The 72,089-nt window shown below is 41.5% G+C and overlaps 3 protein-coding genes and 1 pseudogene across 4 annotated transcripts in view; 1 reads left to right on the top strand and 3 right to left on the bottom strand.

Annotated features, from left to right (window-relative positions):
- LOC131420648 (vascular non-inflammatory molecule 3-like) overlaps positions 1–4,502 on the bottom strand; it is a 9,191-nt gene extending 4,689 nt beyond the window's left edge. The window contains exons 1-3 of the mRNA XM_058566825.1: positions 4,244–4,502; positions 3,999–4,129; positions 122–314 (exon numbers count right to left, since the gene is read on the bottom strand). Coding sequence (XP_058422808.1) covers positions 122–314; positions 3,999–4,129; positions 4,244–4,456 — 537 coding nt within the window. The 5' untranslated portion in view covers positions 4,457–4,502. The remainder of the gene's footprint in view (positions 1–121; positions 315–3,998; positions 4,130–4,243) is intronic.
- An 11,872-nt stretch (positions 4,503–16,374) lies between these two features.
- Positions 16,375–31,832, bottom strand: VNN2 (vanin 2). Its single transcript, XM_058566824.1, has 8 exons — positions 31,745–31,832; positions 31,037–31,260; positions 30,782–30,912; positions 27,213–27,405; positions 25,033–25,321; positions 23,390–23,763; positions 22,307–22,477; positions 16,375–17,338 (listed from the first exon to the last, which is right to left on the bottom strand). Exons 2-8 carry the CDS (start codon positions 31,247–31,249, stop codon positions 17,147–17,149), a joined length of 1,563 nt encoding a protein of 520 aa, XP_058422807.1. The 5' UTR covers positions 31,250–31,260; positions 31,745–31,832; the 3' UTR covers positions 16,375–17,146.
- Positions 31,833–34,109: 2,277 nt separating this feature from the next.
- LOC131420305 (splicing regulator RBM11-like) lies at positions 34,110–37,731 on the top strand (annotated as a pseudogene).
- Positions 37,732–41,536: 3,805 nt separating this feature from the next.
- Positions 41,537–68,305, bottom strand: SLC18B1 (solute carrier family 18 member B1). Of its 2 annotated transcripts, none has more exons than XM_058566248.1 (14): positions 68,263–68,305; positions 67,033–67,172; positions 59,807–59,902; positions 59,394–59,467; positions 57,957–58,104; positions 54,258–54,414; positions 50,059–50,195; positions 48,038–48,139; positions 46,659–46,750; positions 45,148–45,243; positions 43,492–43,566; positions 42,694–42,787; positions 42,550–42,599; positions 41,537–42,319 (listed from the first exon to the last, which is right to left on the bottom strand). In XM_058566248.1, exons 1-14 carry the CDS (start codon positions 68,303–68,305, stop codon positions 42,247–42,249), a joined length of 1,377 nt encoding a protein of 458 aa, XP_058422231.1. In that variant the 3' UTR covers positions 41,537–42,246. The 2 variants fall into 2 exon arrangements, with proteins under 2 accessions (XP_058422231.1, XP_058422232.1); XM_058566249.1 differs by lacking the exon at positions 68,263–68,305 and adding an exon at positions 60,107–60,175 and having other exon boundaries at positions 41,538–42,319; positions 67,033–67,097.
- Positions 68,306–72,089: the final 3,784 nt, after the last annotated feature.

The following is a 72,089-nucleotide window of genomic DNA, read 5'->3' as shown; positions in this document are numbered from 1 at the left end:
ACAATTAAGAAATGTATTCATAACAGTTCTCTCACCAACGTTCAACAGACAAATCTGCACACATAACACAAACGAACTAAAGAAGTAAGACAAGGTTAGCTCAGGCACAAGGGACTCTCACCTTATGGTAGCGTGCCACCAGCCTACCCTCAGAATCAAACACCACATCAGTGTTGTACTGGTAATGGCCGTCGGGGGGACACTGAGGGTCGCTGGCATTGCACGGCTTCTTGTCCCCAATATTTGCCACGACGTAGATGGAGTTGTCCTTGGCCAGGCAGCTGAGCCTGTCTTGCACTGGGGTGTAGCCAAACCTAATTCAATAGACATTGCCTTAAACTTACTGTATTTTAGCAATTTCTGAACTTCCAAAGTGATACTTTATTTGCCTGTTACCTATAATACAACATCTCCAGACTATGAATCAACAGACATGATTTTAAAATATCCAAAGAACATGAAAACTCGCACGTGTAAAGATGCATGGACCCCTGTGTTCACTGCAGCATTATTCATAATGGCCAAGACTTGGAAGCAACCTAGGTGCCCATCAAGGGATGAATGGATAAAGAAGATGAGGTATATATACACAATGGAATACTCCTCAGCCATAAGAAACGATGAAATCCAGCCATTCATGACAAGATGGATAGACATTGAGGGTATTTATGCTAATCGAAATAAGTCAGAAGGAGAAAGTCAAATACTGGATGATCGTACTCATAAGTAGAAGATAACAACAACAACAAACAAACACATAGAGACAGAGACTGGATTTATGGGTACCAGAGGGGAAGGCGGCAGGTAGGAGGGTGAAAGGGGTGATTAGGCACATGTGTGTGGTGATGGGTTGTAATTAGTCTTTGGGTGGTGAACATGGTGTAATCTATGCAGACATAGCAGTATAATGATGTACGCTTGAAATTTATAGACTGTTGTAAACCAATGTTACCACAGGAAAAAAAAAAACATCACTTGCAATGTCGTCTTCATCTTTATGAAAGCTAACCTGTTTTAATGTGCCAGACTTCGGATTGCAGTGCGAGACTGAAGCACAGAAAAGATGGCGGAGGAAGAAGAGAAAGAAGAGACGCAACACTTTCTCTTATAAAGGGCTCCCAGGAAGGCAAATGAAGGGCTTGAAATGTAACAGACTCTTCTAGTGGGGAGGACCTCTTCTATAATCCAAGCCATGTTCTTACTGGGAGGCAGTAAACAGTTGGTCCCACATAGATTGCCTTCTGTAGAGAACAAATGCAGTATTATGTGCCAGAAATATTTTTAAAAAGCACTTCACTGTGCTGGCTCGGCTTCCTCATCTGTCAGCGCAGCATAATGGCTTCCTTTGTGCCTTGCAGGGCCCCCATGAGAAACCATGAGATAAATGCAGGCTATGAAATTGCTTTTCAAAGTACTACCAAATCCATCCACGCTGGGGATATTTATCCTCGCAATAAGAAGGGACTGAGGTGATGAGATAGGTGGAATGATAGCTGGCTTCAAATACTTGAAAGGCTCTAATTTGAAGGAGATGAGTCATAGACGTGAACGTACATGCAGTACGAAGACCAAAGGAAGTTATAGAGGGACAGATTTCAGCAGGAAATAATATAAACATTTTTAGCAACTAGAGCTTGCTGTCAAGGAAGTAGATTCACCAGTCACTGGAAATTCCAAGCATAGCATGGTGCCTCCAGGCACTCAGAGTCCATTCAGTTAGCACGGCTCAATGGCAATGGCTGTGTTTGAATTCTACCCATGCTAATTACCAATTATGAGCACTTAAACCTCGTTTTTTCCTCGTACTTACAATGGGAATAGTTATACCTGCTATGTAAATTGAATAAGATAATGTGCACAGTGCAGCAAGTACAGTTCCTGGAACCAAGTGCTCAATATGCAAATAATGGCCCTTATGCATGCCGCCACCACAGGAACACCACCCGGGAAACTGATGGTTTTATTGCTTTTAGAGGCCATTGGGGTTCTCTCCATAGTCTCTCAGCCCCTCCACGGTGGATGTTGAGCTAATCTTTGAATAGAAAGGACAAATTTATGACCACTGTTTTAGACTATTTCTTTAATTTTGTCCTCAGGAAAACCAGGGCAATATTGTCAACATTCATATTGATTACTAAAAATATCATATGTTTTATTTTGTTTTTATTTTTTTGACTACTAAATAGAGTACTTTAATATTTCTTATTAGCTCCTCACGAGGAAAGCCCAAGAAAGTGTGGGATGTGTCAGTACTCTAAATGACGGCATCTAAATGCAGAAGGAGGACCACATGGCCCTCTCTTATCTCTTTAGGGAATAAATATTACTAGGGGAGAAACAGGTTTTTTTTACGAATATTACCATTATGTTAATGGTATTTTAATATTTCTTTCAGGATTTCTGGAAATATGAATTTCTCCTTTTTATAACACAGAGCTGAAAGCTTGCCATTTGAATAATGTTAAAGTTACATCAGTCGCCTTAAACAGTCAACTTAAAATAATGCATCAGAGATGAATGATCAGGCTTCAGGGCAGCCCCCCCTAGGAGAGTCAATTACAGCAGCCTGGGCAAATAGAATGTGTTTTAGCATAAGCCTCCCGAATCACTGGAAATAATGAGTCCTTCTCGCTCTAGGAAAAGCCTCGTAATCAAGTAGACATTGAGTCATAGTTTTGTGGTTACTATAAACATAGACTGTGCAACATTCAGAGAATATTTCTCCAGAGCTGAAAATCCTAGTCGAGACCTGACTCACATAGTAGAGCTCCTATGTTGCAACGTCAGACTTGACTTTACAATTAATTTCAAATGCTCAAAATTACTAAAGAGGGGATGGCCCAGTGGTGTGAGTGGTTAAGTTCCTGTGCTCCACTTTGGTGGCCCAGAGTTCATGGGTTCAGATCCTGGGTGCAGACCTACACGTTGCTCATCAAGCCATGCTGTGGCGGCGTCCCACATATAAAATAGAGGAAGATTGGCACAGATGTGAGCTCAGGGCCAATCTTCCTCACACATACACACACAAAACTATTAAAGAAGTTCTTCCTTCTGTGGAGTAGATATAGTTCTGAACAGATGCATATAAATATAAATTAGCATATTAAATTACCCTTTAACGCATTGATTTTGCTAAAAGCATTATATATAAACTATTTTAAAAAGTAGATACACCTGAAATAATCTATTTCGTCAATCTTATGTTTTATACAGATTTGCTTTAAGAAAGTTATGCTTAAACTACAGCTATTAATAATTACTAAAACTTCTCAAAGGACAAGAAAACAAAGTTCAGATTCTGCTTCTTTTGTTAAAAAAGTACTAGTGACAGCTAAGACTGGAGACAGCACAATAGTGTACAGATTCTATGTTCATTACTTCACTTGACGCTCTTGTCTACTCTGTAAGGGAAGTAGGAAAGGAAATTTTATTATCCCTGTTCCACAGATCAAGAAACAGAGACATCAGGCATTTAGGTTATCAGCCCCACATCACTCAGCTAGAAGGTGGTGGAACGTGGTCTCAGAAATAGCACTTCCTTCTTCAAATTCTGTGCAGTTTCCACTCATCATACTGATTACATTGTATACAAATGATAGTGATATGAAAGCTCTTGGGAAACATAAACTCATTCATCTTTTTCCATTCCTACCAAGGATGCAGGTGTTCCTGGGTGCACCAACTTACTTATATTTAGGAACACAGGTCCCAGACAGTACAACTTTCTCACATTGTTGAAACCCAAATGAACGTATTTATTTTAAAAACTGTGTATACACACGCTACTCATTAAAGAAAACTACAACAACCAACCAAGCATCAACACCTGAAGTCATTTACCAAACAGGAGACATGCCAGATGGTACACATTATGAAGCATTAGAGGCCATAGATCGATTATTTGTCAGCAAGAATACTAGTCAAGCTTAATGAATTTGCTGTTGGTGTTTTACAATATCAAAATTTTTTGTTCAAACATCAAAGGGCAATGACATTACCTCCTGGGGTCTCTACATGGAATCCAGTTCACTTCCGGGTGTGGGATATCCTCCAGATAGGGGTAAATAGTCTCTCTTGTGAAGACCCAGCCATAAATTCCATCTTCTGGGGTTACAATGATATGTGCACCCTGCTCAAAATAAGTGGGAGCAAAAAAAGTTGCTGATAAATTCCGAACACACACACTCTCACCAAGTTTCAAATCTCTTTTACAACATCCCAGCCATTATACAAAGGGCAATACCTGCCTGGCTGCCAGTTTAACTGCTTTCTCCAACACATCTATGTTCTTGTTCATCAGGAGCAAAGCTTCTTCTTTCGGAACAGGTGTTTCTGTTCTGTTTGGTAATAGAACAGCATGCTCATACACTGCAGCAATAAAGGTGTCCAGCGCACCAACACTCAGGACAAACAGGGCAAAAACTGCCACGTATTTTGGAAAATGTGATGTAATCATAACTAAAACAGTGCTCTCTGATAAACTCAGATTCTTATATTTTGTATCACTGGGAAACTTTTATGTTGAAGCGCTGCCTGCTACCAGCTATTTATATTTTTTCACGAATACATTGCACAACACGGCATTGAGAAAGGATGTTGTGCAAGAAAACTGACAGCCAAAAGCACATAATCGGATTGACTCAAGTGTGCAGCACTGTTGTTGACCCTGTGCAGAGGTCCACCCAACTTTAAAAGGAGAATTAATAAGCCAACCAGATGAGTCCACTCCAGCCCATATACACTGGTTGTTGAACTCTGTTCTTTTAATAAAATATATGTTCCTGGTATTCCAATATTTCCATTAATAGGGCCAATATTGCACTGTTCTAGAAGGCAGCCATCATAACAACAATTTGTGGAGAACTTATGTATGTGGCTGTGACAGACATGGGAAAGAGTGTAAGGCAAGCCCAAGTTTTAACCAAGCCTACAAAATGACAAGGGAAAACACATAGATACATGCTGGTGATGGGGCCCACTTGCTCATGACCATGGCCCTCAATTTTTGCTTTATAAGTGGGTATCAGCAGAAACCACAGTTGCCAGTTTCTCTTGGAAAGACTGCCTAATAGTCTGCAATACTGCAACTTAATCTGAACGCTTTGTAAAACATAGATAGATTATAATATGGTCAATGATGGCTACCATGGTGTCAGACTTCAGGGTCATACAATTTCTTCATTCATATAGAATCTGCTCATTTTTCAAGTGAAGACCTCTTCCCTAAACACTGGTACTAGTATATCATCCAAAATTTAATTTGCAGGAAATTGTTTCCTTGTGCCTCTAAAGAGCTGAACATTTTTAAGATACAGTTGTTATTTATTTAACCTGTGTCTCTGACATTTTCCTCTCTGTTTGCTCCCACATCCGGTTCATCATGAAGTTTCTTTTAAACATCTCTTTCTATTCTAATGTATTATGCTAAACCAGATGTTTGCTTTTTAACTTATCTTCTACCTCCCACAATGGCCAAAGTCGTTCATTCCACACACAGCCACCAGATGAATTTTCTCTGAAGTACAGCTCCTGTTATGTCACCTGGACTCCAGAGGAGGCTGTGGCTTTCTATTATTTAAAACACTAGTTCCTCAGATGTGGTCCATGCTCCACGAGGGGTAAGCATGTTGATTTTGCAAGATATATAGATAAATACTTTTTATTTTAATAGTTACAGACTAACTCTCATGTTACTAGAAAATTTATAACTCTTTCTCCAAAGCCATGGATAATAGAGGTTAGGATGAGGCAATATAAAAGATGTCTATCAATATTCTACAACCTGCAAACATATTAATCTGGAGTTATTTCTACCACTTGCCTGGATGAACTCTTTATTCAGTGATGTAGAATCTCTTCCTGTCCTCTGAACGCTCCATGCACTGCTCTATCTAGATGATTATATGCCCATTTCTCCCTGAAAAGCCCTTGCATTCCATCTGTCTAAGTTCCAGCTCCTTGTAGAGTTCTCTCAAATCTACCCGTCTTGAGCGATATTTTTGAGCTCTCATAGCACATTTTTCTTGTCCTGGTGAATGTCTCTCGCTGCTTGCTGTTGATCCTTAATTTAAATAAATAATTGATCTTTAATTCAAATCTTATACTGTACTGATATTTAGTTTTGTATATGTATATCTTATTTTCTTAAGTAGATTCAGAGGAATCTTGATGAATCTTTCCAGAGCATCCATGTCAAATAATCATCTAGGGATGGTGCGTCCCGGGGTGCGACCCCTGGAGGATAAAGAAGTATTTTGCTTGCTGGGGAACCTCCTCACTCAGCTGTAGGAGCCCAACACATGAGCAAACGCTGAATGAAGGAGTCTGCTACCTAAACTCCAGTCTGTTCCGTGTGTGAATGTTGCAAATTTTTAGAAGATTTTTTCTTGAATTGAGATGCAATTTGCTTTGTGTATCTTCTACAGTTTAAAACAATAACGCCAACCCTGCTTCCTGCTTCCAGGCTATTAGATAATTCAAACAGAGCTCTAAATTCTCTCTTAATTCCTACATTTTTCAGACACATCATTCTTACAAATTCCTTAAGGACAGGGGACACATTATGATGCTCTGCTGCTCCTGTGGAATGTGTACCACGATAAGCTCTGTAAATGTTTTCTGATTCATTAAACTCAATTTCCTGGCCTAGTTTTGGAAATGATCCCCCTTGTTTGACTGTGAGTTCATTTAAAATGGAAAGAGTTTCTTTTAAGGTTTAAATCTCTGAGTCTAGAGTTATTAATACCGCCAGTAATTAATAATAGAGTTATTAATAGAGTTATTAATTAGTCCTCTCTTGGGATTCTTTCTAGTCCTTATCTGCTGTAGGGAAACTGGTAGGTTTTGGAGATTTGTGACCTTTATTTTGTTGTTTGGTTTGGTTCTGTAATTCAAAAGCTTTGATTCCAATAAACTTTTTCCATTATTCAAATATGCCTTCCTTCTCTCAGACCCCCAGTGAGTTTCCATGTGTCCTTATGCCCTGAAATGATATCCATCAGCTGCAAATTCATTTCAGAAAAAATATCTGATGATGAGGTGGACACTGTGTAAGTCGGATGAATTGCTTTGTAAGGAGAAGGAAACTTTCCATATTTCCAGTTGAAATTCCAGCTCTTGTCTTGGTTCACCTGACTTTGTGAAAAGAATCAAAAGGGAATTCCCCTTCACTCTCTCAGTTCCTGATTCCAGGAAATGTACCAACCTTTTATTATGTCGAAATCAAAAGAAACTTGGATCAAATATTTCATTACCATATACGGTTAGCAGTGCCTTTGCCTCCTCTGTGTCTCTATTCCCTAAAAGGGATTGTGGATGCAAGATTTAAACAAGGTGTCTGTACATAACTTGAATGACAGTTTGAAATTATTGTGGGATCAGTTTTATATTAAAGTTTTATATTAAAATAAATATAATTCTGATTTTAAATAAGTAAGGCCTATACTTTAAAGCAGAGAAAGGCCCCTAGAATAAAATCTCTAAGAGTTTGTCTTATTTCCAATATCCATTGTAAAACTTCCTCTCTATTCCCATTATCAGAGTCCTGACTCTGTGACCAAGAATTACTCTTACAGACTCTCCATCAGCCTCTCTGATCCCACTCCTCCCACCGTAACCCTCAATCAACACTGCAAGCCATGTCAGTCCCCTTAACCATTGTTCTTATTAACTGAAGTGCTTCCCATGTGTACATCAATTCAAGGCAGACAATCAGAACCTTCTCCCCGTTGGGCCCACTGTTTTTCCCGTTTCTAGCTAAGACCACTCTTCTTACAATATTTTAACATCTCGTTGCTGCTCTGGTCCTGGAATGATTCCCCACTAAATCCTGCCCCTCGACTCAAGTCCCTCACCTCTCCAGTCCCCGTTGTTGTTCTCGTCTCTGAACTCAGTGCACTTAAGGTCAGCAGCCATGTCGTTGCTCGTTGGTTTTCAATCCTTATTCTACCATCTCTTCCCCACAGCAAATCCTTTCTACCTCATGCCTTCAACTACCCTCTATGAACTGATAACTGCGTCTCTATCTTCAGCTCAAACTTCTCTCGTGTACTGCACTTCTGTTTTGCCAACTAAATAGAGACTTCTACAAGTATCAACCCACCTGCCAGCATTGTACCTACTATCTCCCCTCCTTTCATTATAAATGACTGCTTATGCCCCTCTCTAAGTCCATCCCCTATCTTTGTTTACTGGATCCCAAAGATATTGCTCTAGAAATTCTTCTCTCTTGCTCCTTATCATCAGTTTTTCTTTGTCTATTGGGTTATTACCATCAGCATACAAATATCTTGTTATGTCTTTGATCTTAAAAAAAAAAAAATAAGCTTTCTTGATCTGACATCCCCTTCTAGTTCCTGCCCCATTTCTCTGCTCCATTTCACAACAAAAGTCCTTTGCAGGATTATGTATACTCTCTGTCTTAATTCCCTTCCTCCCATTAGGATTTTGCCCCCACGATTTCATCACCTTCTCAAGGTCACCATTGATCTCCACATTGCTAAATCCATTGGTCAATTCTCAGTCCCACTTCACTTGACATGTTGGCAGCATTTGACACAGCTGCACTACCTCATTCTTGATGCAATTTCTTCCCCCACAATCTCTTGGTTTTCCTCCTTCCTCCTTCTTGGATTTTGTATTTGTTTACTCTGGTGTTTTTTTGGTGGACTTTCTTTTTTTTTTTCTAGTTCCTTCTCATCATCCCTGACCTCTTAACACTGATGTGCCCCGGAGCCCAATCCTTGGAAATTTGTTCCTACCTACACTCACTCCGTAGGTGGTTTCATGACTCACAGATATATATCTTCAGCTCAGACCTCTCCCCTGAACTCCAGACTCCTGTGCCCAACAAGAGTCTAGTAAAATCTCCATTTGGATATGTAAAGGTATATCAAATCAACATAAACAAAAATAAACACTTTTTTTCCCTTCCCCTCCCGACACCACTGCAGTCTTTCAGATCTCAGTTAATGGCTTCTTTAATCTTCCAGTTGTTCAAGCCAAAACTCTTGGAGTTACCCTTACTTCTGCCTTCCTCTCTCACTCTACACCTGTTCAATCAGGTGGTCTTTTGCTACTGCAACTCGGGTCCAAACCACTCACAGCTCTGGCCTGGATTATTCCAATACCCTCCTGCCTGGTTTCTGCACCACTACTTCTACTTTTGCACAACAGCAGTCAGAGTGATCCTATTAAAGTGTGAAACTAATTGTGTCTCTCTTCTGCTCAGAATCTTTCAATGATGTCCTATTTTTTTTTTTAACTCTTCGTTCCGTCATGATCCTCAACTCTGAAATCCTCCATGAGTCTTTCTCTTAGCTCCAGGATGAAGTCCAGACTTCACTTGTGCTGCAGTGACCTGGCCCTTGCCTATCTCTCCTGCCTCATTTTTTTCATTGTCTCTCCTTACCCTCCCTCTTTTCATCATCTCCCTGCCCCGGTTGATTGGACTCTGGTTGCAGCACACTTCTCTTCCTTGTCTTTGTCTGCACGGCTAACTCTAACTAGAACGCCCTGATTAACTTACCCAGCTGGTCTCTGACTCTTTCTTGTCTTCCAAGATAAAATTGATCTATTCCTGGTCCTTATATTGAGTGAAACATTATCATATTCTGTGACTTTTATTATATATATTAAATGAGATGCTTGAAAATGCATAACACAGTGTGAGGCAGGTTCTAAGTGCTCTGTAATTGATTACTATGATGATGAGTGATGATGATGATGGTGATACTTTCTCTCCTCTTCCAGACTGAGATCCTTAAGAAACAGAACTTTTATTTTAATTCATCATCAGCATCCAGCACAGGAACTTCCTGACCTATGATGGGCATCCAAAAAGTCATCTGACTTCTTAAAATGCATAAGGAGACATGTCCAAGAATGTTCAGAGAAGATTTATCTATAAGAAGAAGTAACAGTAACCGTAATTTATTATAAATAGATAACCAAAAAGTAGAAAACCTCAGTATCCATTGAGCTGGGCTAAACCACAAAAAGAGGTCCAGGGACAAAGACTGCGGCAAATGATGACTCAGGTCAGCTAATGTTACTTCTTGGTTCAGCTTGTTATTGAGAAATCGCATGAGCACCACAAAGTATGAGTTCAAGATCAAGGATGCAAGTAGCCACAAAGCCTGTGTTCTCACACAGGTGTCTGAAGTTCATGGTTTCAGCAGCCCTGATGGAGTGAAGAACATGGCAGATCAGAGGAAGACAGATAACGGGCTTGCGGCTTTGGTGCTGATGGCTGGGTGAGAGGCCATAACAACATGCCTGGACCACCACTGCACCACGCTGAATGCTTCCACATTTTGTTTGTTACCGCATCATCAAGCTTACCCGAGATGTCAGAGCAGCAGGTTTGGCCAAGCTCAGCACATTCATCAATAGGAAAATGGACACATGAATATTGTTTTATCTGTTGTATTAAGCAAGATGCAATGAGGAAAACAGAATCCACACCAGTCATTTTAGGAGAATTTAACATAAGGATTTGGTTAAATGGGCATCTGATGAATGAAAGACAAAAAGAAACAGTGGGGTAACACAGAGACAGCAACTGCAGAGAAGCAGCTCCTGCCCCTAGTGCTTGTGAACAAAGGGAGGAGGAGAGCGTTAGGAGCTAGAAGCTTTCCAGAGGACCCTGTGGAGCTGAGGCTCAGACCTCTGAGCGGGGGGTGCTCTCCAGCTGGTGCCTATGAGCCAGATCCTCAGAAGAGGGCGCCCGCACAGCTGGGACGCAAATCTCTTGAGGAGACGCTGGCTGGTGCATTTGAAGGAAGGCAATGACACTGGTTCTCAGAGTATAGAAAAAAAATCAAAAACTAGAACCAACCACTACTGGAACAAACTACTGCTGCCAGGTACTGCAGCTGTGGATGGGACCACACTGATAGGCGAGCAACAGAAAGTCCCTTCTCTCTTTCAATCTTCGGTGTCCCTCTAGCGCCCCCTATCGGCAGAACCTAACAGGGAGCCAGATGGCAAAGCAGAACTACGTTTGCCTAGTGCCAGCCTCAGCATCACAAAGACGACTACAGAAGGATTTGGAGCTGAGAGACAATAGTTTCATAACTGGCACATTCATATAACTACACCACACAGCAGTGAAAATGCAAGAAATAGAGCAATGCTTATTTACATGGATTAATGTCACAATTTCTCATATAAAAATAAGAAATATGCAGAATGACATGTATAATTTGATACTGTCTATACACAGTTCAAAAAGATACAAAATAGTACTAAGTAGGGATATGTACATATGTAATAAACCACCAAGAAGTCATGGGAAGGACCTAGAAAAGTCTTAGGATAGTGATTTTCTCTGAGGAAGAAAACAGGGAAAGGAGGAGAATGTGATCCTAGGGGAACGCAAGAGATACGGCTGCATTCGTAACATTTTATTGCATAAACTGGGCAGTGAGCACCTAGGTGATTGGCACGCAATCCTTTATACATGTCTATGTTTCAGAAACATCTTCACAATAAAGTTTAAAATAACTTGGAATATGCACTTGTTTTTTAATAAACAGAGGTTTCATAAGGATACTCCACAGGGCTTCGATATTTCTAAATTTCAGGCAGGCTTTCTTTAAGCCCACTGTGGCTTCCCGCCTCTCTTTTCTTCCACATGACAAAAGCCATCTGTTGTCTTCCATGGAACTACTGCTGCCCACTCTTTTTTTGAGGTTTATACCCGAGACTGGCAGAAGTCTTGGGCGTAATAACCTTGAAAGTTTCCCCTGAAGGAAGGAAGCACACGGGGCCTTTGCATTTAGAGGTTTCGTGCTACTCACTATGTGGAATCAGATAAGAGTAACCAAAATGAGGAAGTGCAGGACCCAGGTGTTTAAATGATGTCTTCAGAGTTCTCTGGCTCAGCTCTCCTTTGTCCTCATCCTTGGAAACGCTCTTTTCAATTTGCAGTGAAGACGGCTCCTGGGGGGCTCTGGACTTACACGGTCCTTGTGCCTCTGATCACAGAAGAAAGTGCTTCTTTTCCCATTGTTCTATCAAAAGTCCTAGGGAGCATTCTCATCTGCTTGTCTTCAAACATGTGCTCTGCCCTGCATACTTCTCTGGCCCCGAGGGTCTAGTCTGTGACTGGTCAGGCCTGGGCATACACCACACATTGTGGAGCTAAAAGGGCTGATCCCCAACCCAAACTACACGAGTTGCCATTAATAAAGAGAGGAAACAGGAGGTGTGGCAGAGAGAAACAAGAGGCATTCGCTACAGGAGGTTATAAAAGTCTCTGGATATAATTCTGATTTCCTTGATCACTTTGGTCTTCTCTTTCTGGGAGAATCAAGGCCTAAAATTGTAATGAAGACAGACAACTTGCATTTCTGAAGACCTTCAGGCTCCCTGATTCCACTTATGCCTTTTTCATTCCTTCTTAGATCTTTTACCCTTCCACTGAACTTCTTATACTATCACCTCATCATCTTGCCCAATACATTTGGATTCCTTTCAAATCAGTGGGAAGTTTAACTGATGATGAGGTTCCTAGCCATGGGGCATGAGTTAGGGCTTGACGGGAAGGTACACATCTGCCCTCCTACTACACGCTTCCTACTTCTATTTTCACGTAGTCAAGAGTCTATTTATATTAGAGTCTCCCAGCAGGAGTCAATTATAAACAATTGCTTTTGTGTCATCTTCCAATCAGTATTCTCATTAATTCACTGATGTTCTACACATCGCTGAGATACTAAAATTTGAATTCATATATGGTCATATTGGAGGTGTGATCTGGTCAATGAAAGATTTTCATTTTATTCAGTAGCAACTATAGAACCATCATGTCCCAAACACAGACCAGACACCCATTCTGGGTACCCATTTTCTCTGTTCTTAGTAATTTTTTCAGTTCATTCAGCATCTTGTTCCAGGCACTGTGCTATACATTAGAAATACATCAAAAATGAATAAGCATGATTTCTGTCCTTGAGAAGCTCATTTTAGCGGCAAATATGTCAGATGTGATGGTTTTTATAGCATGAAGTGTAAGGTGTTCCACAGGATCACAGAGGTAGCTATTTTGCACTTGTCTGTGAGTAGGACTGTGCCTTGGATAAGTGCCAGGTCACTGAGTCAGTTGGACTGGGGTCAAATAACAAGTTAATTGTTAACAAGTAGTTAATGAGTAGTTCTCTACTTATTAGTCATATCAAGATTGGGAAACTAATCCAGCTCCTGAACTTCAATGTCCTCATCTGAAAAATGAAATTACTAGTACTTACCAATGCCATGAGGGTTGAAAGAATTTATAATGGATGCAAAGCCTTATAGATATAAAATATTTTAGACCTCACATTCTTTTCTTTAAAATCTATCAATTCCTATATTTTTATTAGGTCTGAGACTTTTTTTTAACTCTGGGTTTTCTGATTCGGTTTTACAAATAGAACCTTATCTATAACCTAGAAGGGGATCTAGTAGACCGCCTAATTATAGACAAGAGAAGGGCAGGCCAAATGCAGGTGAACAGGAGACGAAAGCCAAACAACAAAGCCACCTGAAAAACGGTTCATGTGAGGTGGGATGCCAAAAGCACTGAAGTCAATTCCTGTCTCGTAATTGGTAGCCATGTGAGTGTCCTTATAAAATTGTCTATGAAAATCCCCATTTTGTCCTACTAGACTTCAAATATTTCCTATGTCTGTTATGTCTGCTTTTAAATTATAAAGACTTTTTGGCTCATTAGTCATCTTAGCTAACTGTATTCAAGTTTGCACTCCTAACTCTAAAAGATATAAAAACCACCATTTTTCTTTATCGTAAAAAAAAAGAGCACTGGGGGCCAGCCTGGTTGTGTAGCGGTTAAGTTCTTGCGCTCCGCTGCGGAGGCCCGGGGGTTCGCAGGCTCAGATCCTGGGCGCGCACCAACACACCTCCTGTCAAGCCATGCTGTGGTGGCATCCCATATAAAGTGGGGTGGGCCCATGGCTTAGCAGTTAAGTGCGCACGCTCCGCTACTGGCGGCCCAGGTTCGGATCATGGGCGTGCACCGACACACCGCTTCTCAGGCCACGCTGAGGCCGCGTCCCACATACAGCAACTAGAAGGATGTGCAACTATGACATACAACTATCTACTGGGGCTTTGGGGGGAAAAAAAAAAGGAGGAGGATTGGCAATAGATGTTAGCTCAGAGCTGGTCTTCCTCAGCAAAAAGAGGAGGATTGGCAGATGTTAGCTCAGGGCTGATCTTCCTCACAAAAAAAAAAGAGAGAGAGAGACAATTGCCCTCCTTTTTTGCCTCTTTTCTTTTTGTTCATAAAGGGTTAAAAAAATCAATGACTCAGAGACTTTATCTTCAAACAACATGTATGACAGATTTATAATTGGCAATCACCTAAAATGTTTTCATTATTAATTATAATATCAAAGACTAGCATTATAATATAAAATAAGTTAGCATAAGAAATACTGAATCTCCAGCTAATGGACTGAAATTCAAGTTCAAAGGAATAAATGAAACATACAGTATAAAAAAATTAGCTTCTGAGATAAAAAATGAAAAGTGCATAAAAGGAGCAGGGGAGCAAGGGCTCATAGCTCTTATAACTGACGGAAGCTATCACCGGGGTGTCCAATCCATATTTCCCTAAGTAAGATGTCACAAGATTCCTCAAGACACGGAAACAAAAATCACTCAGTTCATCCCCATTATTTTCCTCCTTTGACTTATCTTCACGTGGCCTGGACATTCTCTGAGAGATTGTTGAAATATCTTCTTTCCCACTCCAAATACTTCAGGTCTCAAGGAATCCTCTTCACAGTTGTTACTGTTTCTACATTCAGATGTCTTTTCAACAATGCCTTTATTAGAAGTATCTACGTGTGTGGATGAGTGTGTGTGTGTGTTATGACCGTATTTACCTGAACAGGCATCTGCCCTCAGATTTCTTTTAGACACTATCTTCTGTGGAATACCTAGTACAGACGATCAGAATGGAGTTAGAAATGTGAATGGAATTGAAGAAAGAGGTCAAAACAGAAAGAATGCCATGGAAATCACTTGTGGAACGAGCTGAAGCCATGAGAATGGATCAGAATGCAAAGAAGGAATACAAAGTAGAAAGTAGGGACAGTGATAATTGTGGAGTAGGCTGTGAGTGTATCACAGAAATTACTGGAATAAGTCATACCACAGGGGCAACGTCACAGAGTGGCCAAGAGAGCAATGCGAATGCATAGACCAATGTCCCAGGACCCAGAGCATGAAACACAGCATGAAATCAATGCCTGCTATTACACGGAAGGACAAAGGGTGGAGGGCAAGCCGAGAGGACGCTGAGGCAGGTGGAGGGTATGGGTTCATAATACAGGGGAAGTCATAATAGGGCATGTCAGGAACAAAGGCCTGGGGAAAGTTGAATAGGTGAAAACCAGAGGCTTGTTTACTCCCTGCAGAACCACAGGGACTCAAGAACCATCACGAAATTTTAATGTGAGCTGGAAAGATGATTACCAAAGAAATCGGACTCTGTCATTAGACTCTTTAGAAACCGAAGAGCTACGTCCTCAGGTGCACTTCCCTAAATCAAGGCCAAACCAAGCTACGCTTGAGTCCTTTGGTACAATAAAATGAGTGTGCGCATAAGCGGCTGAGGAGGTTGGGGCTAAAATGCTGTAATGCAAGCAACTTCACAATTGAGTCAAGAACTCTCTTCCTTGGAGCTTGGTGTATTTTCTTTTTTGTTTTTAGTGAGTTGAAGCACAGTGAACAGCTCTAAATGTGAATCAGCAGAAGAGCTGTCCTTTGGAATCTGTGAGGAGACCTTTGCTTGACTCTTTCTCCAACTGCTGGGTTTAGAATCAGCTGTTGACTCCCAGGCAACACTGAAACTTCTGGAAGTGAAATATCATTGCCCAAGATGATGTGTCACCATACACACAGCAAAACCATTGCATAATGCATAACTTCCTCAAGCAAAACCTGGCAAATCTGAAGTGTTCTATACTTTACGAAAAGTTAAAAGAACAGATGATTGTGATGATTATGTGATTTAAACTATTTGTATATATGTATATTCACCACCACTTTAAAATGACCATCTCTGATGTTCCAATTTTGAACACAAGGACCATATAAGCCATTCTCAAAATCAAACACAAAACGTGCCTTAACTTCTATTTCCCTTCTCCTACTAGTAACCACTTGACTATAAAAGTCATTTTAACTTCCTACTGCGTTTTAATGGAATATTCTAATTGAATCCATAAGGAGTAGATATACAACAATACACAAAAACAAAAACATAAATGCCTCAATTGTGATTTTTTAATGTAAAAATATTAGACAAAATCACTTTAGAGATATAAAATTTGAAAAAAATCTGGAAATTGAAAGTCATTTCTTTAATTTCAAGAATATTTGCAATAAATGATCAGTAACAAATACACTCGTACATTTCAAGTAGCCTGAGATATATGTATTTTGAAAAAAGTAGACTACCAGTGTTGAAAATAGTGTTATTAACAGCCACGGTTTTTGTGTTATGGGATTTGTGCCTGTTAAATTATACCACAGTCTTCAGGTAGGACTTTTTGGGGCTATGAATACTCTGGATGGTCACCTTTGATATGAACCTAGTCTAGCTGTCATTTCTTCTAGAACATCTCAAAACAACTGTCATTATTAAGATAAACTTCAATATTACCACCTGATTGGAAAGCAAATTTCCCCCTAATCATTAGCACAGAAAATTAGATGAGTTCAAACTGTCTTTAATGTCATAACCCTCTCAATCCCATCATTACTGGTCTCTTCAAAGGCCATGGTTATGTTTACAATGGCCCTGGAGCTCCTCACTCTGCTCCCTCTCACACACACAAGCACACACAAGACCACACAGCCAATAAGGCTGGAGCTGGGATTTGAGTCTCATTTGTCTAACCCAAACATCCATGCTCTTTCCGTTATACTGCACTGCAACATTTCAGAGTAGCCAAAAAAGGGGTGAAATCACCATAATACTTAAAAATAATCCTTGCTGAGAAAAATACACACTTAGAAATCATTGGTCTATACTATTGAGATAGCCCTTCAAAGTTTCTTAGTAAACTTGGGAACCTGATAAACACATTTAGCAGAGTATATGCTGCAAAAATGAATGCAATAAAGAGACGTCCTATCCCATCACGTTATCTGCAAAGCTACCATCATCAATAAAGTAGGTGTGAGCCAGGTGTGTTGTTGCTGAATTGCTGGTCCCGCCTGGGATGGAAGATGAGTCCTTAGTGTACCATCTCCCAAAGAGTGACGCTGTTAGGATAGGCTCGGATGGTCCATTCTTGTTCACCAAGCGCCCATCTTGTAGTACCTAAAGAAACAGTGGGAAAAGCATAGTCAGCTTGATTAAAATATGCATTACAAGCAGACTAATGATTGTGAAACAATCCTAGATATCACAGTTGATCAAGTAGTTCCGGTTTGGTGAGGGTGGGGAGTGGAGAACAGGCAGAATGGGAAGTGGACAGCTATTTTATATGTAACGAAGACTAGAGCCACAGGGCTCAATATTTGAGTTTCCACAATCAAATGTAACCCTTAACAAAAAGTCAAAAAACAGCAGCAGCAAAGCTTATGAGTCCAGTTACGTGTGAGATAGCGGGACCTACAGGTTTACAAACCAGACCCCTCCCTCAGGAAGCTCAAAAGTTAAAGGTGAAACTGAGCAGCCACTGAGCACGAGAGAAATCGGTATATCAGTGTATTAGAGAGGGAAAGAGACAAGTGCTTAGGAGGTCTGAGACGGACAAGTGGGACTGGTCAGCTTCCCAGAGGGGGACACAACCTGCCACAAGAAGGAGCAGATAACGAATGTCTCCCCGGGGGCTGCATGACAGACGATGTCATGGGAAGTGGAAATTGAAGCAGCAAAGGCTCCTTCTGAGACAGAAGTGTGTGTGACAGATCTAGGCAATGAGCTTTCTCACTCCAGTCTGGCTAGAACCAGCGGTGTGCTGGAGCCGATGGTGTGCACGCTTGCTAGAACAGATTGTCAAATTTCCAGGAACTTTGACAGCTGGTTGTTAAACACAGTCCTTCCTGAAACTGGTCGCAGTGGGAAGATTTATGCCATGAAAATTGGCAAATGCCACAAATCAGGGCTTTTTCTTTTCTTCTTCAGAGGGTGGGTTGTTAAAATTGACAGCACACCACTGGCTAGAGTGGAAGACTGGTGAAGAGGGAAAGAAGCTGTGTGGTCAAAGAGGAAGGTAGGGATCAGATTGTGAAAGCCATGAATGACCAGACGGATGCTGAAGTCACAGAGGCCTCTCTGTGAGGGAGTAAAGCATGCAAAGTAAGGGAACAAGAATAGAAAGAAACACAAATAGACAGACAATACACGGAACAAGAACAAAAGAAAATGCATCCATCAGTTGTGGGAAGGACAATTTGGATGGGGAGAACTTGGAAACTGAGAAACCAGATACTTCGTAACTGGAAGAAGAAAATAATTGAATATCCTAGAAGAGCGTTACTGTCGTGATCATCACAGACCCACAAAGACACAGACTACTAACTAGTGGTCAAACACACAGCCTGTCAGTAATTAAATGAACAAAATAAAACATTAAAAGTTCCCTGTTTATTGTTCATTAAGTGTTCATTGCTTATAAATTGTTCCTTGTTTATTAAATTCTTCATTAAAGACACAAAATTGAAATACCAGAGCTGTATTTCAAATTAGAGTTGGGTAAAAGTTTGAAACAAGTTAAACACAAATATCTTATTTTCTAGTGACTTTTCATCAATATGGTTAAATTTTGTCTATTTTGACCTTCTTGGGAATAACTGTTCCAGATCAGGGATTTTCTCTCAGATTCTAGCTAAAACTTAGCATTTTCACCAGTTGCTTATTAGACATTTTCCTAAAATATAAAATGATACACAATTTACTGCCTCCTAGGCAGTACATACTAAATATAGTTTGACCTTTTTGATTATTCCCTTAACCTGGTAGTTCTTACCCACCAAAATCACCTGTGGAACTCTGAAAAAATATCAGTTCCACCTTCACAAGATTCTAATTTGCTGGATCTGGAGTGGGCCCTGGCCACTTACTCCCCCAGCCCATCTGCACATTGATCTATACTTACATGATGTTCAATACATGTGGTCCATTCCTCCTCATTGTTAATGAACTTGGTTAACCAGATAAGCCTTTTGTAGTAAGTACTTAAAAATAGATCCTGAAATTTGTATAATACTTCACTGTTCACAAAGTGAGTTCACACACATTATCATATTTGATCCTCACCAAATCAGTGAGGAGGATATTCTCTCCCTTTTACAGGTAGGGAATTCAGAGGTTAACTGACTTGCATAAGGTTACATAACTAGTTAGTTGCAGAGATCACATTTCTGATGATATACCAGAATTGTCTATAACGTTAAAGTAAGATGTTTTCCATATTTGTGGTCGTGGTCAATAACACTTCATGCTTTTAGCATAAAACTAGGGGTGGGGAAAGATATTCAGTAAATGTGTTGAGATCTCTGCAGAAGTGAATCTCTAAGCTAATGTGTAAATATTTGCTGATGGAGAGTGCGTCAGTCAAGGAAACTCGGGAAATACTCCAGAAGACCTGGTTGGCATAACTCAGGTGAAAAATTTATCATCTATGATGTTATAACTGGTCTCTCTAGAAACAATATGTTAAAGAAGGGCCATGATCAGCAAATTCTCTAGAGAAGGAATAACTAAAAAAATCGAGAATTGGTTCCTGTTTATTTGGCCCTTTGTGAGGAAAGTAGGCACCCCACTTCAACATGGTCTTGAGGTAACCAGCTCTAGAGAGGAGAAGCACGTTGCCACAGGCTACCATAGCTCCATAGAAATCTGCTCCATGAACACCCAACCCCTTTTGTTTTAATTCCGTGCTCACAAAACAAACTTCTGATCCGTAGTTTGGACTCTTGAGAGGACTTGCCAATGGAGAGCCTCCTCAAGATGACAGTTCATTGTTCTCCAGCTAAGAGAATCTATTTTAAAAAATAATAATAAACTGGTCCTCTCTTCCTCCCATCTTGTGAGTTTGGTAGTGTCTGTCCCTTAGAATCTGATGAACTTCAGGGAAAACCATGCCATAGAGAATCCACACTTGCGAAATGAAGACCAGCACTCTGGCCACACGGCCCCCTCCATGGAAGTTCTGTACCAAAAATCCCGCCTGCCAGCAGCCAAACGCCTGCTTGATAGCTTTTGGGGGTAACACAATCTATATCTCATCTTATCATTCAGCAAACGAGCAGGAGTAGATGAGACACGATCCAAACGGTAATTATACTGTTAAGTGCCTAATTTAAAGCACAGTTGCAATCTCTCCCTTCCCTCCTTCTTTCCATCCAAGAATAAGCAGTCAGTACCCAGAGGTGGGAGATAGCACGACAAGTTCTGAGAAGTGTTAAGAGTTGAGACCTACGAATACTATACGGTGAAGCACTTAACATTTTACTTTTCTGTATCATTCTCTAAATGTTCCCAACTGTCTGATACCATTAAAGACAAAAAATTTAAAACAAAGAAAGGAGGTGGCTGTGGACTAATTTCTTTATGGTCTCCAACTCCTCATCAACTACCACCACCATCCATCTTCTTCAAATTCTGATGTGGTTCAGAGGGATAGTGAAATGGCATTTCTGGCTCTGGACCTTTCGCCGGGTCTGGAAAACTACCAGTTTTTTGTCTTTCTCCCACAGATGAGATGCTTTTGGGAGATACATGCTCAGTCCCACTCCAGGATAATTCCTCAAGGAGATACATTTCTATGAGTATATGACGCGGGGAAAATGTCAAAATAGAACCCAGAAAGGTAGATTGTGTGCTCAGTTTCAATGGCAGGGCATACAAGATGCAGAGCTTCTATGATCCCAGACCCCACGCCTTCCTCAGCTCACCTGTGTGAACCCTGCTCTCTCTTCTCTCACCTCCTTAAGTGGTCCCAGACATTTTCAATTCATCTATGTTTATTTGTGCCACCTTTTAACTACTAGATTTCAGTTCCAGATCCCTCCCTTCAGATCCGATTATGATTTTCTGTAGTTGGCATTTAAGCTTTTATTCCAGCCTCATTTTCTCATGAGATTCTACCCAACCAGGTTCTATAGCAGCCAAAGATTCCTGTTCTCCGGGTTTCCCAGCCTTAAGGCTGCACTGTATGGTAAACCGTTGGTTTCACAGAATTAAATATTTTTATAAATGTGACATTTCCCAATCTGATAATACAGGGAGACACAGATTTATGACCACAAGCAATCTGCAGTTTTAAAGATTTCCTTGCTCAATGCCTGAGATGAATTCACTCAGATGCTATTTTTCTTTTATAGAAAATGCAATGACTTCACTCTAGTTACTGAAGCCCTGCCAGTGTTTGCCACAATTCAGAGAAGACATTAAGGTTCAGACTGGTGGAGTGTGTGTGTATGTGTGTGCGCGCATGTGCTGTATACTAGCAAATATAAACCTGCAGAGTCTTAATTCTAATTTGAGGCCAGCTTATGAATTAATTGGTTATCGCCACTGTAACTTGTGATATTTTTTCTGTTTGTCCCCGCATGAGAGAAAAGAAAATTAAAACTCTATAAACAAACATTTGTCAATGAAAGGTGCCTCAGGCTCATAAGTTCTAGGTATCTTATCATGATTCCAACGAAGTGTCATCACTTTAGAGTTAGTTGCTGTAAATTGTAAAAATGGCCACAAAATTTCCCTTCCTTTATCCGTGCCCTGTTGCAATGTGATTTTACAGCTCTTCCCACTAAGAGATCTGCATCATTTATTTCTCTGCCTCGTGAGTCTACATTGGTCACGTGACTTGCTTCAGTCCATGAGACATTTGTAAACATGGTGCAAGCAGAGACTTGAAAAGAGCTTGCCCACGTGGTTTTCTTTATTGATGCTCTTGGGATCCTTCAACTAACAAGTGAACAAGCCCAAGCTTGCTGTAAGAAGAGAGACCACAGGGAGGAAGTGGCCCAATTATCCCAGCTGTCCGCGACAAGGCCTCACAAACCAGCCAGCCCCAACCAACCCACTAGCTAATGACAGGTGTGTGAATGGGACCAGTCAACATCAACTGGACTCCGACCCGAAGAACAATGTGGCTACACCCAGTTCACATTGCCAACCACAGAATCAGGGCTAAAGAAATGATTATTGCTCAGTCATTAAGTTTTGAGGAAGTTTGTTACACAACGAAAGTTAACCAATACAATTGCCATAGCGTGTTTCACCTGGCTTCAGAGAACACAACAAATGCAAATACCCTTAAAATCCTCCTACCTCAAATTTTCCAGGAGACAGATGAATTTTGGTAAGTAGCACTTCCGGAAAAACATACTCTGTTCCAAATGTGCCACTTAGGGAGAACATTTCAAATCTTGTAGAAGCAGTGTCTACTGGCCATCCACAAGTTGTCAAATCAGTAGTTTTGCATTTCAGCATGGTGCACACCTATGCGGAACAGATACAGACAAAATGCAATGCTTTACATCAAAGTTACTTGTACTAGAACTGTTGACTCAGTTTAGAACCATAGCAAAGCAAGTATTTTCTCCACTTGTTGAAGAGATTTGGATCATGTTTCTGATAATTAACTGCTTTATTGGAAATGGCAAATGACTTGAGAACCAACCCAACTTCCTGGGTAACAAGTGGATTGAAAGAAAGAAGTCAGTTTAGAGTTAGACTTAAACCACTAGTTCAGCATGTCAGATGATGGCACTTGACCCAAGAGAGTGGAGGTCTTTGGGCAACAATAGTACTAACACTACAGAGATGATTAAACTTTGACCACCTCTTTTTTCCATATCCTTTTCTTTAGAAGAAGGCAGTAGGGCACAGAATATAATAAGAAAACACATATGCATAGCCAACACAATATAAAAAGTTTGCATTTTAAATATTTATCATTGGAAGGGAATAAAATGACCAGGACATCTGATTATAAGAGAAAAGAAGATAAAAGTTGTATTCCTACTCATTGATGGTCTTAAAAGTTAAAACAAGACCGTTTATATTCAGATATGTCAGCAAAGCTACTTAAGGAAGCCTTAATATGTAAACTAGTTTATTAGTCAAACAGAAAATCACCATGGTCAGGTTAATAATTTTTTTTAAAAAAAATTGCTTGCTCAAAGCAAGTAATCAGATTATACTTAACTCCCATTGCAAATATCATATGACTAATACCAAAGTATGTGTGCGTGCGTGCGTGTGTACGCATGTGTGGGTGTGTGTGTAATATCGACAATGCGTGGAGTCATGCCAGGAAAAAGCATTCGGCTCCCTGGGACAAATATGAAAAGTTAACTCTTTTACCTGTCCTGACACCTAAATGCTCCCTTTCACTTGAGCTGAAATTACCTGCCAGTACTCTCGTCTCCTTTGGCCGTGACGTCCTGAAAAAGCTCCCAGAACATACACTTCATTCTCTTCTTTCCCTAACATTCTGTAGCTTAAATGACAGCAGAGATCTTTTTGACAGACTGTAAGGTTTCCTGCATTGTCAAAAAGTTCTGTGAAGTTGAACGCATCCCGGGAAATAAATCCCTGGAAAGCATTTTTCTGCACTGGGAATAGCTTGATGGTTGTGGCATAGGCATGCCAATTCACAGCTGCCGGGTAGGCAGGAGAGACTCGGGGATGTGAATCCACTTCTGAAAAGAGGAGCTTTCCCATCTCTGTTTGCATATCATAATGGTATACTTTGGGAGACTGTGGTGCGTAGATGCCGCTGCCTGTGAATGGAAGACAAGTCTTTTTAAGACAAAAACAAAACCAACACTGCCAATTCCCCCATCAGAATTGCGCATGTGGTCATATCACCATGTTAGTCACAATGAAACAGCACACAGACTTCTAGTTACACTCAACACCTAAGTACTTCTCCTATTCTCTATCAGAGCAAATTAAAATAGATGTTCAATGGTCTCATTTCAAATAGACTTTGAATATAATAGGATTATTTATTAGCATTACAGAAAATTAAACCATATATAAAAATCTTTGTATCCCCAAAGGTGGGGAAAGGTAATGCAAAATTCTCTCCTGTTCCCCACTGTGGTGGTGGTTTTCAAATCTATACAAAAATTCTTCAGTGCTCCTCCCTCCACTGGGTAGATCTACTCCCTTCCCTTTGGATGCAGGCTGGACTTAGTAGTGACTCACTCCTAATGATTAGAACATGGAGGAGTGAACGTGTGACTAGGTATAAACAGCAGCATAGCTTCCCACCCCCCCATTCCCCCCCCCCCCGACCATCCTTCTCTCTCTCTTTCTCTCCTCACTTGCTCTGGAGGAGGTCAGCTGCCACCCCATGAGGATCCATCACGCAGCCCTGTGGAGAGGACCAAGTGGCAAGAAATGAAGGTCTCCTGCCAACAGCCACTGAGGAACCAAGGGATCCTGCCAAGAGCCATGTGAGGCAGCTATCCTGGAAGCAGACCTGACCACCCCAGTCAAGACTTCAGATGACTGCAGCCCAGCTACTGCTTGATGTACCCTGCAGAGAGAGCCTGAGCCAGGACCACCCAGCTAAGCCAGTCCCAAATTTCTGACCAACGAATGTGTGAGATGATAAATGTTTGTTGTTTCAAGCCACTTTTCACTTTTAGGGTAATTTGTTACACAGCAACATGTCAATAATATACTCCTCTGCCCTTTGCCAGTGTTAGAGCAAATCCTGTTTACTTCCATGCTCTGCCACTTACTGGCTGGTAGCTTTTGGCAAGTTACTTGCATTCTGCGTGTCTCAGTTTTCCAATCTGTAAAATTGGGATGATAACATCCATCCCACAGAGTTGTTGTGAGGATAAATGAAATAATACACACAAAGGTCTTAAGGCAATCATAACTGTCATAATCAGCTTTTCTTTTGTTGTGAAAGACAGACAAACAGAGTGAGGAGTCCCAACAAGGAAGTCACACATGACGACAGGTCATATCTGAGGCATTCGTCTCTCTGCATCAAGAGGTGTACCTGCAGACCTCACCCGGTCATGAATTACCTGTCATATTCAGACCGATATTGTGGGTGTTGGCCACAAGAAGATTAACTCTCATGCCCATAGCCCAAGCTGAGTGGAATTCAATAGCTGTCAAAAGGGGCAAGACATTCATCCAAGCTGTGGGAAACAGGATGGTGTCCACATGGAAATCTTTCACCAGGGTAACAGCAGGGTCGTGGAAGAGAATATCAAAGCAGGTGAAAATGCCAAACTTTCCAAAGGTGGTGTTGAAAGTCACCAACTCCGGCTTTTCAGGGACATCAAACTGAGGCTCAAAGTAGAGGTGGTACTGTAATAAATGAATAGGAACAAACCAGGAAAGGCTTGTTTATTGAAGCAATAACCTGTAAAAAACCATCCAAAGTTAGTAATCGCTTTGGCTGTGGTCCACAGCAGGAAATCTATAGGAAGTGAAGGAATCTGGTGATTGGAAGTAAACTTCCAAGGAAAGCTTGCAGAATTATAGCTTCTCTCTCTCTCTCTCGCTCTCTCTCAATCTCTCTTTCTCTTTCTCTCCCTACCTACCTTCCCCCTCTCTCAACTAGGAGCCAAATACCTTCCTGAGAGCTGAAGAAGCTTTTTTCTGTCTCTAGGTCTCAGGGATTCCCCTGATGCACAATAAATACCTGCTAATAGGCTGAGGGATGCCACCTGCCTCTTTACAGTGTCCCATCCAAAGTAATCTCAGGGACTCTTACCCGCCTTTCAAAATTGCTGTTGAAAATGAATTTTGCATTTAATTCTTCTGGAATCCTTTCAGGTAAACTTGAAAAACTGCCCTGTCAAATATAAGAATCAGGGTCAACAATTTAATACAATGGTCTGCAAAGTAGGGAATGCCGAGGGTTGGGAATAAGACTATTAAAACTTCTCTCTAAATTTATTTTCTATCTAAAGCCTAAAATAGAAATTGAACTTTACTAGTATTTTAAAAATTGATTGACAAAGGCACTCTAATTAGGTCCATATGTCAGAGGCTGCGGGGTCTCAAGTTGTCTCCGGAGTGCCCTGAGAGGAGAGCCGGAGCCCCTCCCCTAGAACCAGAACGACCGAAGGCTCCGCATTAGTTTGTCCGCGAACAGTGCGCTGTGCCGTCCTGTAGGTTGCTGGGGCCTGCTTAGGTGGTAGGACCAAACTGTGCTACCAGTTCTACTAAATCGACACTTACAGATAGAGAAATAGCTTAACATGATTCTTGCAAAGAAAGTGCATCAAAAAATGATAGCCATAATGTAAACACAGTCTCAAAAACAAGAAACGGAAGAGCTGACATTTCTATTCCTGGCATGAAACACACTTTTGAGGAGAACACGAAAGTTTGATCACATATGAAAGGAAGTTGTCGAAAGCCACAAGGTTATGAAGAAAACTTTTTGAAAGTTGTGTGTTTTATTTATAAATACAAAAATTTGGACTCACGTTAAAATTTTTTTCTGATTGGGGTATACGATCAAAAACCTTTGAAAACTATTCATCTAATATCACTCCTCTCGAATAATATTTATATATTAACTGGGACTTTCAGGAGATCACTTCTCCATTGAAAAGATTGTGAGGCTATAATTTAAGATTCTTAGAAAAATATGGGGGAGGAAGAGGGACAGGCACACTGACCTGTACGTCACATGTCCATTTAAAAGGCCAGCCTCTCTCTCTACCCAATTTAGTTTAAATTATGACTTCAGGATATTTTACTCTTTCAGTTCAGAGTTTAAAGTAAAAATTTCATGATTTGACCTTAAATCGATTAAGAGGTAACTAATTAATTGGTGTAGAAAATAAATAGAAAGATCACTTTTGTGATTTGATAGAAAACAGGGAAATTAATTTCCCTGAAACTGATTCATACAATTTGGAAACATCTTTGTATCATTTCAGTGTTAAATGGTATCCAGATCAGTCATCTTAGTATCTTTTGTATCAACTTAAATTACCTGTTTTATATATGCAAAAAAATTATCTCAATCCTGGACTATTACCACACCTTTCTTACAGGTCTCTGCCTACATTTTTATTTATTCAGATTAGTTCTCTTCTAAAATGTCATTTTCTTTATTGCTCCCTTTAAAAAAAAAAATCTCCAGTAACATCACATTGTATGGGGAAAGACGCTCAGACTCCTAAACCCCGCACCCACCACCGTCAGAGCAGGCTCCGTTCTACATAGCCGCCCCTCTTACCTTATGATAGCGCGCCACCAACTTCCCCTCCGTGTCATACACCACGTTGGTGTTGTACTGATGATAGCCGCCAGGAGGACACGTGGAGTTGTGGGGATCGCATGGCTTCTTGTCCCCCATATTCGCCAAGACATAGATAGAGTTGTTCTTAGCCAGGCAGCTGAGTCTTACTTGTACTGGTGTGTAACCAAATCTAAATCAAATTTTGATTAAGACATATCAATAAGTCAGATGGAGAAAGACAGATACCGTATGATATCACTTACATGTGGAATCTAAAAAAGCGGGACTCATAGAAACAGAACGTAGAATGGTGGTTACCAGGGGCTGGGGGGTTGAGGAATTGGGAATATGTTGCTTAAGGGGACAAACTTGCAACTAATAGACAAGTCCTGGAAATCTCATTCACAGCATAGTGATTATAGACAACAATACAGTGTTATAAACTTCAAAGTTGCTGTAAGACTAGATCTTAATTGTTCGCATCACAAAAAAGAAATAATGTGACATGACAGAGATCATATTTAAAAAGTCACAAATTGAGGCCGATCCAGTGGCATAGTGGTTAAGTTCATGCAGTCTACTTTAGTGGCCCAGGGTTCGCAGGTTCAGATCCCAGGCGCAGACCTACACACTGCTCATCAGACCCACGTACAAAATAGAGAAAGGTGAGCACAGACGTTAGCTCAGGGGCAATCTTGCTCACACACACCCAAAAAAGTCACAAATTATACTTAAACTTGATGAATTTTTTTCCATGTCATATCTATTGCCCTGAAAATGCATTATTCACTCTCCTGCATCAGCGGTTGTCACCTCTATGCTGGATCATTTCATCAGCATGCAAGTATGCTCTCGTACATTTCATCTTCAAAAAAATAAAATGAGAACCTCTCTTGACCCCACATGCCCGTCTGAATTAATGCTCCATTTCTCAGCTCCTCTTTCAGCAAAACTCCTTGAAAGAGCTGGCCATCTTGCTGTCCCCAGCTCATCCTCTCCTATTCTTTTTTGAAGCATTCAAAGCAGCTTCCGTCTCTCTCATCCCACTGACAGCTCTTACTAACACCGGCGATGACCTCCACATCTTACCTGATCTCGTGCTACCTACCTGCAGCGGCTGACACACTTCATCACCCCTCCTCCTGGAAACACTTCACCTTACTTATTGGAGCCCACTCTCTCATTCTCCTCCTCACTGGCAGCTCTTCTCCGTCTCCTTTGCTGGTTCCTCCTCATCTCCCCTGAGTCTAAGCATTGGAATTTCCTAGACCTCAAGCCTTAGATATCTTCTTTTCTTTAACTCACTCCATAGATTAAGCCATCACGGTGTTAAAAACCACCTATATCTGCACTCCTGCATTTTCTATCTCCAATTTTCCATCTCTATTTTCAAGCTCTCACCTTGTCTTGTTGTGTCAGACTTGCATATGCAATGGCCAGGTTGACATCTGCACCTGGATGCTTAAAGGGCAGCTCAAATGTAAGATGCACCAAATTGATTTCCTGATTTCCATCCTAGACTTGCTATTCCTTTCACTGCTCTCTATGTCTGTAAATGGAAACTGCATGCCTCCAGTTTCTCAGGCCAAAAACTTGGGAGTGACTTTTGAGGTGTATCTTTCTCTCGTACCCCCACAAACAATCTGGCAGCAAATCCTGTCACCCAAAACATACCTACAATCTGACCACGTCTTTCCAGCTCCACCTCTTCCATCCCAGTTCCGGCTCCATCCGCCCCAACCAGGATAATCGCAATAGTTTCCTAAATGGTCTCCCTGCTGTGCCACTGCCCACCTAGTCTGTTTCCAATACAGAAGCCAGAGTGGTCCTTTTAAAACATGAGTCAGATGGGATCATTCCTCAGCTCCAAATCCTCTGGTGCCTCCCCATCTCACTCAGCGGAAAACCCAAAGTTCTTATAACCAACTTCAAGACCTTACATAATCTATACCAACCCCACAGTGTGGCACCTCTCTGACCTCATCTCACAATTTCTCTCCCTTGCCAATGCACTGAAGCCATACTCACTCAAAGCTCTGTAATCAATCCAAATAAAAGAATAACCACAATACGCCCTACACCTCATCCCACCCAAGCACACCATTTCCTTTGTTCTATCACCATATGACATTCTATGTAATACCTGAGTTTGTTTACATCTGTCTTCGTCCTCTAGAATATTCATAAGCCACAAGGAGGGTGGAGACTTGTTTTATTAAGTGCTATATCCCCTATTCCTGGAATAGAATCTATCACATGGTAGATACTCAAAAAATAATGGTTGAATGAATGAATAAAAAGATTAATGAATTAAATGTGACTATATTGGTGATGATGCAAGACCATTTTCTGTCAAAATTTGTTCCTTCCATTCTAGGGCTATGCAAGAGATATTTACTAACCATATGGAATAAACCTCTCCCCCTATCTTCACTAGTCTTCATAGCTACTGTGATCTTTGACTCATCCATAAATTTGCAACATATTTTGTTTTCAACAGGAAATTCAGAACTCAATCCTACTATGAGATGAAAAACAAATGGGTTGTCCCAATTCTCAAAACTTCTATGCAGAAAGACTGTCCAGCTATCGGCCTCTCTTCTGGCACAAAAGAAAGTTTCTTACAAACACGGTAGAGAGTGTTGGCTCAAAACAGGAAGGACGGGAAGATGGAACTTTTCCCTGTCATGAAACCCAGTGTGTCCTCTTTGTGTAGTTAATCTCTCCTGAGCTAGGAAAAGCCATTTCCTGAAAACTCTTATCAGAATAACAAGGGGTGCCTAAAAAAGTGTGGTATCCATAATCCTCCAGCAAGAACATGGCAGAGGAATGTTTAGTAAACTTAATTGGAGGTAAAAGAGTGAGAGAAAGTGTGAGGGTGAGAGAGAGTGAAAGGTGAGAGAGAAGGAGTGTGAAAGAGGGAGAGATCCTTTACTGAAAGTATAGAAGTGTGTGATCTGTACCTAAATAATTTAATTAATCTTCAAGTCTTAGTAGACAGCAGGATTTATATATTAAACATACACATATATATTAAATATTTTATAGTACAAAGTTTCTAGATTTCTGTTTCCCTGGAAAATTAGCTTCATGAGCCCAGGAAAATGCAAAGTTTCAAAGTGTAAGGTCTTCCTTATGATTCACTAGAAAGTATGTGGGAAGGTCTTTCTGCCTGGGAAGCAGATTCTGGAACAGAGACTCCATAAAATTGCAATATGTTACCTTCAATAGAGACCTTGGAATATTTTCCAAACACAACCCACTGTCCACTTCAGAAATTAATTGACTAACTAGTATCCATGAGAGCCTCTTCCTTTAGTTTTTAATCCCAGTAATAAATATCCTATTTACGTATTTTCTGCAAATTTAATAAAGATATTCAGTAACAAATGATTGTTAAATGGTATCAAAGTACAATTTTTTTAATCTAACCAATGCCAAGATAAATACAACCATAACATACACCACTTACAGATTATTCAGGATTTAGCACTTTGCTGGGGTGAATGTGCATATTTTAGAGAATTACAGCATTTCTGCACAAACAACTAGGATAGTTAAAATACCTGTCCGAGTGCTGACATGGAATCCAGTTCACCTGAGGGTCTGGGATGTCCTCCAGATAAGGGAAAATGGTTTCCCTGGTAAATGTCCATCCATAGAGTGCATCTTCTGGAGTCACAATGATTTGAGCACCCTGTCCAAAACAAGTCAAATCCAAATGATTTCTCCACGTGCAACCTGGACAATCCAACACTCCAATCTTCCACCAGCTCTCGTGTCCCTCCCATAAACTATGGTTAGCAAAAATAAAAGAGTACCTGCTTAGCAGCCTGCTTAATCTCTCTCTCCAGAATATCTATATTCTTGTTCATGAGGAGCAAGGCATCATCCAGAGAAACAGGTGTAACTGTTGTGTTTGGCAGTATGAGAGTGTGTTCATATACCGCAGCTGTGAAAGTCTCCAGAGCCCCTACACGCAGGATAATTAGGGCAAAAATGGCCGTGGAGGTTCGAAAAGAGGAAACGATCATGGCCAGGATTTCTAGTTTTGAAAGGTAAAGTAACACTCATGTAGTATTTACAAAGGGGAACATTGATGTAACATATGACTGCCAGCTACTGGGCTCTTATTTTATAATCTTATCAATATCTCGCCCAACCACATCAGAGGAAAAAAAAATGCAGTTCAATGAATAGAATCAAAAAGTATTGTAAGGATTACACAACATGCACCATTGATGAGATCTGATGTCAAATTTCAAAAAACCAAATAGAGTATAGTTGTCCTCTTGTATTAATAGAAGGAAAATAGTAACTTAACTTTCACAAGAAAAATCGTAATACCACAAACATTTCATTTATTAAATTACAAAAACTAGGTAACAATTTTTTTCTGTTGTATTGAATTATTTACATCAAGTTTATTTTTAGAAGAGGAGAAAAATTTTAAAATAGTCAATACTAGGAGTATGCACTAGAGAACAATATCAGGAACGAAATTCACCCAAATTGACACTCTGACTTACCTGTTAGAGATGAAGAACGTGCACTCCCTAAAAGCAAGATTTTATGTCTGGTTTGTTCACTGCTGCATCCTCAGTGTCTAAGCCCTGATTCTGCAGGTGTTGCTTCCTGGTGTCCAGCCAGAGGAGAAATTGAGAACTTCTCCTTGGGAAGCCCCAGCCCTCAGGGGACGGAGCTTCCTCCCTACCTTTCTCCCCCTCCCTCCCTTCCTTCTTCCTTTCTTCCTTTGGAAATAGATGCAAGAGAAGGGGAAGTGTCTCAGGCTGGTGGTCAGAAAGATCATTTCTGTTTCGAGTCAAATAAGATATAACTTTCATTTTTGTTAGAGGCAAATAACCACATAAACGAGTTTTTTAAAAAACATGTACATTATGTGACCTCTGAGAACCTCCTAGGACATCCATCTCCTCCCTTCGCCTGTCTCAATCCTACCATGGGAGGGTTTAGTTTTTTTTTTTTTTTAATCTGAGCTTCTTGGTAAAAGTCATTCAAATACTTTTAGACAGCATAGACGAGTAGAAACGAATAAATAAAATTCTTCCATGTTTTCCCTTATACTAAGATAAAATTCTTGGTCAGGGTGAGGTCTAAGGACTGTAAACAAGGTCTCCTCATATTTTCTGCTTTGACTAGAATTTTTTATTAAAGAAATGACTTCTTACCTCTATAGAATAGAATACTGAAAATAATTTCTAGAAAAATGGTCAAGCCCTTTAGTGGAAAACGTGAAGGGATAGATATTTTTATGAATTTTTAGCAGATTGTATAAGAGATTATTAGTATGTAATTATACTGTATAAATAGTTTGTATATTAGTATATAATATACTAATTATATTTTTATAATATATATACAGTATATAATCTATTTTTGTATAGTAGATTATGAAAGTATTTAGAGTTTAGAGAGCATGTAACTCAAATGCCCACATTTTACGGGACAGAACTCTGAGGCACAGAGAGGCAGAGTGACTTAGAGCAGGTGTACAACTCCCCACTCCTGATTCCAGAATCTTCCCTGTACACCCAAGACAGTGTGCATGTGTCTGTGCTCTAATGTAATGTCTGCATCCAAGTGTCTGAATATTTGCATCTTTTAAGGCACCCAATTCAAAATGACCGCCTTAAGGAGACCACAGGTGGATCTGCTAAATGCTGAATGAATCCTTGATGCAGCTGATGCCCTATGAAGATCCTTAAGCTCTTCTCTTCCATCTCTCCAAATATAATTTGGATCATAATCTGCTTTCATGTGACTTAATCTCACCAATTAGTAATACTTCATTCTCTCTGTTGCCTGGAAGTAGCCGGGTAAGCTGGTGAAGACGAGCTAACATCTCTACTTTTGGAGGTAGGAGCAGAAATGTTCACATCTGTCTTTCACATTTTCGTGTCCCCAAATTTCCTGGATGTTTTTCTCACTTTGTGGCTATAATAGAGAAATGATGTTAATTAGAGTTTTTTGGCTGGACAGGGAAAGGGCATACAGCTTCTAAGGTGAAACCAAGATGACCAAGCTCCCTTTTTTCTCTGCTGCATTTCAAAATTGTTTCATCAAAACTGAGAATCTGGATAACAAAGGTAATCGCATGGAAGTGTCAGAAGTTAGTAAATGAAACAGCAGCTTAAATACAGCAAGATCCTAAAGACAGAAAGAAAAAGTGCATGATCTTTACAAACATTTGCCATAGAGGGAGTTGATCTTGTTTTAAAACAAGTAAAAAAGCAAATTCAGGACATAGAACGTCCATAGTTTACATTTTAATGATCATAAAAGTGATTGATTAAGTAAGGCTTAACTTCTTTGACTTAACTCAGTTATAAAACGACGTTGCTTTGCCACAGGGAACGTTGGTTAATTATAATTCGCTGCTAACAGAGCCTCCTTCCTGGCTTACCATCGTGTGGCTAACGGACTTAGCTATAAGGGTGAAAAGTTAAAATCAGTTCAAAATTATTTTGTAAAGGAGTAACTTGAAAAAACAGTCATAGCTCAAATACTTGTTTCTAATTGTGAGTCTGATTGTCTCTTAGGATGGTACTCAGTTGAGCTGGATTTTAAGTGTGTAGTAAGTAAGAAGAGTGGAAGTGTGGTTTCAGCTTTGCATCCACTTCTTTGAACCTCTATTTCTCAGGTAATCGTACCTGCTCTATCTCCTTCACAAGGTTATTCTGAGAGTCAAAGACCCATGCAAGTTCCCTGTAAGATTACAATGGGATGACAATAATTAACAAAAATGGGTGACAATTTAGTAATGTAATGATCCTGACTGCTTAATATTATCTAATTGTTAGGCCCACAGAACTACTATTGTTCAATTAAACAGATCTAGTCTATTTGGGGTACTGTGCTGGAGAACTGCTGGGGATGAAGTGGGGGACAGCGTACCTGAGCATGAACTTCTGGGTCATGCCAAGCCAGACACGGCAGATGCACATCCGCCATGCAGTGGAAACACAGCAGAGACACCAAGGAACTCAGCCACAGGATGGTGAGGAGCAGCTCCGGGCTCTAACCCAGGCGAGAGGACTTCCTGGTCTGGCCTCTTTCCAGATAAGAAATGACACATAAGTGAGTTGAGCCATGAAGAGTTGGAAATAGCACATATAATTGTTGACAGAATTTCCTCATAGGCAGCAAGGATGACACATCAAAATAAGAAGAAAAACAGAAAAACCAGGACCTTCTTTTAAAGCTATTTTCTCTTGATACTGTATACCAAAAAAAAAAAAAAGGATGATACTGTATCCAAACAAAGTACTTAGTGGTAAAAAACAATGTTTCCATCCTTGCGCCCACTGGAGTCTTGCATATGTCTTCAGCAAGGCTGTTTGAATCAGCCTCCTAGAAAGAGAACGTTTGCTTGAGCAGAAGCAGCCTGAACTTGAGCAGAAGCAGCCTGAACTTGAACCATCTTTTGGGGCCAGGTCGCACCCAGGCTAGGTGTTCTTCCAGCTCTGGACTTGGATGGGTGTTCAACTCTTCAGACAGTTGAGGCAACTGAAGCTGAGAGAGAGAGAATCTGAGCATAATGATAACGTCATGTCCTGGCATTCCCTAAATGCTCTACTGGATAGAAAGGGTTGTGCCGTGGGAAGATGCCAATAGTCAACTGTTTCTGACCTACAGCAACAGCAATTTCATGTGGTTCAACCTACTCTTATGCTTTCTGCTCCCAGAAGTTCAGGACTGGAGCATGCTGAGCTGTGAAAGCCCCTTTGAACTGGTAGCATGCTCCCACACTGCGGGCCCCCAATTTCTCAAAAGAAAAACAGTAACAAGCTCTCTTGGTGATTTCACTTGCAGATTGTTAACTTAGTTCTAATACAACTCTGCCCAAAGTGCATAGCATTCACCAACATGAACTTTTAAAAAGTCTCTTGGTTGGTGTTATAGACTGAAGGGTCACGTCCCCCCAAAATGTTGAAATCTAGTCTTCAGTTGATGGTGGGGCCTTTGAGGAGTGATTAGGTAATGAGGGTGGAGCCCTCAAGAATAGGGCTCCTGCCCTTATAAAAGAGACCCCAGAAAATTCCCCTGCCCCTTCCACCAAATGAGGACACAGTGAAAAACGGTGGTCTATGAATCAGGAAGCGGGTCCTCACCAGACACCGAATCTGCTGGCACGTTGATCTCGGACTTCCCAGCCTCCAAAACTGTGAGAAATATACTTCTGTGGTTTATAAGCCACCCAGCCTATGGTATTCTGTTACAGCAGCCCAAATGGACTAAAACAGCTGGATTCAAAGCTTTTGGTAAAGTAAGGAGGACGCCACAACTGAAAAAAACCCAAAGGAGCTGGATGAAAGTCACTTGTTGATATATGCAGGCAGTTGGGGAAACATTCATTTGAAAGGGTAGGATACAAAAATAAACCTGAAATCTCAGGTACTTATAGGAGAAAAAAATGAAAAGATAGATTAAAAATAGAAAAATGTTTATCTGTGGTACATTTACTGCTTTGTTGAGCAATATGAGGGCATCCCAAGAATTCACCTTGTTCATTCTCAATGAGCAAGAAAGTACAAAAGCATATTTGAGGCCTAAGGTAACTATTTACAGGTTCTGTCTGGTGAAACCCTTCACTACCCTGGATCCCATCTGCTTTATTCTTTCCAAGGCCCTGGCCCCTTCAGTCACCCCGAATTCCTGTTTTGGTTTACTTTCTGGGTAGGCAGCAGCTGGCCAGAGGATTCTGCCATTTAGTCAGGCCCCAGGACAGGGCGTATTTGTTTCATCCTAGCCTGATAACTGTGATTTCTGGGGTTTTCTTTCAAGCAGTCACAGAGGCCGGGTAACACAGGCCAGATGGAATTACATGATTTCTACTGAACAGCGACCAAACGGCCAGGAAAAGTAACAGAGCTGGACATTTTCCATTCCTCGAGGCCTAAGTTGACTCTTAAATTCATGTCATACTCTTTCTCTTTAGCACATTATTCTTCTACTGTAACACAGATCCACTCTAGATCTTTCCTCCAGGTAGAGATAACTACATTCTGCACGGTTGCATCTAATTACTGTTAACTTACGTGGCATGAATTTCTTCCCACGGTAGTAATGAGTCATGATGGTATCAGGCAATGGTCAAGGATACGAACCTGAAGCCAGAATGCCTGGCTTTGAACCACTTCCTCGTTGTTTGACTATGAGCAAGTTCTGTCCTCTTAGTGCCACCGTTTCCCTCAGCTGCAAAATGGTGATCATATGTGCTGGGTTTTGCTGTTATTATTATTGCCTCATGCCCACAAGATGGAAGCCCTATTGTGAGGGCAACGCCCTGTGCAACTTTGACCCAGGTCTGTGAGTCTCTCCGGTCAGATGACCATCTGTTCTTGGCCAATAACTTGTTAAAAGAATGACAATTAGTTCACATTCTCTATTTCTCATTGTTCTGTCTCTTTTCAAAAAGTCTTTCATATTCCTTCTCTTCTACGTTAACCTGACCTGAATGGTTTCTTCTGGAATTATCTACCTAAAGTCCATTTCTACTAGTCAATCCTGACGGCCTTTCCTCCAGCTGTTCCCTAGATTCTCCCTCGGATCCATAGCTGTCACTCCTTACTTCATGCGTCATTCCGTTTTTCATAAACCTCACATACATACAAAAAAAACTTACCAAGAAACTGGATTACTCATATATTGCATTTGGGAATGTTGTGAGATGGTGCAGCCACTCTGGGAAGCAGCTTGGCAGTTTCTTTAGAAACTAATCTCAGCCTCACCCCTCCAGGGTGGCGCAGTGAAGCAGGGAGTTCACAGCGCCCCCTACAGCCTCTTGTTTCCTGCTCAGGAAGAGGATGATGGGACATTGTGGAGAATTTAGAGATCCCAGGGCGGAAAGAATTTCTTTAGGAGCTGTTTCTTCAGTTTCTTATAGGCTGGGCCATTAACCAAAGTGGCTTTGTGCAAAGACAGAGAAGAAAAGCTTTCGTCTTGCGTTTGTCTGCTTTCACCCCGAACCTGTCTTATGCCATAGCTCTGCTAAGTGGAATTCGTTTAAATGGAAGATCAGTTAATGTGTAGCATCTATTTGGGGGTTCTCGCTCTTCTGAGTCAACTAACCAAAGTCCTGAGAGCTGTGTTAGAACAAATTCACCAGCTACAGGAATGAAGAAGTTGTGGGCAGATCCTCCTTTCCCATGCGGTTTTTTCCAATTAATAATGCTGTTTTTCCTCAAGAGCATGCTTTCTCTCAGGAAGTTTGCAGTGGCACGCATATAATCCGATGCTGCAGGTTCCTTACTGTGAGGTGACAGTGCCACTTCCTAATGCACATCCATCCCTGTCCTCTAACCACCCCTATTCCAGATGTAGAGGCTGGACCTACTCAGGAATGGACTCTCCAACAATCACGTGACTCTGATCCTTATCGGATGAGTAAATGAAAGAGGCAAAAGCAACCCAGTAATTGTGGAGCAGAATGGACAACAGCAGAGGAAATGAATACAGTGAAAAGTTCTGACAGGGCAAGAAGGAAAGGCGTTAGTACTATGTTCAAACAAAACGTTTATCTACACTGGTTTTAATTCTCCTAAAAGGAAAAAACTCTATCTGAATTCATCCAACAACTGATTTCATGGCTGTCATTTTTGAAATATATAATAATGTGATTAAATTGACTTGGTATTAAAATTTGACTTGAATGACAAAAACGAAAGGGATAATGTACTACTTTTTGTGTTTGTCATGCTATTGTTGACAACTGTCAACGAGAAAATCCCTTTGAGTGTTTTGTTTAGGTAGTGATGATGAAATTGCACTAAACTGTGAATCACAAGTGGTTACTGGGCACCCTGATGTCCAGACTGTCTCCTGTGACCCTCCACTATACATAACCCGGGACTAGAGGTGGAGCTGTGGATCTGCTGAGAGAAGCTAGTGCAAATATTTAAGAGTTGCAATTTGTTCCTAATGAAAGACTGAATAAGCAGGCTTTAGTTCCAGTTGTTAATACTTTAGATAACATTTTATTTTTTCTGTCTAAATACATTGTTTCTGAGCTTTACTCTCCTGTGCGTTTATTTCATAAATTGAGGACATACGACAGCCATACCAAAGGAAAGATAACTATCATGGGACTAGTCTTTGGAGCATTCTCTCTCTCTTTTTTTTTTTTTTGTGAGGGAGATCAGCCCTGAGCTATCATCCGTGCTAATCCTCCTCTTTTTGCTGAGGAAGACCGGCTCTGAGCTAACATCTATTGCCAATCTTCCTCCTTTTTTTTCTTCCCCAAAGCCCCAGTAGATAGTTGTATGTCATAGTTGCACATCCTTTTAGTTGCTGTGTGTGGGACGCGGCCTCAGCATGGCCGGAGAAGCAGTGAGTTGGTGCGCGCCAGGGATCCGAACCCGGGCCGCCAGTAGCGGAGCGCGCGCACTTAACCGCTAAGCCACCGGGCCGGCCCAGGAGCATTCCCTTTTGATATGATGGTTTATAAATAAAAGATATCTGCTTCTTTACTTCTCGTTTATTATTGTATTCAATGAAAATTAGTTGGCTATGTCAGTATTTATTATCCACCTTGTTTGCCAGCTAGGTTTGAGAGGGTTTTTAACATATTTAAATCTTCATAACTTACTAGTAAATAGAATATTTCATTAATGTATGATATTTAATATTTATTGTCTAAATCAAATTTCCTATGTAAAATAGATGGGTTATTTGGGCAAAAAACTAAGCATACAGCTACCATACACTCCAGCGGTTGTATTCCTGGGCATTTATCCCAGAGAAATGAAGACTTATGTTCACACAAAAATCTGTACATGTTCATAGCAGCTTTATTTGTTACAACCATAAATGGGAAACAATCCAGATGTCCTTCAGCAGACGAAGACTTAAGCTGTATATCCATACTATGGAATACTACTCAGCAACATACAGAAATGAACTATTGAGACACGCAATAATGTGGATGGATCTCAAGAGCATCATGCTGAATGAAAAAGCCAGTCCCAAAAGGTAGCACACTATATGATTCCATTTATGCAACATTCTTAAAATGACAAAATTATACAGATGGAGAACAGATTAGTGGTTGCCAGAGATTAAGGAAGGAGTGAGAGGGAGAGGGAAGTGGGTGTGGCAACATGGTCAACATGAGGGATGGGGATGTCTCTGTATGTTAACTCCATCGATATATCCTGGTTACCATAGTGTACTGCAGTGTTGCAAGATGTTACCACTGGGGGAACCTGGGTAAAGAGTACAGATGATCTCTGTGTATTATCTCTTACCACTTCATGTGAGTCAATCATTATCTCAAAATAAAAAAAGTTTAATTTAAAAAAAGATTTGTGATTTTTTATTTGCCCGTTTTATTTTTCCTTCGGATTAATCTGTATCTCATATATGTATAGGTTGCAATATGATCTTGGCATAAAAGATACCTTTTAATTATTATTATCATATTCTACATTCAGTCTCATTTTTAAAACAGGGTGCTTTTAAGCTGGGCACATCTGTTACATTAAGAAGAATATAAATACATAAAAATATAAACACACCCACAGATTTCCTTTGATAGTTTTGACCTACATTTTGGTTTCATTGTTCACAGTTCCTCTATCCTTCCTCATATTTTTAACTTTTTTTGGTCATTTATTTTAATACTTCGAAACCATAAAATGAGGACGGGGCAAAGTTGGTTTCAACAAAGCGTCTTTAAATACACTGATATCCGCAGCACGTGCTGAAGGCGGCGTGTTGGGAGCGGGAACAAAGCCTGGAATCTCTGCGTTGACCTTGAACAGTCAACAGCGCTGGTAACGGTGATACGCTGGCGGTCCTGAGCGACGGACGCCTGTGGGGCGGTGGGGGCGGTGGAGCCTGGCGACGCCCGCGGTGCTTTAACAGCAGAGGCCCCGCGCGGCAGCAGGGGGCACTGCGGGCGTCCGCAGCATCCTCGGCCACTGGGCGGAGGACCGGCGCCCCCGCCGGGCAGGAGCCGGCTCGGAGGGAGGAAAAGCACTGGAGAGCGGCCAGGGCGATGTACCCAGGGCGGTCGAGGCCTGGCCCTTTCTGCACCCAGAGGGGTGCAGCGCCGCTCCGGGAGGCGGGGGAGGGGTCACAGGTCACTGTGCCGGGTGCACACTGGACCACACTCTGGAGGTCTCATGACCAAGGGGAAGCATCGGGGGAGGAGGGGAACGAAGAGTTCATGGGATTTCTGAGTATTCGGTTTTAGCCATTAATACCAAACAGTCTTCCGAGACGGTCATAGTTCCAGTTGCTCTCCATCATCCCCAACGTTGGTATTCTCATCCTTTTCATTTTTTTCCCTCTGGTGGCATGAAAGGGCATCCCATCATGGTTTAACTTGTCCCAGTGAGGATCTGTTCTCCTCCTGTTCTTCCCCATCTCACTAAGAGGCACAGCCATCCACACAGACTCGCAAGCCAAAACCTAGGAGTCATCCTCAATTTCTCTCCTTCTCCCTCCACATCAGCAAGTCCTGTGGGTTCCACATCCAAACACACCCTCTTCTCTCCATCACCACCACCACCTCCCTGGTCCAAACCATTCCTGTCTCTCTCTAAGTTTCCAAAGATCTCCCTACAACACCGCTAATCCACATCCCCACTCACAGTCTGATGCAGACACAATGATCTTCCTGAAATAGGAACCAAATTCTGGCATCCCCCATTTAAAGGCTGGCTCCTCCATACCTCCCGGTGTGGGCCATGATCTCATCTGTGACGCATCACGCCCTTGTGCACATGCTGGGGACTGCTCCCCACTCAGAATGGCTGCCTCATTCTGTCCTTCAGATCTCAGTTCAAAAGTCCCACCTCCATGGAGAGGCCGTGACTAGATTAGGGCCCCACACCCAATCAACCCCAGCCAAGTACTCTTTCATATCACCGTGTGTTTTTCTTCATAGCATCTCTGTAAGATAATTAGAGATTCTAGTGTTTGTTTATTATTTCTCCCTTCCACTGGAATAAAAGTTCCAGAAATGCAGAGATTGTGTTTATCCTGATCACAGCTAAATCCCTAGCACCAAGCACAGTGTCAGTTCAGAGAACACATTCAGTAAATATTTTTGAATTAATGAATAGATAAAATCGTTTCTTCTATTTAAAAAAACGGTAAACGTGGCTACTCCACGATGCAAATGGGTCAGGAGGTACGAGAGTTGCACAACAGAGAGGCGCTCACTTCAACAACAGCTCGGGCTCTACAAGACGTCGGAGGATCCCCTTCCTGACACAGAGCAAGCCTCCCGGGGGGCTCCCTCACCCTGGGAATGGGATACAACTACTAGGAGTATGTTTAAAAAAAAAAAACACACGGTAGAACTGAAACAGAGACATCAAGGGAAATGAATAAGGTTATACCACGCATTGTTTATAAATCCAGATCACAATTCAAAGGATATTGCAAAAATGGAAGTGTTAAGAAATGTTATTCTTTTCCCTTTCACACAAACAAAATTTTTAGAAGAGCTGAGGGCCAAGGAATGCGATAGTTTTTGCATGGTAGGCTGGAATTTTGTCTTTTGAACAAGAATACAAATCCCAGGACACAGAGAAAGCATGTCTTTTAAAAACTGATTTCACAGCGATTATTCTGTATATTCTGAGTCATCTTTATGCTATTTTTAAGCATATCAAATCTATTCGTTTCTTTCCCTGTTAGTAAGAAAAGGTACATTCACATAATCAGTGCACTTAGAATAAAAAGTAAAGAGAGGAATTGAAGTAAAGAGAGGAACTGAACATCCTCAACGACAAGTCTAGCCACTTAAAGACATAAACTTTTGCTGATTGTCAAGCACTGTTCTCATACTCCATGTTTCAAATATGGCTGGTTCAGCAAGCCAGCATTTCAGGACAACAGTAAGTGCAGCCCGACACAGGATCATCCAAAAATGCGTTAACACGTCCAGGATCCTGGTGCGGGGTCCCTGGAGTTTTGCGCGTAAAATGAAGAAAACCCTTCCACCTTTGATGTTCAGGCCAGGAGCATCCATCTCCCAACCCTGAATCAATCCGGATTCTTAAGGCTGGATTTCATCAGGCAAGAGAGCAGTTCGTTCCTCCTCTGTGCTGAGGATATTTTGAAGTTTAGATCTACATTGAAGGAAAGAAGAGGAGAAACTCAGTATTTCTCATCTTAAGAAAAAAAACAACTCAGTCCCTACATCTCCACCCAGCTATCCCGGTAAACGCGTCCACCAAGTGATGAGGCTCAGAGTGCCCGGAAATCTGCTGACCGGAAGAATGGATGTAAAATGGCATTTCTTTTCCACTCCCACAAGCTGACTTTTAAAGGGAGAAGAAAGATCCAGGGTTGACCATACCTCTTCCTCCTCGAGGGCTCCAGGAGGTAAAACAAGCCCATCGCCAGTCCCTGTAACCCAATAAAGGTACCGGTTAATGTCAATTCTCCAAGTCACGGTTCTGCACAAACATAGGGAAAATGAAAACGAAGACTGGTGACTCACACTTGTCAGAGCCCACAGACCCTGGACAGCAGCTGCCCATTCAAAACCAATTTTCTCATACAGAAATCCACCCAGCGTCGGTCCTATAAAAGCACTAACAATGAAAGGAAGAAAAGTATTAAATAGTGTAAACAAAAAAAGAGCAACTTTTCCTTTAGGAAAAGGCTGCATGATCCCTCAGTCACAGGTCTTCATTAAATTGGAACTGTAAATACTAAAGAAAGCAGCCAATTCCCGGACAGAGCATTGGGTATAAGAAAATAGTTCTACCTGATAACAATGATGTTTAAAATTTTTAAACAATTCTAAATTATAACTGCTTCTGAAAAGTCAGTGCCTTATATGAAAATTTAAAAAGATGCCATGCGTTCGAAAGAATCTTTATATTATTCTCTTTTCTCTTCTCAGTATTTGTATTTAAAACAACTTAACTCATACATAGATATTGATGATATCTATATGGCCAGCATACAGTCTATCCCTCTGGTATAGTAGATAGTAAAAAATGAATAAACGAATGAATAAATGAATACATTTTAAAAACAGAGACATGCTCCTATTAAAGGAACTTAAAAATATCACTTAAATAAGACAAAGTATAACAGACCATTTTGATTAGTATTAAAACTGCTGATCTTGGAGTTAAAGGGTGTGGGTTAGGACTCCAGCTCTGCCCTCAATGAATTACAGGCCTTCGGGCAGCTCATGTGACCTCTTGGTGCCTCAATTTCTTCATCTGTGAAATGGAGATAGTATTTTCCGTCTTGCAGGTGTGAATGCGATTCAACAGCTACTCACCCAACTGACCACATTGCATTGATGAGACCAGACACGAGTCCCAGTGTGCTCAATCCTTCTTCAAATCCATTTTCACTGCAAAGAGAGACAAAAGCATACCCGTGATTAAATGGGAGACCTTCGTGAGAAAAAGGAATAGCGTGTGACAGACAAACTCAGATCAACCAGGGATAGTCTGGACAAACCCACTGCAATACTCCACTTCTAAGATAAAAAGCTAATCCAATTTCAAGGAATTCTCAGTTACCTTTACTCCATAGTTTTCTAAAAATGATTTTATTGCATAGGATATGAGATTAAGAATCATGACCTGTTTGCATTGAATGCTCATAACAATATATAATTAACTAAGAAATTCTTAAAATGAGATGAACATGTAAAGAGAACGATGGGCAACTTTTAGGAACTAGGGAGGCAGCTCCTTGTTCCTACGAGAATTGTTGAACTGACACAGTGTAGCCATCAATATTCTCCCCGCGCAAGTTCACTTCGTGTTCTTCATAATCATGTTGATTAAACAAAGACTGATGGCCAAGTGACAAACGCCTGTGTGATACTGTGGCAGAGCTCCTAAAACTGGTGGAATTTTCTAAGTGATAAAGTCTTTTATTATGTTAATGAGGTGACTTTGGACACAAGAGGGATAGAGTGCTGGTTGCCAGGGGAACCAACCACGTGATTAGAGGGTTGGAACTTTTGGTCCCAATCACCTCCAGCACCTCCAGGGAGGGGGAGGGAGCTGGAAGTTGAATCAATCGCCAGTGGCCAGTGATTTCATCAATGATGCCTACGTAGTAAAGCCTCCGTAAAAACCCAAAAGCATGGGCTTCAGAGAGCTTCCAGATGAGGGAACCAGCACACTTCCACGTGCGCAGGCCCCAAGCTCCCCAGGGACGGAAGTGCCTTTCTTCGGGACCTTGCCCCGTGTATCTCCTCATCTGGCTGTTGATTCACATCCTTTAACATCCTTTGTAATAAACCAGTAATCTAGTGAGTGAACTGGTTTCCTGATTTCTGGGCGCCACTTCGGCAAATTAACTACACCCAAGGAGGGGGTTTCGGGAACCTCTGATTTAGAGCCAGACGGTCAGAAGCACAGGTGACAACCTGGACTTGGGATTGGCGTCTGAAGCGGAGGGCAGTCTTGTGGGACTGAGCCCTTCACCTGTGGAATCTGATGCTATCTCCAGGCAAACAGTGTCAGAATTGAGTTGAATCATAGGACACCCAGCTGGTTTCAGAGAATTCCTTGGTGGGGTGGGGAAACCCCCCACACTGGACTTGGTACTAGGATCATTTTAGCTGGTCACCCTATGCCCTTGTATGGACCTCCCCCCTGGGAGGGGAACAAAGCTGAGCCCTTTCCATTGTGCTTGGGCTTTTAAAAGTATATCTGTACGAAGGCATAAACCAAGCCAGGCCTCCATCCACAACCGATTTGACCTATTATCCTATTAACAGTACTATACATCATCATTTATGTTATTGTATTATTGTTTATACTATTTATATCACAATATCGTGTGACATGGAATCATGAAGATTTAGTATTGTGAAAAAAATACCCAACATCCTACAAAATTGAGGAATTTGAAAAAGCCTGTGATGTTCGCTGCTATTCACAATACAGCTCTTGGAGCAATGGAAGTAACTTACTATGCACAACCAAGAATCTCTGGGAAAGTGGGAATTACACTCATTCCAGTAGAGATGCCGTTGATGACCAGTATCAGCACCAGCAGCCAGAGCTGACTGCAAAAGAGTTTTAGAGAAAAACACAAACAACATTAGCATTTTAAGAGACGTAAAGTTGCCTGCTAAGGAGGGCGGGCAGGATCCCAGGGAAATTCCCTTCACAGATTACGTGTGACTAGTCTGACCCCCTTTCATTCAGTGACAGCGCCCTTGAGCTCCTCACATTTTGGGGGGAGGAAATCGATTCATCCTGATATCCCAATGTCTTTGGTCAGATAGATCACATGCCTGGAGTCAACCTGGTGAAGATGTCAGTGCTAGTGTTGCTACTTTGCTTGGCTTTGAAATTCAGTTGACTGAAAAATGGCGACAACGGGAAGTAGCAAAGAAAGTGACAGGAAACTAATATTTGTTCCCTGTTGGGCAGTGTGCCACTTACCCAACACCCACCCCCGCACTGAACCCCTCACAGCAATGCTGTGAGGTGACCACTGCTTAAAATGATCAAAGAAGACAATTCCATGATGCAAACAAACTTGAACACTCCATGAAGTGGACAGTGTCCTTTCAGAGACCTGTAAAACGGGATGAAAGTCTCCTGCTTTTATGAGATAAAATGTAAAGAACAGGAAGAGACAAACAGAAAATATCTGACTGGCTGGGCCCACACAGTCCACCTTGTTGGGGGTGACAGGCCCAGAGCTGGCCCGGCGTCTGGGCTGACTGCACACACTGCGTTTCTGGTCAGGGGAGCATTACAGGGACACGAAAGTTAGCTGAGTTTCGGTTTGCTGATGTGGCAGAAGTGGCTCCATCTTGGGCCTAGAAAGTTACTTCGACAGTACTAATATCAGCTCTTTTTTTGTAGATAAGAAAACGGAGGCTCTTGGATTTACCCAAGTTCAGATATCTAGTAAGTGGTGAAGCCAGAACGCAAACCCAAATACGAAGGACTCTGAAATCGTTGCTCTTTCCATATCACACTTTATCCCAGAAGTACCTGAAAAGGTCTAAGAAGCTCACTTTACTTTAGCAAATAAATTATACTAAACAAGCTTTAATGAGCAGCTACATGCTAAGGATGATAAGTAACAAAAAAGATTTGGTCCCTGCCTCAAGGAGCGAGGAGAAGGAGTAGAAAAACAAAAATGCACTCTAAGACCTATCAACTAAAAGTAGGTTGCAACAAATGCTATTTTTAAAATAAAGTACAAACAAACGTGTAATTGAAACACAAAGGGAGCATAAGCATTTTTCTCGCTTGATACAGATTTCATGCATTCCTGTTTGCTTGCACCACTGCGAGCTTCTAAAGATGAAATACTGTCAGTCTAACAATTCAATATAGTCCCAAATCAAGGTAATCATTTAAATAATAAGGTTCAAAATACCAGCATTACACCAAAATATTTTGAAATAATTCCTAATGCTATTTGGCCAAAAATACAGAAGAAGAAGAAGAAAGAAATTACCTTTTAATGTGTAAGACTGGGACAAGTCCTAAGAGCATGTAGCATCCTGCTGTGATTAAGTTTCCAAAAACCAGAAGCCATTTCCTTAGGTGCTGGAAAATAGAAAGAGAGTCCAAAAAACCTCTTTGGTAGGTAAAAATTAAAGACCTTCCATAATCAAAGAATATGAAAAATCACTGAAGAACACAAGTCATGGTATTCAAAAATCCAAACTCATTGAAGAAAACAAAATTTTACATTTAAGAGAAAATAGGTAGATGGTAGACCCAAAAGCAAGGACAATCTACCCAAGACAGTGAGTGAGCAAAGGACCAGGGTTCTTGGAAAGGGCGTGCACCGCAGACTTCACACACAGTGAACTAGTCCAAATATAACAACTGAAAAAGCAGCCACCACAAGGAACCACCCAGTAGGTACAACACTTAGAAAATTCACAGTATTTAAAAAGTACCCAGTAAAGTGATTCCATATATACCACTTGAATGCAGGCTAAAAATGACAGGGGTACAGTATCTGCTCAGTTAGATAAGACACGTCTTAAAACCAACCTCCGAACACTGTTTAAGACACTTGTTTTTTTGTCCCCTGGATGACTAAGTAATCTCCATATAATTTAGGTCTTGATGAATATATACACAAATCTAATGAAGAGAAGAAATGCTAAAATAAGCACTAAAGCCATAGAAGCTTGAGATTTAGCTAACAGGACTAGTTCTGCATCCTAGTCATCTAGACTGAGTGGTTTAGACCTAGTTCGAGGAGACTAGAGTTAGGGATTTTGTCAGGACGGCTATGGCATAAGCAATTACGTGGCCAATCCTTTCACTCCCACAGAAAAACTAAATTATCTCCTATCAATTTGGTCAAGTCCTAATGACCTCTGGGACTCTGCCCTAACTATTAAGGTTAACCCATTTTTTTGTATCCAGGGAGCTTTTTCCTTTAGAAAGTCTAATCCAGCAGTTTTTCCACAGTTTTAGCATAAGACTCCTCTTTTCCCAGATGAAACAGTTAAAAGTGCATCTGCTCAGGGTGATGGTAGGTTGGAAGACACTGGACCCTCTCCATCAGCTCAAAAAATGGAATATATTAGAACTTAAATGCTCTCCTCCCCCAAAAAGAACATGTGAGGTGACAGATGTGTTAATTAACCAGACGGAGGGAATCCTTTTACAATGTACACACATACGAAATCATCATGATGTATGCTTCACATATCTTACAATTTTGTCAATTATACCTCAATAAAGCTGAAATTTAAAAAACAATGCACATGTCAATTTTAATCAATGGGCTTTCAGAGTTCCAGAGGCACAGCTGGAAAACCACTGGTCTAAACATACAAAAGCAGTTCTCAAATATAAATTAAGTGTACATACTGGCATTTTATCACTTAGTAGACCAAAGAGCGGTGAAGAAATGGTGTAGGAGAGTGCCAAACCCAGGAAAACCAGTCCCACATATCCAGCCGGCAAATTAAACTGCAAAAGAAATCTTGTATTAAAGTCACATGGTTCCATCATTTTTTTAATAAGCATCTATCTTCTGTCTGCCATTTCGTCAGCTCTTGTTATCTATCATGAGTTTACTAATAACACTCAGCATCCTTCTTAATCTTTGTCTTACTTTTGTAAATGGATTACTTTTGCTCTATGGGGAAAAAACCTAATCAGAGGTCAGAAGTCCTAGATTTTTTTGGTCTGTAGCATTTGACATTAAACATATAATTTTCTTCTATGAATCACAGCATTTTTACGTGTAAATCTGTGCTTTGCAAACTTTAGTGTGCATAAAAATTACCTGGATAACCTGTTAAAGAGTTTCTTGGACTCCAGCCCTAGAATTTCTGATTCAAAAAGACTGAGATGAGGCCTGAGAATCTGCATTTCTACCAAGCACCAGGTTATGCTGACTGTCCACAGACTGGAGTGCACTGGTGCAAAAAACACTGATGATATATACTCTCTACTCTATCCATCTCAAGGGGTATTAATATCTAATTAAAGAATTTTACAGTATGACACATTTGAAAAGGGTTTTAAAATGGTAAGCTACCATGTAACTCTTACACTGTCACTATTACCAACATGACATAAATGCCTTTTGTTTGGTTATCTGAGTTGTTCTCATTTTCTTTAATTTCTTTAACTAATTTTCTTAATTAAGCCCATGGGATTTATGTATGAATCAGTATATGTTTTAACAATTTTTATGACAAATATTAACTCATGCTAAAAATTAGTCCTTTAAAGACAGAAGGAAGATACAAAAGTCAGAAATGTCCTCTTCTGATCTTACTACTGGGGGGAGACAGGGTGGAACCCTCGCACCCTGACAGGCGGGTGACCAACGACTGGACAGCAAACTGCCAATTCAAACAACTGATGAGAATTCAGGAAAAGGGCAACAGGATAAAAAAATTTTGATAGAAAAACAAGAAAACACATCGTAAAGATTTCTTATAAGACAGACATGCGCAACTTTGTTTACCAGAGATTGGTTACAAATTTTTTTCATTGTTTAGACACAACTTCTTAAGAGGACAGAAAAATGCCTCTCAAAGAGACACACTATTGATGATGTGAATGGAATATGTCACCACAGACACAAAATATTTTTCTTATGTGTTACCTCATGGATGCTCACTGCTTAAGCATGATATGATATTATTCTCTAAATGTTGGGCCAGGCACTAAAATTACAGTCCCCAAGTTTATCTTTTTGGGTATTTCACATACCAAAAACTGTCTTTAGTGACTTCGAGGGGTTGCGTTTCTGGTAACTGTGTTTTTTAAATTCTAGTGCCTCACACAAAGTCATTATGGGCTACAGTGAGCAGATTTCTGCTTTTACAGACACATATTAATTCTCTAGTAGAGTTAACTACTAGACTTGGAAATACACTTCATTGCATTTTTAATCATCTTTTTTCAAAAATATCTAAGAACAAATTTCTATGACATCAAACTTTCAGAATTCAGTATTTATTTTTCAGCACTGAAAAAATGAACAGAGATTCTTGGTTCCTCTCTCCCATCCCAGAGTAATATAGGCTGTAGTCATCTGATTATATGTAATAGCCTGAAAAGGAAGTGGACCCAGAGATCTGTCAGAGGACACCTCACATTAATGAGCCATTGAGAACCTCAAATGCCTCACTGGGATCCAGACAAATAGAGGAAAGTATCCTGGTACTTGGTGAAAGGCTTCCTTCGTTTACACTGAACAGACTGTAGTTACAGCACGTCACGGAGGGAAGGTACAGGCCACCTCAGTGTGCTGTTCTCATTCTGCCTCCTTCTCAAAGCCACTCAGAGGACTTTCCCCAAAGCAGCGCCCGAGAGAAGCAACTCCATCCACCTGCTACAACGCAGAGCTCTTTGGCGACCAGGCTACTTACCTTCTCCAAGACAAAGAGAGACAGAGTAGGATCAAGGAAGCCAAAACACGAGCTGAGCGAGTTGATGACGAAGGCTATGAGGGTGACCTTGGGTAAAGTGATGAGCTTCCAGAACGAGTGCTCACCTGGATCAGACTCTTTGGGGTAAAAATGAAACGAGAGTGATTAAAATCACTTAACTTTATCTTTGACCTATTTTGAAAAGTAAAATTAGTAACGCCATCTTTACCTGGTAATCAAAATAACTGCCCCTCTGAGTTTGCCTAAAATTGCATATTATCTGTATTTGCATATAAGTTATTCAAACCTAGAGGCCACATTCAGTTTTCTTAAAAATAATTTCTCAAATTTAAAAAGAATCGACTGGAATCAGAGTATGAGGAGAAGAAGGGGTCTGAGGTGATACGTTATGACCTAGAAGCGGGCGAGGCCTTCCCCAAGAAGGGACAGAGAATATGAAAAGTTTAATTTGGTGCATGGGAAGGGCCAGAAGCTTCATCAAGGAAGAATGTGTGTGTGCTGAGGAGGAATCTGAACTAATCAAAGGACACAAGACAATCTCCTTTCTACTGGCAAAGAAACACTGGATTGAAAGGGGTGCTACTGAATCATGAATAGATTACACTTGGCACTCAAGGTCCATCGAGCACCAACCTCACGTGCCCCCATTCCCCCAACAGGAACCCACCTTCACTGCTCCCAGCACCAGAAATGGATGCTTCCAAGCCTCCAGTCAAACCCTACGACTCCTTTCTTTTTCCCCTGCTAATTTTTCAAATCCTATTCACTCTGTAAGGCCTGGCTCTGGCCCTAATTATTCCACAAATTTTACCTTTCTCTGGTTTCCTACTGCACTTCTAGTCTATTCCACATAATTTAGCACCTGAACTATATTTCGTTTTACAGTGTTTACTATTGTTTGATGACTTTCCTATCTTCCAATTAATTTACTGAATAAAATCTTTGCTGAACCAGGCACCATGCAAAATGCTGGGCAGACAAAGGCAAAGCAGACCCTGTCCTCATAGAGAAGTTACAAGAAGGAGTGGGGCGAGCTAGGATGGAACTAGGAGGTACCTACTGGGGCATATGAGAGGGTTGCCTTACAAAAACAGGGAGAGCTGTATAGAAAAGGCTTTCCAAAAGTAGTAATAGCTAAGTTGGTGCCTAAAGGATGAGCTTGAGATAAGCAAGCAAAAAAGGAGGAAAGAATAACCCAGGCATCTTATCCCAGGAATGGCACATTCCAAGACTCAGAAGTGAGGAAACACTATTCTGTGTTTGAGGAAATGAAAAAAGAGAAGCAAAGTAGGAGGATGGAGTTGGAGTAGGGGACACTTGTGTAGTGGGAAGAGATCAGACTGCATAAGATTATGCAGGACTTTGTAAAATATGCTAAGAAGCCTGAGAAATCACTAGGGATTTCAAGCAAGGAGCGAGAATCAGATTTATGGTTTAAAGAGACCTCTCTGTGGCCTCGTGGAAAACAGAGACTGGGGAACCAGTTGTGAGGCTGCTGCAGACATGCTATTGGTTTGGATAAGGACTGGTTCATTCCTCAATAAATTCTTGGTGAATAATGCTCCAGTATGGAGCAAAATACAAAAAAGCACAGAGTAGTTCAACTATTTTAAGTGCTACATTCACACCATCAGGATACGAAGGATAAAGTTAAACCATGGTGTTAGTTTCTTAACTATCGGCCAAGTATTCAGCGGTGAACCAAATCTGAGCACAGCCCAGGGTGCTCACCACAGACACAAGAGCGTGGGGTTAGACTAGGAAGAGGACCAGCACCACCATGTGGGTCAAAGTGGTAGTGCTAGCAGGGAGACTTCACTGGGTGTGGATTTTGAATTGTATATTCAAGATGTCACCTTTAAGATAAAAATTATAAAAGATCAACTTTAACGGGTTACATTTATTGTGCATATAAAAGGCATGGATTTATGGTATAAGACAAACTATTATGGCATAAATGGTCCCCCTCTCTAAATCCAAAGTGGGAAAAGGGGTTATCACAATAAGAATATATAAGAATGTCCATGAAAACGAACATATAACGAGTTTAATTAAGCCGCTGAAGAAGCCCAAGTCATGAAAACTTAGGGTGATATCCGCTTCAAGAGACACAAGGCAGAATCGTCTGGGAAGCTTTCCTAAACTACTTGGGTACTCTCTCTGCTCCCCCTAATTCTGATCTGTTCTTGGAGGGTCATGACTCCCTGGTTGGCAAAGCTGCCACAAGAGGCTACTGTTGGAGGTGGGGGGAAAGTGGGGGACCCTCAGGTGTGAGGGGCACTGCAGCACGACCTACTCAGCACTCAGTCCAATGACGGAGAAGGTTCAGAGAACCTTCCAGAAGAGGTCACACAGAGTAAGCGTTGATGGATGAGTGAGGGTCAGGTAGAGTGGGAGGGGGAGATATCCCAGCCCATGTGACTCCTCTGCTGTAATCTAACAACAGCTCCTATTGACTTCCAGGATAAACCTCATATTTCATGGATTTAGGGATTTTTAATAAGAGGATTGACATGTCCATGATTACGTGTTCAAAATATTTCTTTAGATCGGTACAGAAGAGGGGACTTCGTGCGCAGATATAAAGGATGAGGGAGAGGGAGGGACCAGAGTCGACTCTTAGCCACCCAAAGCTAAAGCCCCATTGTCTATGGGTCTAGAAGGAGATAGAGAAGTGCAGAAGGACACAAAATTCTGCCAAGATCATCAGAATAAAAGAGAACCTAATTTTCTACCTTCTATCTATAAGCTCTCCTAAAACAATCATTTTAAAAAGCACTCCTTAATAGGAATACCTAAATCTATATTTATAGCCTTAACATTCCCAACCTTAAAGATTCTTTTTTTAATAAATCAATTTCCATTCAATTTAACTAGAAGATCCTTCTGTAGATAAACAGCAAATTTGTCAAACCATTTCGCTCATAAAAATATACCTAAGTGGAACTTTGTTAAGTTCAATGAAGACGCAGAGAAATTTTAATTGGGGAATAACAGAAATGAAGAGAAATAAATACCAAGTAACTGGGCTGGCAGCGATTTGAGGGGGCTGCAAAAGATACCAAGTAGTGGGGACAAGGGGAGGAGATGAGGCGAGCAGGCAGGGACTCAAGGAGTAAAGCATGTTGGGGCCAGTCCAGCACCTAACCACAGAAGTTCTAAATACCACATCTTACCATCAATCAGGAAGCAAAGTCTTTTTCCTCGTATAGTGTGGTAAAGGGCTTAACAAAACTCTTTCCCCTGCTGCATGAGAATCTGACCTGGTGTCAGTTTCTTAGTTATCAGCCAAGCATTCATCTGTGAAGCAAGTCTGAGCACAGCCCAGGATGCTGGATGACAGAAACCACCTGCGTTACTCGTAAAAGAGGACCAGCACCCCGTGTGTCTCAGTGTGCTGGCACCTCTCCAGCAACGTTCTCTAGCTGTCTCCTCTCCAGCTCTCTAGTTAACTCTCTAGCTCTGTTCCCCTAGTCATCTGATAAGGGTAAAATGCCAACTATGTTACTAGGCAATCTTGCTTATAATAAAAATGACCCCTGCCTGGTAAATTTCATCTGCACAGAAGGGACCATAAGTGAACCACAAGTACCTGATGGGGCACCACACTGTGTGCCCCTCTAATGTGCTGACTTGTACCCGGCAGGTCCTCGTGGAGACCCTCATGGAGCTGTTACAAGATAGGCTGACTCCTACGGGGCACGAGGCTTTGAAGCCAGGATGACTCTCATTACCACCTGATGGCCCCGCGTCCTCACACCCGGGTGTGCTGCACAGGCAGCTGCAAGGACCACTGGGAAGGAAGGTCTGCCCTTGCCCTCCTCTTACAGCCCTGTCAGAAGATGGTGCGTGTGTGGTGCACAGTAACTTGTCGTTCTGAATATTGAACTGAGTCCAAGAAGACCTCTGGTGGGCATGGGATAAGGTGATGTTTATGATCAAGTTAAATATTTGCTAGTTCCAAAGGTCAGAAAGAATTTGTGATAGACAGAAATCCATATAAACTCATTGCCTACATCAACATTTCTGAAAAGAGAATCAGTTCTTTCAGGGTGCTCTAAGAAGTCTATTATTGATTATATAGAATAAAAGTGAGTATATGTTAAGTTGGTCTCCTAGAACGGCATAAAAATACTTAAATTCAAGATTCTTAAAACAAGTAATAAATGTGGTCTTACCATAATTAGGTAAAATACACATGTTGAGTGGAACCATCAGCAGAAGTATGCATCCCAGAAAAATAAAAGGCATCTGGTAGCCAAAGGATTGATACAGGAAGCCACCTAATGGAGGCCCCAGCACAAGTCCCAGTCCAGAGAAAATCTCAAGACTTCCCTAAAAATGGGAAAAAAAAGAAAACCGAGTTAATATATTTCAAAGAATTAGCAAGTAAAGATTTAATGGGACCTATCTAAAAAATTTCTATCCTCTTCACAATGTACACACACACAAACACACAAACCCAAGATAGACCAAAAATTTAAATATACATATTGAAATCATAAAAGTCCTAGAAAAATAAAATCTTGGCATTTTTTTGTTTGTTTGTTTTTTAATCCTTATGGTAGGAAAGGTTCTCTAATTACGACATAAAAACTCAGAAGACAAGGGCCAGCCCTGTGGCACAGCGGTTAAGTGCGCACGCTCCACTGCTGGCGGCCCGGGCCCGGATCCCGGGCACGCACTGATGCACCGCTTGTCAAGCCATGCTGTGGCGGCATCTCATATAAAGTGGAGAAAGATGGGCACGGATGTTAGCTCAGCGCCAGTCTTCCTCAGCAAAAAAAAAGAGGAAGATTGGCATTGGACGTTAGCTCAGGGCTGATCTTCCTCACAAAAAAAAAAAATTAGAAGACACAAAAGAAAAGATTAATAAACCTGATTACATGAAAATAGGAAAAACTATGGATGGCAAAACACATCAAAAGACAACTGAAAAGAGAGAAAATACTGACAAAGGACTAATTTTCCAAATATATCAAGAGAGCTACTACTAATCAATGAGAAAAAAAATGAACAACCCTGTAGGAAAATGGGCAAATACCATATATAGACCTGACACATAAAATGAAATACGAATAGCTCTTAAGCATGTAAAAAGAAGCTCCCTCTTACTTTTAAAAGAAATGAACACTTAAATCACAAGATACAATGTCTACATATCACCTATCAAACACTGTGCTGCCAAGGATGTGAGGAAAGAAGTGCTCTGATACATTGCTGGTGAGTGCATACAGGAGGGCGATATGGCAAATCCATCAACATTGCAAACCCACATACTCTGTGACCCAGAATGCCACTTCTGGGAATTTAACTTACAAGTGTAGCCATAAAGATGTGACACGGCCTATGTTCAAGCTTATCCACTGCAGCACTTGCAACAGCAAAAGATGCATACAATCTAAACACTCATCAACCACGCAAATAAACTAGGTTACATCCACACAGTGAAGTATTATGTAGCCATTAAAGAGAAGTAAAAAGTAAGAAACTCTTCATCTACAGGTATAGAAAGAACTCCAGGATGATTTCATTGTTATTGCAATCAGCAAGGTTCTGAACAGGGTATAGAGCATGCTGCCATTTCTGTAAAGAAAATAGGCGGAGGGAACCATGCTCTTTCTCAGTGAGGGTGTGTGTTTGTGTGTACATGTGCGTACATACACATAACGAATCACTCTGCAAGAAACCTGTAATATCTGTTGCCTTCTGGGAGGGCGATAGAGGCCTGGGAGCCTGGACAACAGTTGTGTCTAAGGCTGAGGAATGGTAATATATAGAATATGTTCACTACATTCTATATTTCCTTTTGTAACTTTTGAATTTTGTAGATATAAAATTCTTTTTTTGGTTAACTAAAGTGAAAATAAACAAATTTCTAGTGCTATGGAAAAAAATAGTTTACTACTACCGAACTATTACAGAAATTGCACCATTTGAGAGGCTTTCAACAGAGACCCATGGCTTGCAACCTTACACCCTTAGACCTCACGGAGGACACAAAAGTGTCCATTAAATAACTTTCAATGTTTCATAAAGAATATAGGAATTCTACATTGAATCACAGTCAGGCTATCCAGATCAACTACCATGCTATACGTGTTCGCTTTTGGCTATAATTTTTTTTGGTTTTGTTTGTTTGTTTGTTTGTTTGTTTGTTTTAATAGTGGCCACCTAATGGGTGTAAGGTGGTATCTCATTGTGGTTTTTTGCATTTCCCTAATGATGATGACTAATGATGAGCATCTTTTCATGTGCTTGTTGGCCATTTGTATACTTTTGGAGGAAGGTCTATTCAAGTATTTTGCCCAATTTTTTTTTTTGTGAGGAAGATCAGCCCTGAGCTAATATCCAATGCCAATTCTCCTCTTTTTTGCTGAGGAAGACTGGCCCTGGGCTAACATCCGTGCCCATCTGTGGGACGCTGCCACAGCATGGCCTGACAAGCAGTGCGTCGGTGCTCGCCCAGGATCTGAATCTGCGAACCCCAGGCCGCCAAAGCGGAGCACGCGCACTTGACCGCTGCGCCACCGGGCTGGCCCCGCTTTTAGTTATAATTTTATACAGAAACTTGGTACGGCAAAACTGGTTTCCCCTGCTGATCAGAAAATTCAATGGACTGTTGCCATCATCAGAGGAATTTCTCGGGCAGCACTTTCCAGAGTGTTTCACAGAACACCAGCTCTTTAGGAGTCAAGAGATGGTTCCACAGTCAAACTGAGCTGTGGAACATTAAATAAATCATCTCTACTACAGAACTTCTCAGAGCCTTAAAACTCTAATGGGAACTGAAAGTCTCTAAGTTGGAGGACAGTATATCCACATTCCAAATGTGTTTACCCACAAAACCTTGTTTTATAAAGCATATCAACAGACTAGTGTTCTTCTAAACCTTCTTGAGAAATATAGTTTTGGGAAATGTAAACAGTAAACACAATGGCCACCACTATATGCCAAACGGCTACAGAACCTAAAATGAGCCCATGTGACTCTATACATACGCTTAATTAAAAAAAGTGGGAAGAACTAACTATCTACACAGCCAGTAGTTTATCTGATGGTCAAAACTTTCAAACCATAGCATTAATGTGGGTAAATGAGGGAGTCTTTGGTAGTAGGCTGATTAGACCCTGAGGTCTAGAGGACAATTATATGCTTGGAGGGTGGTGTTTGGTCTGATATGCAGACCACAGGTCCTTCAGGGACACATGGGTCCAGAGGAGAGAGCTGTGGGAGACCCTGCCTGGGGTCGGGGAGGCGGCAGCCGGAGCTCGGACTGGAATCTGGTCTGTCCCTAACGCCAAATGTCTAGGCTTCCAGGCCATATATAGAGTGCATGTCAATCCAATGCTACCAGGTTCCGGATTTTCACGGCAAAATAAGAGGGCAGTCCTCAGACCGACAGCACAGAAGCAGGTACGGACTCCAAGATGACCTCTCGGACCCCTTCTGTGAATCCGGGAGAAGTGGAGGAAGGACTCTAGTATAAACTGAGTGTTCGGCCATGAGGGATAACTCTGTTCTGGAGCAGGGGAATGCTCAGGCAGTCCCAACCCAATCTAGGCTTCAGAGAGAGAGCAAAATACTTCTAGGGAGGTTTTTTTTTTTAAAAAAAAGTGGCAAAAAGAATATTCGCATTGGACCACATTTACTGTCAAACTGACCATTCAGGGATTCCAAGCCCAGGAAGAGACCTAAGTCAGACCATGGGTGCATTTATTGACAGTCTGCTGCTAGAAGTAGAAATCGGGGTAAAGCGTAACAAAGACACACAGTTGGGGAAAGCAGAAGAATGGGCCCCAGCTTTAACTTGAAAATCAAACAAATATTTCAGCCTACACTAAAAGGAAACTAGGAAAAATGTATAAAATACATACCATTACGGTAGCCACATTATTTGGAAAGGCCTTTGCGAGGACAGAGGATGACGCAGTTACCGCTGCGGAAAAGCTTACTGCATCTGCAACTCTCACTAGAAAACACATAGCAATAAACATTGGTCCTTCCGGAACCTGGTCCGACACACTAAAAAAGAATAAGACAATTTGCAAACGCCAAGTTGGTTTTTATTTTTTTCCTTTTTAACTCTACTCACTGAAAGGAGCAGTACCTTCCTCACGGTTATTAGAATAAATCTCTCCAGGTTACGAATTTTATAAAAAGTTGCTTGGTTACACTTTCACTAGAAGGCAATTACCTTTTTTTGTAACAATTTGAGTTACAACAACAGCTTCGTTGTGCTTTTCTGCTGACATAATTGGTCCCCTAAAGGATCATACTGAATAGGTCTTTTGAAATATGTGGAATCACTCTGACACGAACCCACGTAGAAGAAAGACTTCCTGGTTTCAGGTCTCCCCCCCGTGGTGGGGCTCAAACTTTCAAAAAAAAGAATAAAGGCAGAAAATAGAAGACTCCCCTCCACCCCCCCAAAAAAAAAAGAAAACACTGAATTTGATAGGAAGGCTTCCCTGAGCTTACGTCATTATAACCTTGCCATACTCTTCTGGATCATCGATGTCCCCAGGAACTTGCGTCAGCTCTTCTACTGTGCTGCTGGTTTCAGGACTCCAAGCTTAAGAACTGCTATAGCTATTTTGCCTCTGGCACTTATTTTCTCTTTTTCTGGAAACTGCAGTGAGGGGAACCATTCTGCTCCCCTGCTCAGAAGTGAGCAGGTGACTCAGGCCTGACCAGTCAGAGGATTCTCGCCCTCGGCTACAGAGACCTTGATGCGGGGATGAGTCATCAACAAAGGATCAGGCCCGTGGGGCTCCCCTCTGCGACTCTACCAGAAGCTATTAGAAAAATGGCTTTCTCTTCCCACAGGAGGCCTGTGGGGGGCCTGCTGGGGGCCACGCTGCCACCACAAGGGGAGAGTTTATCCAAGAGCACAGCACAAGAAGAGGAAGGCAAAACCAGGAACTCCAGAAAGACTTCTGATGACATTATTTTAACATCTGTATCTTGATGTTCTTCCACTGATTCTTTAGGTAAGAAACTCACTTTTTTGCTTAAGCCAAAAAGTTTCTGTGACTCAGAAAAGTGCATTAAGTTTCTGTCACTCACAGTCACAGGAGTCCTAATAAATAGACTCAGCAGCCAGCTCATCGGTGATCCCCCAGAGGACTCTTTTCTTAAGATCAATGTCATTTGTCCTGCTCTCGGCACCACCCAACTCCCTTCGCCTTTAGTCACATGCCAGGCACTCAACAATCAATGGTACTGACTGACGTAAAGAATGCATTAACAACGTAAACTGAAGATAGATTATGAATCTGTTCAAGCTCCCAACATATCCGAACATGACTTACCCAAAGAGAATTGTAACTCCTCCTGAGACAAACATTCCTGCTACAAACATAAATTTTGCTCCAATATGTACAAGCTATAATAAATGTCAAAGAAGAGTGATAAATTGATAACTGCCACAAGTCTATATCCACATAAACAAATCCACTGTATCAGGACATATAAGACTTGGCAAAGATATGTACAGTTAATATAATATAATAATTCTTTAGCAGAATGAAAACATACATTTCTTACAAACATGGAAGAAGTTAAAAATCAATCAACCCTAAGAATGGAACTGTGAACAGTGGCACAAGTCATAAAATGTAATGGTGGCTAATTCTATATTAATGAAAATTCTAGACTAGTAAATTAGATAACTCGTTACACAATTTTTAAAAATTAAAATGTGCATATGAATGTTAATACTTACATATTTTCCAAATACCAAAGATGCCACCAAATCAAACAAAGCATAACATCCAAAGATCATACCGATAACTGTATTGCTGACTCCTTTGTTTTCAGCCTTTAAAGAAATAGAAAAGGGAACAAAGTTTGAAAGATAAATTTTCCAATGTGGAAAAATGGAGCTATTAGATCAGAGCATCATCTTCTTATAACCTTTATCTGTGTAGCAATTGCAAAAATTATTATTTTAAAATACACTGGGTGGGGAAATAAGGGAACATATATTAAAACCTAGTCTTTGACATGAAAATAATTCACTCACCATCCCTGTAAAGAACTGTTAGCTTTATGATCTTCAAAAAGAAGGACAACGTTGCAGGCATCACACTTCCTGATTTCAAAAATAAATTACAAAACTATAGTAATTAAAACAGTATGGTATTGGCATAAAGACAGACATATAGACCAACAGAATAGAATAGAGAGCCCAGAGATAAACTCTCACATATATAGTCACTTGATCTTCCACAAGGGTGCCAAGGACACACAATGGGGAAAAGATAGTACCCTCAACAAATGGTGCTGGGAAAACTGGATATCTACATGTAGAAGAATGAAACTAAACCCCTATCTTACCCCATACACAAAATCAACTCAAATGAATTCAAGACTTAAACATAAGACCTGAAATTGTTAAACTCCTTAAAGAAAACATAGGGGGGTAATTTCATGACACTGGTCTTAGTAATGATTTCTTGGATTCGACACCAAAAGCAAAGGCAACAAAAGCAAAAGTAGACAAATGGGACTAAACCAAACTAAAAACCTTCTGCACAGAACAGGAAACCATCAACAGAGTGAAAAGGCAACCTACAGAATGGGAGAAAATATTTGCAAACCATCTATTAGACAAGGGGTTAACATCCAAAATACATAAGAATCTCCTAAAACTCAAAAGGAAAAAGCCAAAGAAAGTGATTAAAAAATGGGCAAAGGACTTGAACAGGCATTTCTCCAAAGAAGACATACAAATGGCACCAGGTATATGAAAAGGCGCCCAACATTACTAATCATCAGGGAAATGCAGATCAAAATCACAGTATCATCTCCCACCTATTAGGATGGCTATTACGGAAAAAAACAAAAGATAACAAGTGTTGGTGAGGATGTGGAGAAATTGGAACCCTTATATACTGTTGGTGGGAATGCTGAATGGAGCAACCACTATGGAAAACAGTATGAAGGGTCCTCAAAGCATTAAAAATAGAACTACCATATGATTCAGCAATCCCTCTTTTGAGTATATATCCAAAAGAGTTGAAAGCAGGGTCTCAAAGAGACATTTGTACCCCCATGTTCACTGAAGAATTATTCACAATAGTCAAGATCTAGAAACAATCCACACGTCCATCGACAGATGAGTGGATAAAGAAAATGTCGTATATACATACTGTGGATTATTATTCAGCCTTAAAAAAGGAAATCCTGGCATTGCAATGACATGGATGAACCCTGAGGAAATTCTGCTAAGTGAAATGAGTCTCTCACAGAAGAACAAATACTGCATAATTTCACCTATATGAGGTATCTAAAATAGTCAAACTCATAGAAGCAGAGGATAGAATGGTGGTTGTCAGAGGCTTCAGGGAGGGGGAAGTGGAGAATTATTGCTTACGAGGTATAAAGGGCTCTTAAATCTCTTGGAATTTCCCTGGGTGGTATGAGTGTCTTTTGTTCTAATGAGGTGACTCCTGGTGGGCTCCTGGATGGGGCTGGTCACCAAAAAGACCAAGAAATGATTAAAAACTTGGAATTTTCAGGCTCATGCCTCATTCTCCAGAGAGGGGTTGGAAATTGAGTTAATGATTGACCATGCCTACATGATGAAGCCTCCATAAAAATCCCTGTAGGGTTTGGCAGCTTTTGGGTTGGTGAACACAGGGAGGTGCTGGGAGAGTGGCACGCCTAGAGATGGCGTGGAAGCTCCACACCCCTTCCCATATACCTGGCCCTATGCACCTCTTCCATCTGGATGTTCATCTGTCTCCTTTATCATATTGTGGGAGATCAAAATTGGCCACCTCAAAATATGTCTCTTTACCTTGATTATTTTCTCTGAAAGAAACTTTGACCTTCCCCCAAACTTATGCCTAAAAGCAATAGACTGGGAGGGTCCTTGCTAAACCCATTCTTATCAAAGTTCTGTTTACCAAACATTTACATTTGTAAGGGAAACCTCCATTTGTAAAGATATCTCCCTCTCTCTACTGGGAAGGCGGGGGGGGGGGGGTGGGGGGGTGGGGGGGGGGTGGGGGGGGGGGTGGGGTGGATGACCTCATCGCTAGAAACATCAATGCAGAAGGTGAGTCTGCATAATAACCTTACAGTGCTTTTCTGGTAATTGCCCATAGCTGACTCCACCACCCCCAACATCCTCCTTTGTCTTTACCTAAGTCTATTTAAGAAGAGAACCTCGGTCATTTTGTCGAGAAACTCAGTTTGCCTGGTTTCTCCCATGTATACATGTGATTAAACTTTGTTTGATTTTCTCCTGCTGTTTGGTCTTATGTCAACTTAATTTGTAGCCCAGCCAGAAAGGACCCAGAGTGGGTAGAGGATAGTCTTCCTCCTCTTCAATATCCTTTTATAATAAACCAGCAAGCATCAAGTAAGTGTTTCCCTGAGTTCTGTGAGCCACTCTAGCAAATAATTGAATCCAAGGTGGCTGGGGGGGGTGGGGTCATGGGAACCTCTGATTCATAGACAAGTCAGACAGAAGTTGTGAGTAACCTGGAGACCTACTACTTGCAACTGGCATCTGAAGTGGGGGCAGGGAACAATCTCAAGGAACTGAGCCCTTAACCTGTGGGGTCTGGGCTAACTCTGGTTAGTGTCAGAACTGAACTGAATTGCAGGACACCCAGCTGGTGTCACAGAGAACTGCTTGATGTAGGAACCCCCCACAACACATCTGGTGTCAAAAGTGTTGTGAATGTGGCAGTAGCATGAGAGTAAAGGAGAAACGCACAGGAGGAAGACTTTTTCCTACTCGGTATCACATTCAGTTATAGGATCAAATTCCACTAAAAACAAAAACACTTCGCCAGTCAAAAAACTCAAGAACAGGAAACTCCTTGAGCTGGTATATGAGTCACAATGCGGCCCATTCAGTCTCGTTTTCTGTTTCCGACATCAATACTGACTACCTGAAGATCTGGAGAAGACAGTTTTCTTTCCTGACATCAACAATACAGATGAAGGATGCCCTCCTGCTCCCACATTCCACGTGCTCCTGAAACACAAGAGCAGTTTATCACCCATCAATGATATCTATGAATGTTCATAGCCTACTCTGTCAGTGAGCTCCTCAATTTGCTCCAGATGACATAGTATTTATTCTAAATCACTTCTTTTGAACTTCAAATGCTACTATTAGTCATGATGTACAATTGAATTCCCATACAAAGATATAAGGTTTGAAACACTTTTTAAACCCTGGAAATATAGTAGATTCTTACATCAGGTTGTAGCTGTAGCCACTTAAGGAGTTAAAATACGAGTTTAATTTTGTTAAGATAGGATTGGCCAGTTGGCACACTATGAAGTGCAAAGCGTGAAATACACAGTTCCCCATCCTCTCAGGCAGTCACCAGTCATGTACTGAGCTCCTTCCATGTGTCAGGCCTTGGACCCAGGAGCCAGCAGTGAACATTCACAGTCAGAAGATCCAATTTAGATTCATCCTTTCACCAGAGCCTCAGCTCTTTCACAGATAACTTTACTCTTAATACAGAAATGCATGCGCACGCCCACACACACCCCACACCTTTCAAAATCCATTCTCTACAACAGCCATAATCGCATTTCTTTACCTTTTCTCCCTAACTATAATTTTAAGATAAAAATTTACTCCTATGTAAAGTTACTATCATCATTCAATCCTTGTCTTTTTCAAATTTGTTCTGTTCACGTCAGACTACGTCTTTTTAAATAAATTCTACATTTCTCATAGCACAATACCACAGGAAGCTAGATAGGTGAACTCTATTGTTCTCGGCTAAACTTTAGGAAGCCCCCTGCCCCCACCGCCCAAAATGAAATGTGGTCCCTAAGTGCCTGGTGGTGGGAGGAAGCACAGAGGTTGAACCTACAGCACTGTAGGAACTGCTTAGGCAAGATTTAAGCCCGTTTAGAATTAGCCGTTCCCCTTCCATTGCTAAGAACCACATGAGAGAATGGTGTGGCGACAAGAGAGATCTCATTATAAAGATACCTTTAGTGGCATCCTAGCACAAGGTTATGGTGTTTGTAGACTGGAACATGAAGTCTACACTTCTATGACACAAAGGTCAAGTAGAGTTAGGGGTTTAATTGTGTCCCCCAAACTTCATATGTTGAAGTCCTAACTCCCAGTAGCTCAGAATGTGACCTTACTTGGAGACAGAGCCTTTGCAGGGGTAATCAAGCTAAGATGATGTCATTAAGTGAGGCCTAATCCAATACAACTTGTATCTTTATGAAAAGCGGAAATTTGGACACAGAGACACACACAGATGGAAGATGATGTGAAAAGACACAGGGAGAAGTCAGCCATTTACAAGCCAAGGAGAGAGGCCTGGAACAGATTCTCCCTCACAGCCCTCAGAAGGAACCAACCCTGCCGACACCTTGATCCTAGACTTATAGCTTCCTAAATTGCGAGACAATAAATTTCTGTGGTTTAAGCCACCCAGTTTGTGGTACTTTGCTATGGCAGCCCCAGCAAACTAAAACAGGTAGCTCAAAGGGAAGGTATTATCAAATGAGTCAATTAAGATATAGAAAGAACACTCACTGGTCAGGTCACATTATCTATGTTCTTTACTTAATCTGATCAGTATTTAATTCTAGATTCTGGTAGGAAATATATAATAGTTATAGCAACTAACATTTACGGAACCCTCACTAAAAGCCAGAATCTCTATTAAGTGCTGTTTTACACAGTTTCTAACAACACTTAAACAAGGGATGCATTTTTAGCTGGCCCCACTTTACAGATGAGGATGCAGACTTGCAAAGGTCACGTGGTCACTGCAGCCATGACAGTCTCCATCTCTGCACGTTCCCACATCCCAGGGAAACAGGATGGTGACTTAAGATGTCCCAGAATCACACACCACAGCAGCAGCTGAGTATCACTTTTGGAATGTGGATCTTGCTTCACATTAGGAAAGCAAGAACAGCTATTAAAAGCAAGTTCACGTGTAATCCTCTGATAAAGGAGGGGGTGCCAGAAAAAGGATGAGTAGAAACAGGAATCCTGCACTAGAATTTAAGAAGAAGGGCCTTGTTTTTCCTTTGCCTATAACACTCTAGCTAATAGTAATGACAGAGCACGCAGGAGGAAGGGTAAGTTTGCAGGTGCATTTGTCAATCATATGGCTTTAATAAGACATGAAAAGGAAGAGCCCATCTTCATATTTATGCCTTCCAAAGTTAGATTGCTCTCTCTCCTGCCTCTGTCTTCTTTGCTTCAACTTCCCTCCTGTAAGCAAAACACTAAATCAAAAACTTAAAAAACACACCCGCAACCTGGTTTAAGTTTGTGTCTGTTCCACTAGGAGGAAACACACATTAGCTGCACTCACTGAGTTCCAGCTGAGCCAGGAAATGCCCTTCTAACTGGTCGGTTCACTTATTCCAGTTCTTCTCCATCTTAATTACACAGGCTCCCACCCAACATTATTTCTTTCCAAAACCCAAATCTGGTCGGGCTACTCTGTCTTGCCCAAACACCTCTGATGACTTCTCACTGATGACATCTGTGGCATGCATGGAAGGACCTTTGCATTCTAGCTCCAACCTGCCTCATCAGATCTCTGCCTCCTCTCAGACCTCACCCCACTGGAGGCCCGAGTCACATCAAGTCGTCTGCTGTTCCCCAAGAACATGCCATTTACTTTGCTAATCCCATATCCAACTCCAGCTGTTTCCTACAACAGCCTTGCCTCTGTCGTCCACCTTGAGAAGTATGACTTCTCAAGACCCACCTTAGCCCTATCCTGCCAAGTCCCCATCAGTACCACCCCTTCTCCTTTCTCCAGAGTCTCATAACATTTTGGACATGCTTTTCTTGAAGACTGTCCAAATACTCTGCAACTTTTTTTTTCGTATTTTTTCATTCCCAATGGACAGACAAGAGAGGGACATCTTCCTGATCTTTTCTCTGCCCTACCACATCCAAAGCCAAGCATACTCTAGAGCAGGAAGTCCTTAAACCTCCCACTCCCATTCAGTAAACACAAGTGAATGGGGCCAGACACTTAGCTTCTGAGTCTATTTCCTCATCTGCAACTTGATGAAATAGATTCCCACCGCCCCGCCTCTCTCATGGAGTTGCTGCAGACACCAAATGGGAGAGATGTGGGGGAAAGTATCCTGAAAATGAAAAAGCACTGCATGGGTCCAGTCATGCTGTTGCTTTAGCACAGAGGCCATTTTTATCCTCTTTTGTAGCACACAGAATGAAGGACTACATGTTATCAAAGCAGTCAGAGGACTGAGGGGCCAGTGCTTGTGAGTGGAGGCTTGGGCAGAGAGCACCACGGAAAACATATGGTACACTATCCCCACTCCACCAAGCCAGTACCATTCCCTCTGCACTATAGCCCACGGACCTCCAGATTCCAGGTGGATTCTCTAGGGGTTATTTCCTTTGGGTCTGTGCCATTATCAATAGACCCTAACACCATATAAAAGGTTATGATTAGAAGAAACTCACCAATATTTATCAGAATTCCACCTTGGCACAAACATTGTCACTAGATTCCATAAAGAAATTCAAGTCAGAAAAGGGAATTTAGTGGGCTGTGTCTTCCTAATTCCAAAATATTGACAAACCAAAAACTCCAGGAAACAGAGTTACTGTCTTAACATAGATTTTTTGCAGTAACACTAAAATCTCAGTTATTCAGAGCACTCCCTTTTTTTTCAGTTGCAGAAACTAAATAAAGATTAATCGAACCGAATGGTAAGAAAAGTAATCCTCAGAAGGGCAATTATATTTAGGCAAATTATCTCCCAAGATGATGTTCTTTCTGACGATTCTTTTCTAGTATCAAATATTCTGTAAGAAGTCTTCTGTTTGTTAAAGTTCTATATATCATCTTCACTATATGCAGATTTTTACATTTTACATACCGTAAAATGAAATATTTCAAAAGGCTTTTTTAAAAATTAAGAGTTCAAAAGGATACAAAAATGTCTCACCTCCTTTGGGAAAAAGGGTCCAAGGATAGAATAGAACATCATGGAACCCAAGTTAAGGGAGGCTGTGGATATCAGTACAAAAAGCTGTTCTCTCGAAAGCCGCCGGGGTGTCTCTTGTGCACTTCCTGCGGAGCCATCACCTTGAACGCAAACAGGCATGTAATTGGCACCACTGATCGAGGCACACAGATGTCACTGCTGTGCACAGAGGATGCAATCTGAAGATAACATTTGCTGAGATAAAGGCTAATTTGAATATAGCACATTTGATCAAATGTAACACAATCCTTGTCCATCACTGCAATTTTGAAAACATATCATTTTCATTTACATACCATTCCTTATTAGAATTTCAGTGCAGAATTTATCAAACCATCTGATCTGTTTGCCTTCACCACAAGACCTATTTCCTTCACCTTTCTTTCAAGAAGGCCGAGGGAACAGGGTGATCTCCCAAGGGCACAGCTCTCTGAAGTATAATGTAATTTCGCAAGTTACTAGCTTCACACGCTACATGCACTCAATAATGTCTTACGCACATCATGTAAGCTGTTGAGTTAGCACTCTAGGGCAGTTGAAAGGGAAGTGTAAGCAGGAGAATACTTAGATGGTGTGCTCCTGGAAAGAGAAGTCCCACAAACTCGTAAATCAATACATGTTTTACACTGATTACTGGTCTTTTGCATCGATTAATTTAATACTTTTACCCAGGACTAAGTTTTCATTTAACTTAAAGACACCAGATCAATTACTCAGTTTCAAACATCCAGAAAATCTATCAGCTATTTTTAAGTTAAACGGTTTGGAGAAAAAAGAAATTTAAGTAAGACAAATATATTTGATTTGCTGCTCTATTTTTCAGAGGTTGCCACTGCAGTCCAGGAAAAAGAAATCTGTGCAACATGAGGAAGTCTTAAGAATCTCTGTCAAATTCTGGCTGGATGAGGAAGGGAACTGAGAGAACGCTAAAAGGAGGTCGGCAGTGGACAGCAGGTGTCGAGGTGTCACGTTCCCGTCCATGCCACGGCTGTCTCATTTGAAGGCATGCTGACACGCACGCACAGTCCTGAAACGCAGGGCTCAGCGGGGAAAGGGCCTTCGGACCGCACTTTAGCCCGTTCCAGAGAGGAGAGAGCCGCTGACCCGGACCCCACCGCCAGGCCTCTGGACACAAGCCAAACCACGGCCCACCCCAGCCCCCCGGGCGGTCGCCGCGCGGCTCCCGGTCACCTGCTGGGGGGCGCGGGCCCTCTGGGTCCCCCGGCGCGTCCATGCCGCCGCTCCGCTCCAGGCGCGCGGGCTCGGCCGCGCCCTCGGCCGCGCGGGCGGCGACGGTCAGCGCGGCTCCAGCATCCCGTGCCCGCGGGCAGCGGCGGGGAGCAGCGGCGCCCCGGGGGGCCGGCGGGGAGGGGCGGGGCGCGGCGGGGGCGGGGCCCTTTGCTTTTTAAAGACACAGACTTTTATTATAATCCACCGCCTCCTTTTCCATTCTGCAGGAGGATTAAAAAACGGGGGGGGCGGCGGGGCGCGAGTCTATAGTCCATGTAGTTGAAGCCCCTCCCTTAAAATGAGTACAGTCTATTCCTACTAAAGGGAAGAAAGGAAGCTTGTGTAGACACAGAAACGAGAGGGCGCACCTACGCCGAATGACACGTGTGAATTAGAAAGGGAGGCTCAGACCGACTCTTTTTAAGAGTGAGTTCTTTTTCGCAGTGGGTAAATGATGCAGTGTCTGTCATCACTGAAGCTAGACGTTAGTAAACCGGGACTGAATGCACTGACGGGAAGCCGCTGGAGTAGAAAACCGCGAGAATCACAGCGAATGTTGAGGAAGCAGGGCGGAGCGGCGGGAGCGCGACCTCTGCAGGCAGACGCCCGAGTCTCACTCCCGGGCGCTTACACGCGGTGACTTGGGGCGGCACGGTCAGTTTCCCACCTGCGCGAGCGGGCTTCGAACGCCGACCTGGTAGGGTGGCTGTGAGACTGGCGAGAAGGTGCGTGAAGTGCTGGGCACGCCATCGTGAAGGCTGCTGCCTTACTCTCACCCTCACAATTTTCTGGCGCGAAAAGATAGAGGCTTCACTTATCTTCACCTTACTTACTCTTTGGGAAGGGTTCAAGTTTGAGGAGTGGCAGTTTCTTGCTGTGGGGCCAAGGTAAAACAAATCTACCGAGTTACCACCTTGTGCCAGTCAGGCATTGTGAATTGAAAGGTGAATGAGGCCCATCCAGCCTCTGCCCTCGAGTAGCACACCTCCCTCTAGCAGATAAAGAAGACACCGATTAATAATTTATTATAATTCAATGAGTTCTATAATAGAAACATATTGGAAGAAGTGTTTACTTTGGCTAGATGAGTCCAGGATGGCTTCCTGAGGAAGTGATGTTACCTCGGGTCTTGAAGGTTCTGTAAAAGTTCCTGGTGGGCAGGTAGCTAAGGAGAGCCTTTAGAGCCATTCTAAACGGAAGGATTAGTTCCAGCAAAGGTTCCTTTAAGCGGCCTTCCAGAACCTTTACGATCGAATGCCTGCCAGCTTCTCCAATCTCATTTTACTCGACATTCTGTCTCCAATCTAACATCAACTGCAGAGGAGAACTTTCTTGAATTATTTCTTTGGTGATTACTTCCCTTTTTTCGTTCTCTCATTCTGGACTGCTCTTTATGCAGATGTTGGGTTACCTAGACTGGTCCTCTTATTTATTTTTTTTTTATCTTCGATTTTATCATCGCTCTCTCTTTTCACTCCATCTACTTCAATTTACAGTAAGGGTATTGTGACATATATGTTCACAGTCCTAGCTTTCTCTCTGCTTCTAACCTCTACCTCCCACCCTCCCTCCAGATCATCAGTGTTATGGTTGAATATATTGTGGTATTATTTTTCTGTGGCTGCTGCAGCAAATTACCACAAACTTGGTAGCTTAAAACAACACAGGCCTGCAGGCCAGAAGTTTATTACCACACAAAGGGCATGATCTACTCACCAAGAGACAAAAGCCAATCATCAAGAGGCAAGACGGTGGCAGAGAAAGGGCAGTTTATTACAGCTTGCTAGCAAGGGGGAAGATGGCCGACTAACGTCTCAAAGAACCATCTTACAGAACAAAGACTACAGGCCAGTTATATACGGGGCTGGTCTCCGGGTGGGGGAGGCAGCTGGTTTCTGTGTGTCTGGGTGGGGGCACCCTTCTGACCTCCAGGTGGGGGCAGACATCCGGTCTTAGTTCCTGACAGTCTTTGGTTTTACGGATATGCAGCAGAGACCAGAGCAATGCCCTCTATCCTGGTCTTCCAGTTGTCCTCGATGACGGCTGTCAGCACAGACTCTCTGCCTGGGGCGGGGGGTCATCACCTTCCTGAAGAACTCAAGAGAACAAAGTTATCAACTTATAGCAGCTGGGAGGGGCCATAAAATCCACATAGCATGTCTGGGCTAGTTAATCAGAGTTCATTCAAAGTTACAATAGGGTTCCTTTTCTACAGTATGGCTTCCCTTATGTCAACCTTGTCTTGAGCGGTATCAAGTTCAGCATCAATTTCCCTGAGCCAAAATCCAAAATGATCTTGTCATCTCAAGATCTTGATCACATGGACAGAGTCTTTTTTCAAATAAGGTAACATTTACAAGTTCCAGAGATTAGGATGTGGACATATCTTTGGGAACCATTATCAGCCTAACACAGTTATCTATGCATATTTCTGTATGCTCATCCAGACATATATACACATATGGAACAATTTGTCTTGACAAACTTAAGGGGCATAATACGGTCTCTGTTCAAACGCCACCTCCTCAGAGAAGTTCGTTCTTATCCCATAAGCCTCTGTCCCTTCATCCCTCTTTATTTTTCTTCCTAGCATTTGTATCAATCAGGGTTCCCTGTTGCTATTAAAAGAGACAACTTTTGCTAATTTAAGCAGAAAATGAATTTATCATAGATCATTAGGTGGCTCATAGAATCATCAGGAGGACCATACACACTGCTTAGAGGCTACGTGCCTAACGTCAGTCACAGCACAGAAGTGGTCCAGTCCATATCCCACATCTGCAGCATGTGCTGCCAACACCACTGGAGGCGGGCACAAGACACGTAGTGAGAGCCTCGTCCCTGCTCCCCCGAAATGTTGCCACCTTCGCCAGAGGGATGTTAGGTGGTGCCAGCTTCTTCCCCTCACTTGCTTCCATCACATGTCAAGAGCTGGTGTGTTTGAAGTCAGGTAGTGAAAATTCTCCAACTTTGTTCTTTTTCAAGAGCAGGCTGAATATTCTGGGTCCTTTGAATCTCCATAGAAATGTTAGAATCAACTCTCATTTTCTCCAAAAAACTTGGTGGGATTTCTATTGGGATTTTGTGACTCTATAGATCAATTTAGGGAGAGCTGACGTCCAACAGACATTGAGTCTTTTAATCCATGAACATAGTACATCTCTCCATTTATGTAGATCTTCTCAATTTCTTTCAGAAATGTTTTGCAGCTTTCATTGTAGAGGTATTACATGCCTTATGTCAAATTTATTCCTAAATATCTTAGTTTTAGAAATTATTAAAGTGGGATTTTTTACATTTAAATTTCCAATCACCTGCTGATTATATATAAAAGTAAATTAATTTTTATATTAATCTTATATCTTGCAACTTTGCTAATTCTCTCATTAGTTCTAATAGTCATTTTATAGATTCTTTTAGATTTTCTACATAAACAATCATGTCATCTATGAACAAGTTTTACTTCTTCCTTTCTGAAATTTATGCTTTTATTTTTCACTTACTTTATTGCACTTTATTGCAGTAAAAAGTTGAGCAGAAGTGGTGAGAATGGAGATCCTCCAGTGTCTTCAGGTAGTTGTTCTAAAAATTTTTAGACTTACATTTGTTATCTTCAAGATGTTTAGTCTTGCAGAACCTCCAGTAATTAATACTTGTATTTTATTAGTTAATAATCTGTGATGAATTGGGCGAAAAATCCTCAGATAGTCAGACAGTCAGATAGTTTGAGAAGTACTACCCTAAGAGATTTTTCATGAGTTCCCGTGACCAAGATTCCTGGAACCATC

This window comes from Diceros bicornis, chromosome 23 (genome assembly GCF_020826845.1).
Source record: "Diceros bicornis minor isolate mBicDic1 chromosome 23, mDicBic1.mat.cur, whole genome shotgun sequence".
NCBI lineage: Eukaryota > Metazoa > Chordata > Mammalia > Perissodactyla > Rhinocerotidae > Diceros > Diceros bicornis.
Note: the sequence above shows the minus strand (reverse complement) of the source record. Positions and strands in the feature narration are given on the sequence as shown.

Coding starts and splice junctions, on each gene's coding strand:
- VNN2 (XM_058566824.1), bottom strand. CDS start 31,249: ATGATCGTTTCCTCTTTTCGAACCTCCACGGCCATTTTTGCCCTAATT. Junction 23,764..25,032: donor TATCGGTCTGAATATGACAG/GTAATTCATGAC, acceptor TTCCATTCACAG/GCAGCGGCATCTACGCACCA. Junction 22,478..23,389: donor GGAGACGAGAGTACTGGCAG/GTAATTTCAGCT, acceptor TGTTCCGCATAG/GTGTGCACCATGCTGAAATG.
- SLC18B1 (XM_058566248.1), bottom strand. CDS start 68,305: ATGGACGCGCCGGGGGACCCAGAGGGCCCGCGCCCCCCAGCAG. Junction 45,244..46,658: donor CCAGTCTTACACATTAAAAG/GTAATTTCTTTC, acceptor ACTCTTTTGCAG/TCAGCTCTGGCTGCTGGTGC. Junction 42,600..42,693: donor GTCTGTGGGCTCTGACAAGT/GTGAGTCACCAG, acceptor ATTGGGTTACAG/GGACTGGCGATGGGCTTGTT.